Below are 72,089 nucleotides of genomic sequence, written 5' to 3' on the forward strand. Positions count from 1 at the left end.
GCCAATGTGGACAAGCTGACGTTCATAAAAATGAACCAGGCATGGATCCCACAGGACCTGTCCGTCCCTTGTCCAGATTAGACATTAACTACCTCCCCATAACCATATATTATTGGACTCCAGGGCACTTCCTCATTCAATCCTATTTTTATTTTCATTTTACCATTATATTGCAAGGCTACCCAAAGTTGAATGAACCTCTCCTCTGCCTGTGTGCTAGGCCTAAATATATGCCAATGGATTGTTGCAGTGGTGGCTGACGTGAAGCCTCATTCTCTGCTATGACATGCAGACTGATTCTCTGGTGACATGAAGCCAGATTGTCTGTTACGGGACCTCTCTCCTCTGCCTGGGTGCTGGGCCTGAATTTATGACAATGGACTGTTGCAGTGGTGGGTGACGTGAAGCCTGATTCTCTGCTATGACATGCAGACTGATTCTCTGGTGACATGAAGCCAGATCCTCTGTTACGGGACCTCTCTCCTCTGCCTGGGTGCTGGGCCTAAATTTATGAAAATGGACTGTTGCAGTGGTGGGTGACGTGAAGCCTCATTCTCTGCTATGACATGCAGACTGATTCTCTGCTGACATGAAGCCAGATCGTCTGTTACGGGACCTCTCTCCTCTGCCTGGGTGCTGGGCCTAAATTTATGAAAATGGACTCTTACAGTGGTGGGTGACGTGAAGCCTGATTCTCTGCTATGACATGAAGACTGATTCTCTGCTGACATGAAGCCAGATCCTCTGTTACGGGACCTCTCTCCTCTGCCTGGGTGCTGGGCCTAAATATCTGACAATGGACTGTTGCATTGGTGGCTGACGTGAAGCCTGATTCTCTGCTATGATATGAAGACTGATTCTCTGCTGACATGAAGCCAGATTGTCTGTTACGGGACCTCTCTCCTCTGCCTGTGTGCTAGGCCTAAATATATGCCAATGGATTGTTGCAGTGGTGGCTGACGTGAAGCCTGATTCTCTGCTATGACATGCAGACTGATTCTCTGGTGACATGAAGCCAGATCCTCTGTTACGGGACCTCTCTCCTCTGCCTGGGTGCTGGGCCTAAATTTATGAAAATGGACTGTTGCAGTGGTGGGTGACGTGAAGCCTGATTCTCTGCTATGACATGCAGACTGATTCTCTGGTGACATGAAGCCAGATCCTCTGTTACGGGACCTCTCTCCTCTGCCTGGGTGCTGGGCCTAAATTTATGAAAATGGACTGTTGCAGTGGTGGGTGACGTGAAGCCTCATTCTCTGCTATGACATGCAGACTGATTCTCTGCTGACATGAAGCCAGATTGTCTGTTACGGGACCTCTCTCCTCTGCCTGGGTGCTGGGCCTGAATTTATGACAATGGACTGTTGCAGTGGTGGCTGACGTGAAGCCTGATTCTCTGCTATGATATGAAGACTGATTCTCTGCTGACATGAAGCCAGATTGTCTGTTACGGGACCTCTCTCCTCTGCCTGGGTGCCGGGGCCTAAATATCTGAGAATGGACTGTTCCAGTGGTGGGTAACGGGAAGCCAGATTCTCTGCTATGATATGAAGACTGATTCTCTGCTGACATGAAGCCAGATTGTCTGTTACGGGACCTCTCTCCTCTGCCTGGGTGCTGGGCCTAAATTTATGAAAATGGACTATTACAGTGGTGGGTGACGTGAAGCCTGATTCTCTGCTATGACATGAAGACTGATTCTCTGCTGACATGAAGCCAGATTGTCTGTTACGGGACCTCTCTCCTCTGCCTGGGTGCCGGGGCCTAAATATCTGAGAATGGACTGTTCCAGTGGTGGGTGACGGGAAGCCAGATTCTCTGCTATGGAACCTCTCTCCAATTGATTTTGGTTAATTTTTATTTATTTAATTTTTATTTTAATTAATTTCCCTATCCACATTTGTTTGCAGGGGATTTACCTACATGTTGCTGCCTTTTGCAGCCCTCTAGCCCTTTCCTGGGCTGTTTTACAGCCGTTTTAGTGCCGAAAAGTTCGGGTCCCCATTGACTTCAATGGGGTTCGGGTTCGGGACGAAGTTCGGATCGGGTTCGGATCCCGAACCCGAACATTTCCGGGATGTTCGGCCGAACTTCTCGAACCCGAACATCCAGGTGTTCGCTCAACTCTAGTCATAATCCTTTCATAGAGATGAAAGAATCATCCCTTGTTCTCTCTCACTGCATTTCTCTCCTTGACCCTTCCTGTTATGTTTTGTACTGAATTCAATGCCGAATCTGTTCTATGACAGTAAAAAACTCGAAAAGTTCTGGAAAGATTTTTGTTCTGAAAGTGGTCTATAACTAGCAGAAACATGGATACATTTGAAAGGAGAATAAACTCTTTAAACTGGGCAGGAATTTTTATTGCAGGTTTGGTGTACTGAGTCATGATGACCATGATGAGGGGTGTCAATGGTGTATAACCTTTAATCTTTAGAGGACCTTGCGATTTTCCATTTTTGCATTTTTGTTTTTTTACTTCCTGCCTTCCCAGAGCCATAACGTTTTTATTTTGCCATTTACATTGCCTTATAAGAGCTTTTTTTTTTCTTGCGGGACAAGTTGTAATTTTTAATGGTACTATTCAATATTGCATATGATGTAGTGGGGAGCTGTAAAAAAATTCCAAATCGGGTGGAATTGGAAAAAGAAGTTTGTCTGCCACACTTTTTTTTAACAACATTCCCTATGCGGTAAAATTGACCTGTTACTTTTATTCTCCAGGTAACTACCAAGACCACACTTGTTTAGTTTTTCTTGTGTTTTAATACTTAAAAATACATAAATCACTGCGAAAGGTGCACCACAATGATATGCAACTGACAGCACTGGCTAATCCCTCAGGCTGATGGTAAGAACTGAGACTTTAGCCAATGTATTCCAGTCAGGAACACATCGGAGCCCTTTTGCACCACCGTCAAGGTATCTCAGAGTGGCATGGGTTCCTGCCACCAAACTACCTACAGAGTGTGAACACGGTCTGAGAGGTGCTATGATACAACTTACAGCCAAGCTCTCACATACCTTTATAGTGAGATCACCCAGGCAGTGGGAGAGATGATAAGGCTGCAAGCCCCACCTATAACAGGTCATGTGACACAAGCTACCAGGTGCAACAGAATGCTACCAGCAGTACGCAATGACTCATTCTAAATATATTAAGAAAAATAACTGAAATAAAGTGGCCTACATGGGAGGAAATGCTCAAAAACCCCAAACACTGTAGACTGTTTATAACCGGGGGAGCAATTCCTCCGCATGTGATCTGTTGCTAACGGCAATCCCCAGCAAAAATGCATACAATGGAGGATGTTGGCAGTGGACCACATGCACCACAATGGCATCCTACACAAGATGGGATAATGTGTGGATGCAAATATAAATCACTGCGAAAGGTGCAGCACAATGATCTGCAACTGACAGCACTGGCTAATCCCTCAAGCTAATGTTAAGAACTGAGACTTTAGTCAATGTATTCCAGTCAGGAACATATCGGAGCCCTTTTGCACCACCGTCAAGTTGCATATCATTGTGGTGCACCTTTCGCAGTGATTTATGTATTTTTATATTTGCATCCACACATTATACCATTTTGTGTAGGATGCCATTGTGGTGCATGTGGTCCGCTGCAGACATCCTCCATTGTATGTATTTTTGCTGGGGATCACATGCGGAGGAATTACTCCCCTGGTTAACATGCTACAGTGTTTGGGGTTTTTGAGCATTTCCTCCCATGTAGGCCACTTTATTTCAGTTATTTTTCTTAATACTGAAAAAAAATAAAAACCTTTTCATCACTATATTCTGACCGTTATAACTATATAGTTATGTGTATGGAGCCGTATGAGGTGAGGCGACAAAAAAATGGCAAATTGGCAATTTGTTTTTCTTTTTTTTCATTATGCCATTCGCTGTATGGGATAAATATTGTTATAGTTTAATAGTATAGGCGTTTTCAGATGTGCCAAATTTTATTTTTCATTATTGTTTATTTTTACTTTGATTTGGGGGAAGGGGGCTGATTTCAAATTTTATATTTCTTTTATTTTTAAAACTGTTAAACTTTTTTTTTGTTGCTTTTTCTAAGTCACTTTGGGTGACTAACTGGCAATCATTAGATTGCCTATTGTTTTCTGTGAAGGCTATATAGCCATTATATATCACACCATTTTATATACATGAATACAGTGCTGCCATCTGCTGGCCTGTATTGGTATATTCCAGTTATAGCTATCAGTGCCTGCTTGAGGCTCTGGGCTATCACTGTAATGTAACAGCTTCCCTGATCTCAATGCTGTTATGGGTGTGGGAGCAAGTGGCTCCCGTGTCTGCACTGCTCAGATGCTGGAGTCACATTTGACCATGGCATCTGAGGATTTAAATGTATGCGATCGGCCTTAGGGCTTTGAAACAGCAAAAACCCTGAGGCTATGGCGCCCACTTGTAAGACTGAGAACCAGGTAGAGACCCCCAGGATACAGCAAAGTCACAGATGAGAAAAACAACACCGACACCAGCATTTGTGCAAAAAACTGAGATTTTACTGAACAGAAGAATTAAACACAATATCAAATCTAGTGAAAATGTCCTGAAGTTTCATACCGTTGGCTTGGAAGCCGAGACCCCTCTTCCAGCCTTCCGGGAACCGATCCTCTCTCTCCTGGATGACATCTGATTCGCTGACCGTCATCAGTCACTTCCAACAGTGACCCTGGCCACTCCAAGTCCCACTGACATGAGGATGTCTCTTAGTCTTTGTCCAAACATATCTGCTCAGCTCACATTTCCTGCTTCTTCTCAGCAGCAGCATGAGTCATCAGCTCCACCTCTTATGCATATTTAATCATTTAGCAGAACTTCACTGTGTGGAGGAACAGCGGCCTCTAGTGGTTAAACTGGACAATGACAACTAACAAGGAGATCATTGTAATAAAATGTTATGTTAATTTTTACATTGTAGTTGTTATATGCACCTGTGCCAATTTTATGAAAATTGCACATATTAACCCCTCAAGGACACATCCATATTTCACCTTAAGGACCAGGTCATTTTTTGCAAATCTGACCAGTGTCACATTATAAACTAGGGTTGAGCGAACCCGAACTGTAAAGTTCGGGTTCATACCGAACTGTAGGATTTTTGGACCCCGGACCCGAACATTTCCGTCAAAGTTTGGGTTCGGGTTCGGTGTTCGCTGCTTTCTTGGTGCTTTTTAAAAGGCTGCACAGCAGCCAATCAACAAGCGTCATACTACTTGCCCCAAGAGGAAATCACAGCCATGCTTACTAATGGCATGACTGTGATTGGCCAGAGCAGCATGTGACCCAGGCTTTATATAAGCTTGAGTCACATAGCGCTGCACGTCACTCTGCTGTTACAAGTGTAGGGAGAGGATGCTGCTGGACTTGTGATTTCAGGGAGAGAATAGTCGAGAATCTAACTCAGCGATCTACAGACAAATAGTTGTGTGGGTGCTGGGCACTATCGTTTTGCCTTGTCCTGAGCTCATTGACCAAAAAATACTTTTAGAATTCTGTTAGTTAGGTGGGTGGCGGTGGCAGCCATTTTATGCATGCTCAGTGCACCAGCACTGCATCTGAGTTTTTGGGACATTGCAAATCACAATTTTGGGGGGCAAACTACAACATCTGGATTAGTCAGTGTGCAATTTAAAGTAGAAATACATCCATCATTTTCTGAGGTTTTAAAAACACACCATTTTTTTCAAAAAACAGCATTTTCCAGATCTAGAAGTGTTAAATTCAAGTTTCATATATACAGCTTTCATATTCTGTTAGCAAAAAAAACCTTTTTGGGAAATCTACAACATCTGGATTAGTCAGTGTGCAATTTAACCTACAAATACACCCATCATTTTCTGGGTTTTGAAAAACACACTTTTTGTTTCCAAAAACATAATTTTCCAGATCTGCAAGTGTTAAATGCAAGCTTAATATATACAGCTTTCATATTCTGTTAGCAAAAATTACTTTTTTGGCAATATACAACATCTGTATTAGTCAGTGTGCAAATTAGGGTAGAAATACACCCATCATTTTCTGGGGTTTGAAAAACACACTCCTTTGACAAAAAAACACTATTTTCAGGCCTTGCAGCATCAGCATGTGTGAAATTACAGGCTTATATACCGCTGTCAAATTCAGTTTTTAAACAAACACTCATTTGGGCACAAAACATTTAGTTGGCAGCATTTGATGCAAATGTCATTGTGAAATACACCCTTTATACATTTGGATTACATTCTGAGATAAAAAAACAAAAACATTTGGTGCACCAATTTTGAATTCAGGCCTACACTGGTTCAGGCCCTGTGAGATACCCCCTCTACATACAAGGGTTTGAATTCGGCATTTGAAATACAACCATTTGAAATACAGCCATTTTGTGCAAGAAATATTTACTTCAGGCCTACAGAGGTTTAGTCCCTGTGAAATACCACCTCTACATACAGGGGTTTGAATTAGGCATTTGAAATACAGCCATTTGAAATGCAGCCATTTTGTGCAAATATATATTTACTGCAGGCCTACACTGGTTCAGGCCTATGAGATAATACCTCTACATACAGGGGTTTGAATTAGGCATTTTAAATATACAGCCATTTGAAATACAGCCATTTTTTGCAAAGATATATTTACTGCAGGCCTACACTGGTTCAGGCACTGTGAGATACTACCTCTACATACAGGGGTTTGAATTAAGCATTTGAAATACAGCCATTTTGTGCAAAGACATATTTACTTCAGGTCTACAGAGGTTCAGGCCCTGTGAGATACCACCTCTACATACAGGGGTTTGAATTAGGCATTTGAAATAGAGCCATTTGAAATACAGCCATTTTGTGCAAATATATATTTGCTGCAGGCATACACTGGTTCAGGCCCTGTGAGATACCACCTCTACATACAGGGGTTTGAATTAGGCATTTGAAATACAGCCATTTGAAATACAGCCATTTTGTGCAAAGATATATTTACTGCAGGCCTACACTGGTTCAGGCCCTGTGAGATACCACCTCTACATACAGGGGTTTGAATTAGGCATTTGAAACACAGCCATTTTGTGCAAAGATATATTTAAAGGATAACTGTCACACTTAGACCCTAATTTCAATTTTCATATATGTAGTTACTAATAACATGATATTCCGGAATCAGTTACTATTAGACTGACTTACCCCATATTTAATAAGATTCAGCCCTTAGCAACCAGTCTGCATAAAACTGCAATTTCACTATTCAGTTAAGATGGCCGCCACTGCCCTCACTCTGAGGCTAATCCCTGCTGCCCTCACTAGCCAGTAACAATAGCACCCCAAAAGTGTCAGTAACCATATCCCTCCCCCCTAAAGGGTTAATCTCTTGCAGCACAAAGGGGTCCTCTTATCATGTGGCTTTCATTTATACACTGAGCAGATGGCAGATCTCTCTTCCCTGGTCTGCGCTGCTTCAACTCTACTTCCCCAGATCTGCTGAGTGAGGGAGCGTCTGCCAAGCGCAGGGACAAGGAGAAGTGCACACAGCCCAGGCACTGTTATCAGCTGCTGGGGAGGACCTGGCTTTAATTATTAACTTACAGTCCCTGGCTGTTAGTAATGTGACCTTGCACGCAGCCTGCTTCTGCGTCCTCCGTCCTTCAACAGATAGACGGACCATGCCTAGCAACCCTATTTTAAGCACAGGTAAAGGTAGGCAAAACTGTGGAAATTAAAGGGTAATTGAAAGGGCCCCTGGTTTGTCTGTGTGTGAATCACCGGCCGGACAACCACTGAAGACCAATACACATTGATAGGTTTAAAATGGCTGCTCCTTTATTTAGACATCGTAGACAATTTATAGCTTCAAACCACAAAATTAGCGTATACCTCCCCCATGTCTAGTCCAATCAGGTAGCGAATTGATAAATTTTCCCTTTATACAGCCAAAGTAAAAAAGTCATGATAATTTCTCAGAAACAAGGTACATATGTGACGCATTTATAATTCTTAGAATTTAGATATCTAACCACCATGTTTGTCGACCTTCGCTTTGTTCAAATATTTCGCGGAATTATCTTTGTTTATTTTGTACCAACATTTATCTGATAGAACGTCCTTCACTTTATCTAAACCCAATGTGAACGTCAATATACAAACCCATATTGCAGTAAGTGTAAAATATATGTCTAATGCACATGTTAGATATATGCTTACAAAGGTATATATGCGTATATATGTTTCTGCAGTTATGATGTCATGCATTCAGCAGTTTTCTCTCCAGGTACCTTCTTCATAAATGTGGCATTCTTTTGCAAAGCATGCATATCTCTTTCTAGCCATGCGGTTTTGAGCTTCAGACAGCTATTTCCTGTTAGCTTGTGTTACTAGATATGGTGTTATAAGAGTATAGAATATTTCCTTTAAAGAAGAACTCTGTATACATTAATACAAGCATATAAGGCTGAATTAATACATGTATATAAATGTGTGTGTGGATACAGACATAATTTCCTTACAGTCCCCTCTTTGATCATATGGAATCCCATTCCACATGATCATTCCTTATACCACACACCATTTTCATTCTCTGAATCATCTGCTTACTAAACGGTTCAGGAAAGTTTTGATCTTTCAAGTCCTCAGTCTCTAGTTCATTGGTATATTCCCTGAACATGAATTCTTCCTCATACAAGTCCTGCATAGTCTTTGGATCCTCTGGACAAAGTGGTTTAGGATAGCCTCTTAGCCATTGCTCATATCTACTTTGCAGGCTTGGGGGTATGATCAAAGTCATTTCCTTTGAAGGCATCTTGTCCAAAAGACTCATGCTTGTCCGGGGAATTCCTTCAGGACTCCTTCCGGTGTCTTCTTGAGCCGGCTGGCGTGTATCCACTGTGGACTCTGGTCGGTAAGGACAGCCGTTCGAGCAACTCTCAGAACCTCAAATGGACCTTGATATATTGGACCAGTCTTGTGGCGGACAGCCAGTTGTTTCACCAGAACCTTGTCTCCGGGCAAGAATGGATGAGTTGGGTCTGTGGAAAGAGGAGGAAAGGTGACAGCAACCTTATCATGATTTTCCGAGAGTATACCTACCAAATGTTTCACGTACTGCTCCTGCAAGGCAAAAACGTTACTGTCAATATCTGGTTCCTCACGGGTATTAGGGGGTCTACCGAATAACACTTCATAAGGTGACAACCCTGTCTGTTTATTTGGTGTCGTTCTTATTTGGTAGAGAATGGCGGGTAGAAATTTCAGCCAATCCTTCAATGTTCCTGAAGTGGCCTTTTTTAACCTATCCTTAATGGTTCGGTTCATTCTTTCCACGACTCCTGCACTTTGTGGGTGATAGACTATATTTAGTTTCCACTGGAAACCCAGAATTTTCGTCAGTTCTTGTATTAGTTTGGACTGGAAAGCAGGTCCCTGATCTGAATGAATTACCCGAGGGAGTCCATACAGTGAAATCCATTGATTTATCAATGCCCTAGCTGTCACACCAGCTGTTTCTCCTGAAGTAGGTATGGCTACACACCATCCGGAGAACCTACAGACTATTACAAGGAGATATCTTATATTCCCGGGTTGCTTTGGCATATGTGTGTAATCTATCTGCAAATCCTGCAGAGGGCCTGTAGGGGGTGGTAGATTCCCATGTCTTCCGTGTGCTGGCCAGTGTATGTTAATAAGATCTCCCTGGGGTTGTCTTCTTGTCATATCTTGCTGTCTTTCCTGTTGTCTGGGTCCCCCTCGGTAGTCTGAGGCGCCTCTACCTCTATATCCTCTCCTATCTTCATCTCTCACCTTTGGACATTCCCGCCTCCAGTGACCTAGACTCCCACAAATGAAACAGCCCTGTTTCTGATTTCTTTCTACTCTTCCCGGGTAATTTGCTTGGCCCCTACTTCTCGGACCCCTTCTATTATCCCTTCCCCGGGAGAAACCTGACATCATCATGTAATTACTTTCCCCACCTGACAATATAGACTCTTGTTGTATGTCCTGCTGCATTAACAATGGGAATACTCCTCCCTTTTGATTGAAAACACCAGAGGCTGAGCGTTTTGCTATGTCCTCCATAAATTCTGTCACCGATTGAGTAAGCCATTCGTTATTCACTAATTTTATTAGCTGCGTTGTCTTAGGGTCCCCATTATTCATACATGTAGTCTTGAACAATTCAGGTGCATTCATCCCTGTACTACTGTAGAGATCCAACAGTCTCTTACAGAAACTATAAAAATCCTCTTTCGGCTCTTGTTTTGTATTAAGCATTGTGTGTAAGCCTGAATCTCCTTTGTATCTTTTCATCCATTCTACTCCTATCTTATCCCAAAACTTTTTCCAAACATTGGGGCGGCCAACTTCCTGTCCTGCATCCCTAACTTCCTTTTCTGATGCCTTCTTTGTCTTGTGGAGCCACATCTTTTTGTTCCCTAAGTGCTGCTGCCACTATAACTGCAGTATTCACAAGGGAATCTCTATCCCCCAAATCCGGGTACAGTCCGGTTCTCTTTTGGTTTTCACCAGAAAATAATAATAATTCTGGTGCGGTTGCTTGTTTTGGACAGGGGACCTTATCATAAGGGTCTTGTAGCATGTCCTCCGTAGAGACAGCTGGGAGTGTTGCCTTTTCTGGTTCTAATACCGTCACATCATATGCCGGTGGTTTATCTGGTAAGGAGGGCAGAATTTCTGACCATGGAACTTCTTCCTCTTTACTCACTGTCCCCTTATCCTGTTTTAAGTATATGTGATGGGTTGGTGGAAATCTCTTCCTATACTCTTTTAATGCTTTCTCCCATTTTTTAAAACATGTTTTCATATAATTTTCATCCCAGGCACCGGCTGGATAGTTATATTTAGGGTGAAGCCCCACCATTTTTCTAACCTCCTCCCAGTCCCCTTCATTGCGAGGACCTACATCGCTGATCTGCGTAATACACAGTTGCTGACTGCGGTCACAGATATTTACCCAAAATGGATCAGTTACACTAATCCCACAGGTGCCTGATACAAAATGTAACGGTGTGGGTCTGGTCTCTGGCTCACCATCCAGATCCTTTCCCACGCTGTTACCCATAATGTTTAATGCAATTGACAATGAACTCTATATATATATTTTAGCAGCAAACAGTGAGGTGGAAATAGCAGCGTAGAAATAGCAGCAAGTAATTGTGTTAGTACTGTTATGTTGAGGATCAATTAAGCCAGCACAATCAGATTTTCCACCAGTACAATATTCTTATAACACGTGTAAAATATCTAATATGGGCAACACCATTTATGGACTTAATAGACTGCAGTAATCAATGTCACCTTCCAAGTTATAACTGTACAGTTATGTTCTTTAAACAATTCACTCCACAGACAATCCTAGTGAGTTAGAAACCAACATCTGCATTGAGATGTATGCGTTTCCCTCACTGTTTCCTGTTCCATATGTATTCCTTTACATATATTCCTGGTACCTTGTTTCCTTGTTTCACATATAATCCCAGAGTTATCCTTTAACTCATTCACATATATCCGGAGTTATCCTGTAACTCAATAAACCGTCAAGTGAGACTAATTCCCACTTGAAAAATCCCTGCCAACGTCCGAAGAGACTAGTTCTACATTCGGAAAATTCCCTGCCATCAATATGATGTATGTTCCTGGAACAACATCCCCTGCCAACCACTGTGCCTATAGGAGACGCCGCTCCTATCAGGATACGCAGAACACTGAGTGCTGCCTCGTGTCTGTCCCACAGTCATATGAACACTAAACTAACCTGCCATCAACTAACCTGCCATCCAGTATACATTAGATATTCACCGTATCCAGGAGAGAAACATTCCAACCAACACAAGTAGTGGCAGAAATTATTACTCACCTGGATAGTCAGTGAACCATCCTCTGCTACCAATTGAAAGGGCCCCTGGTTTGTCTGTGTGTGAATCACCGGCCGGACAACCACTGAAGACCAATACACATTGATAGGTTTAAAATGGCTGCTCCTTTATTTAGACATCGTAGACAATTTATAGCTTCAAACCACAAAATTAGCGTATACCTCCCCCATGTCTAGTCCAATCAGGTAGCGAATTGATAAATTTTCCCTTTATACAGCCAAAGTAAAAAAGTCATGATAATTTCTCAGAAACAAGGTACATATGTGACGCATTTATAATTCTTAGAATTTAGATATCTAACCACCATGTTTGTCGACCTTCGCTTTGTTCAAATATTTCGCGGAATTATCTTTGTTTATTTTGTACCAACATTTATCTGATAGAACGTCCTTCACTTTATCTAAACCCAATGTGAACGTCAATATACAAACCCATATTGCAGTAAGTGTAAAATATATGTCTAATGCACATGTTAGATATATGCTTACAAAGGTATATATGCGTATATATATGTTTCTGCAGTTATGATGTCATGCATTCAGCAGTTTTCTCTCCAGGTACCTTCTTCATAAATGTGGCATTCTTTTGCAAAGCATGCATATCTCTTTCTAGCCATGCGGTTTTGAGCTTCAGACAGCTATTTCCTGTTAGCTTGTGTTACTAGATATGGTGTTATAAGAGTATAGAATATTTCCTTTAAAGAAGAACTCTGTATACATTAATACAAGCATATAAGGCTGAATTAATACATGTATATAAATGTGTGTGTGGATACAGACATAATTTCCTTACAGTAATTGAATACACAGTGAAAAGTTTAAATAGGGCCACCAAGGAGATATTAATCACCACAATCCAATACAAAAAAAAAAAAAAAATATGACAGTTATAGTTTAATGCAGGCCTACAGAGGTTCAGGCCCTGTGAAATACCACCTCTACATACAGGGGTTTGAATTAGACATCTGAAATACAGCCATATTTACTGCAGGCCTTCACTGGTTCAGGCCCTGTGAGATACCACCTCTACATACAGGGGTTTGAATTAGGCATTTGAAATACAGCCATTTGAAATACAGCCATTTTGTGCAAAGATATATTTACTGCAGGCTTTCACTAGTTCAGGCCCTGTGAGATACCACCTCTACATACAGGGGTTTGAATTAGGCATTTGAAACACAGTCATTTGAAATAAAGCCATTTTTTGCAAAGATATATTTACTTCAGTCCTACAGAGGTTCAGGCCTTGTAAGATACCACCTCTACATACAGGGGTTTGATTTAGGCATTTTAAATACAGCCATTTAAAATTCAGCCATTTTGTGCAAAGATATATTTACTTCAGGCCTACAGAGGTTCAGGCCCTGTAAGATACCACCTCTACATACAGTGGTTTGAATTACGCATATAAAATATAGCCATTTTGGACAAAAAAATATTTTATTGAGGCCTAGTCTGGTTCAGGCCGTGTGAGATACATTCTTTACATACTTTTGTTCTATTCTACTATTAATTAAACAACCATTTAGGGCAAGATACCAAATAAAAAAAATATGAGGAGGGCGTCAAATAAGGGACGTGGCCCAGGTTGTGGTGCTGCTGGTGGAGCTCCTGTTGCAGGGAGAGGACGTGGTCGATATGTGCAAGCTACACGCACAAGTGAAACACCTTCCTCAGATGCGAGTAGGCGACAAAACCTACAGCGGTATTTGGTCGGGCCTAATGCTGCTCTACGAATGGTGAGGCCTAAACAAGGACAGGCGATAGTAGTTTGGGTTGCTGACAGTGGATCCAGTTCCTTCACATTGTCTCCCACCCAGTCTCCTGCTGAAAAAATACAGTTGGCACCTGCAGCCGATGTCCATCAGTCGTTCACCTCACCCCTTTGCAAATCAGCCAAGCAGTCTGAGCCCCAAGTCATGCAGCAGTCTCTTCTGATTTTTAATGACTCTGTTAGCAGGGTTTCCCAGGGACATCCACCTAGCCCTGCCCCAGAAGTGGCACCAATGCCCAACCACTTATCTTTGAAGATGAGTACATGGGAGGACCATCGCAGCACATCTTGGATGATGACGAAACACAGGTGCCAACTGCTGGGGCTTTCGAAAGTGTGCAGACCGACAAAAAAGGCAGGGGTGAAGACTGAGTGGACGATGATGTGGAGGACGATAAAGGTCCTCGACCCCACATGGAATCAAGGTCATGCGAGTGACCTATGTAGTTCAGAGGAAGAAGCAGTGGTCGCACAGAGCCACCAGCACAGCAGAAGAGGGAGCAGGGTGCAAAAGCGGAGCGGCCGTCCTCTAGACAGTACGCCTGCTACTGCCCACCGCAAGGGACCGAGCACACCAAAGCCAGCTCCAAGGAGTTTCCTAGCATGGCAGTTCTTTAGACAATGTGCTGATGACAAGACACGAGTGGTTTGCAAGCTGTGCAATCAGAGCCTAAAGCGAGGCATAAACATTCTCAACCTGTGCACAACCTGCATGACCAGGCATTTAAGTGCAAAGCACTAGCTAAAGTGGAGTAGACACCTCAAAAACAAAGAAAGGTCTCTGGCTCCTCCTGCTTCCTCTTCTGCTGCAGTCTCAGCCTCTTCATCAGCCTCTGGAGTGACAGTGCCACCTGGCACCCTGCAAACAGAGGATCTCCCAGCAACACCAACACCTGGGTCACCAAGCATCTCCACAAAGTCCCACGCAAGCGTTCAGCTCTCCATATCCCAAACGCTGCAGAGGAAGACGACGTACCCCCCTACCCACCCACGATCCCTAGCCCTGAATGCCAGCATTTCTAAATTACTTACATTTGAAATGCTGTCATTCCGTCTGGTGGAGACGGATAGTTTTAAAGGCCTTATGGAGGTGGCTGTCCCACAGTACGTCGTGCCCAGCCACCACTACTTTTCAAGTCGAGCACCCCTTTCCTGCACAAAAAAGTAGGGGACAAAATCAGGTCTGCACTGTGGCAAGGTGCACCTGACTTTGGATACGTGGACCAGTAAGCACGGTCAGGGCTTTTATTTCTCCATAACAGCACACTAGGTAAATGCTGTGGCAGCTGGGCCTAAGGCGGATAGCAGTTTGGCGCATGTCCTTCCACCACGAGGATTGCAGGGCGCTTCAGTTTGCCTCCTGTTGCTTCCTCCTCCTACTCTGCTTCCTCATCCTCTACCAGCTCCTCATCCGGTCAGGGTAACACCTTCACCATCAACTTCAGCACAGCCAGGGGTAAACGACAGCAGGCAATTTTAAAACGTATCTGTTTGGAGGACAAACCACACACCACGCAGGAGCTGTGGACGGGCCTTGAACAACAGACCTATGAATGATTTGTGTCAGTCAGCCTTAATCCCGGCCTGGTGGTGTGCGGTAATGGGTGAAAACTCGTAGCAGCTATGGGACTAGCCGGTTTGACGCACATCCCTTGCCTGGCGCATGTGCTGAATTTGATGGTGCAGAGATTCCTTAAAAATTACCCCGGCATGTCAGAGCTGCTGCATAAAGTGCGCACTTTAGGCGTTCTCACTCTGCTGAGGCTCGCCTGTCAGCGCTGCAGCGTAACTTCAGCCTTCGCGACCACTGCCTCATATGTGACGTGCCCACAAGGTAGAACTCCACCTTGCACATGCTGGCCAGACTGTGCGAGCAGCAGCAGGCGATAGTGGAGTTTCAGCTGCAGCACGCACGTGTGAGTCGCTCGGCGGAACAGCACCACTTCACCACCAATGACTTGGCCTCCATGCAAGACCTGTGTTCCTTGTTGCGCTGTTTTGAGTACTCCACCAACATGACCAGTGCCGATAACGCCGTTCTCAGCATTACTATCCCACTTCTATGCCTCCTTGAAAAAACGCTCCTGGTGATGATGGAAGAGGATGTGGCACAGGAGGAGGAGGAGGAAGAGGGATCATTTCGTAGGGTTTCCGTCCAGTCATCAAGTGGCTCTGAGGGTGGGTTCCTGCACCCACAAACCAAAGTACACAATTGTCCAGCCAGGGCACAGGTGAGGAGGTGGAGGATGAGGAGGAGATGGAGGAGGAGGAACCATGTTCACAGCAGGGTGGCACCCAGACCAGCTCATGGCCATCACTGGTGCGTGGATGGGGGGATACAAAGGACACAGACGATACACCTCCCACAGAGGACAGCTTTTTGTTGCCTCTGGGCAGCCTGGGACACATGAGCGATTACATGCTGCAGTGTATCCGCAACGACCGCCTAGTTGCCCACATTCTAACTTCTGCTGATTACTGGGTGGCCACGCTGCGAGATCCCTGTTACAAGGACAACGTACCATCCTTAATTCCCTCACTGGTAGACGCGCTGCTGGTGGCATTTTCACCTGACAGCGGGGGCACAATGGAAGCAAAAGGCAAAGGCAGAGGACGAGGAAGAGGTCACTAACGCAGCTCGGGCACCGCCAGCACCTCAGAAGGCAGAGTTAGCATGGCCGACATGTGGAAAAGCTTTGTCAGCACACCACAACATCCAGCACCACCAGCTGATATGGAACGTCTTAGCAGGAGGCAGCATTTCACCAGCATGGTTGAGCAGTATGTGTGCACACGCCTAAACGCACTGAATGACGGGTCTGCCCCCTTCAACTTCTGGGTCTCCAAATTGGGCACATGGCCTGAGCTTGCCCTTTTCGCCTTGGAGGTGCTGGCCTGCCCTGCAGCCAGTGTACTATCTGAGCGTGTGTTTAGCACGGCAAGGACGTCATCACAGACAAGCGCAGCCGTCTGTCCACAGCCAATGTGGACAAGCTCACATTCAATAAAATGAAACAGGCATGGATCCCTCAGTACTTGTTCATACCTTGTGCAGAATAGACATGTATACCAGCACTAAGCAGCCATTGTTATACTGCAGCACAATTGCTCATGTTTGTATTTTGGATATTTCACACTCTTTTGGAGTGTACCTTAATTTTACAAAATTAAAACCAAAAACCTGTGTTGGCTATCTCGTCCTCCTCCACCGCCGCTACCACCTATTCCGCTATGTCCACCACCTCCTCAAACTCCTACGCCATATGGAACTCCACCTCATAAATCCATTATTATTTTTTTTGTACGTGTTTTATTTTAGATCATTTCACTACTTTGTTATTTACATTTTATGGTGAAATTCACCAATTTTTGACTGTATAGTACCACTGCTATACCTAGAATGACAGTTAAAAAAAAATAAAAAAAAATTGTCAATAACATTTACTGGTGAAATTAACCAATTTTTGGGTGTATAGTACCACTGCTAGACCTAGTAGGCAGGCTAACAAAAAAAATATATTTTTCAGTTACATTATCAGTTAAAATTCAACAATTTTTGGGTGTGAAGTACCTAGTAGACAGATTAAACAATAAAAAAAATTCTCTTACATTTTATTGTGAAATTCACAGATTTTTGGGTGTAATATACCCCTCCTCTCCCTAGTTGACAACTTAATAAATTAGACAGGTTAATTCATTTATGTAATTTTTCTGTTACATTCTTGGGTTGACATTATACAATTTTAGATGTGAATAAACCCCTGCTCTGCATAGGTGACAGGGAATAAAATTTCTGAAATGCATCTTAAATTGATGCGTGCCACCTACTTTGATTAAATGCTTAAACTTAGGCAAGTTGTACCACATTTAAGCTTCAATACTTTGTCCCACATTTCCGCTATACTCTTTTGGCCAACATTTGCGCCTCAATAGCTTTTCCCACAATTCCGCTTGACTCTTTTGGCCCACATTTGGGCTTCTGTAATTTGACCCAAATTTGCACCTCAATAACTTTTCACACATTTCTTCTTAATCTCCCTTAAATTTGGTCTCTTTTTTTTCACGCTCCCTCTCTGGCATGGAACCCTGATTCCCCTCCACCCGTAATCATTATGGTAGGCGCATAAAAGAACATCGAAAGTTGATATCAAATTGGATCGTGAACATCACAGGGACGTGCGACATGGTGGGTGGGGCAGTAAGTATGCACACGCCTACACAAACTAACTGACAGGGGTCAGCCCCTGCAACTTCTGGGTCTCCAAGTTGGGCACATGGCCTGAGCTTGCCCTTTACGCCTTGGAGGTGCTGGCCTGCCCTGCAGCCAGTGTATTGTCTGAACGTGTGCTTAGCATGACTGGAGGGTTATATTTCCCAATGTTTTGGGGTGTACCCTAATTTAAAAAAATAAAAAAACATTTAAAACCAAACAGCAGCGTAGGCAACCTCCTCCACCGCGACTTCCACCTCCACCGCCACATCCATCGCCTCCTCAACCTCCTTCTCCATGTGGACCTGGTCCTCCTAGATCAAGATTATTATTTTTTATTTTTACGTATTTTATGTTATTTAAGTCATTTCCCTATCCACATTGCCACTTGCCATGCTCTTAACCACTTTTTGACACCATTTGCAGCCCTCTAGCCCTTTTCATGACATTTTTACTGCCATTTTAGTGCTCAAAAGTTCGAGTCCCCATTGACTTCAATGGGGTTCGGGGTCAAGTTCGGTTCAAGTTTGGATGCCGAACTCGAACTTTTTTCCGAAGTTCGGCCGAACCCGTCGAACCCGAGCATCCAGGTGTCCACTCAACTCTATTTAAAACACTTTGACTTATCCAGGCCATTCTGAGATAGTTTTTTCGTCACATATTGTACTTCATGACACTGGTAAAATGGAGTCCAAAAAATTCATTTTTATTTATAAAAAAAACCAAATTTGCCAAAAATATGGAAAAATTAGCAAATTTCCAAATTTCAATTTTTCTACTTGTATAATACATAGTAATACTTACAAAAATAGTTATTACTTTACATTCCCCATATTTCTACTTCATGTTTGGATCATTTTAGGAATTAAATTTTATTTTTTGGGGATGTTGCAAGGCTTAGAAGTTCAGGTCTGAAGTCACTTTGTGAGGCTTACATAATAGAAACCACCCAAAAATCTAGAAACTAGACCCCTCAAGGTATTCAAAACTGATTTTACAAATGTCGTTAACCCTTTTGGTGTTCCACAAGAGTTAATGGAAAATGGAGATAAAATTTGAGAAATAAAATTTTTGGGCAAATTTTTCCATTTTAATATTTTTTTTTCCAGTAACAAAGCAAGGGTTAACAGCCAAACAAAATGCTATATTTATTTCCCTTATTCTGTTGTTTGCAGAAACACCCTATATGTGGCCGTAAACTACTGTACAGGCACACAGTATGGCGTAGAGGGAAAGGTGCGCCTTGTGGTTTTTGGAAGGCAGATTTTGCTGGACTGGTTTATTTACACCATGTCCCATTTGAAGCCCCCCTGATGCACCCCTAGAGTAGAAACTCCATAAAAGTAACCCCATTTTGGAAACTACGGGATAAGGTGGCAGATTTGTTGGGACTATTTTTGGGGTACATATGATTTTTGGTTGCTCTATATTACATTTTTGTGAGGCAAGGTTACCAATAGTAGAAATTCTGAAATTTCATCTCCATATGCCATAAACTGTTGAGGAACACCTAAAGGGTTAATAAAGTTTGTAAAATCAGTTTTGAATACCTTGAGGGGTGTAGTTTCTTAGATGGTGTCACTTTTATGGAGTTTATACTCTAGGGGTGCATCAGGGGCTCTTCAAATGGGACATGGCGTTCCTTTCCTTCTGCACCCTGCTGTTTGGTCATACAGCAGTTTACGACCAAATATAGGGTGTTTATGTAAACTGCAGAATTAGGGTAACAAATATAAAATTTTGTTTGGCTGTTAACCCTTGCTTTGTTACTGGAAAAAACGGTTAAAAATGGAAAATTTGCCAAAAAATAGCTGTTTTGTCACCGTTTTTTTTTTTTTGACCATGTTCATCTGAGGGGTTAGGTCATGGGGTATTTTTATAGAGCAGATTCTTATGGACGCGGCGATACCTAATATGTCTACTTTTTATTTATTTATTTATGTTTTACACTATATTATCTTTTTATAAACAAAAAAAAACATTTTAGTATCTTCATAGTCTAAGAGTCAGTATTTTTTTTTGTTTTTAGCTGATTATCTTAGGTAGGGGCTATTTTTTTTTTCGGGATGAGAGAAAGGTTTTATTAGCACTATTTTGGGGGGCATTTGACTTTTTGATTGCTTGCTATTACAATTTTTGTAATGAAGGTGACAAAAAATACTTTTTTTGCACCATTTTTTTTATTTATTTTTTACCGTGTTCATCTGGAAAGTGTTGGCCAGGGAAGATCCGGGCACCTCCAGTTCCTGAGGTACTCTGGCCTGCTCTTTCCCGGTCAGAAAAGATCAGGGCCTTGAGGACTGTCTCATAGAACTGAAGGAATTTCCCTGTGTTGCCAGCGCTCTTGGACAGCACAAAAGAGTTGTACAAGGCAACCTGTACCAAATAGACCACAACTTTTTTGTACCATGCCCGGGTTTTGCGCATGGCATTATATGGCTTGAGGACTTAATCAGAGAGATTAACTCCTCCCATATATCGATTGTAGTCGACAATACAATCGGGCTTGAGGACGCGTGCCGCGGTACCTCGCACAGGGACAGGGGTGATGCCGTTACCGTGAATTGTGGACAGTACAAGGACATCCCTCTTGTCCTTATATCTAGGTTTCCACTGGTAAGGGCATGGGTCGCACCCCGGAGATAGGTACCTGGAGGGGGTGGGTAGGGAGGCCGCGTTGACTTTTCTGCACGGTCCCACAAGCAGACGTGGATCTGGCGGCGAGGGACTGTAACAAGAGGATAATAGTATAAAAGTTATCCACGTACAGGTGGTATCCCTTATCTAGCAGTGGGGCCAAATTTTTGGAAGCCTATGTACCTGGAAGGGAGGTCACGGTTGATGAGTTTCTCATTGCTTTCAAGGGGAGACTCATTTTCCACCAGTATGTTCCCTCTAAGCGGGCGAGGTATGGCATGAAGCTGTACAAACTTTGTGAGAGTACCTCAGGGTACACTTGCAAGTTTTGTGTGTACGAGGGGCGAGATTCCCGTATTGAACCCCCAGAATGTCTCCCCATTCTGGGTGTTAGCGGGAAACTTGTGTGGGACCTTATGCACATAGGCAGGATCACCTTGGGGGGGACATGCTGCATTATCTGCATAATGCAGGCATTTCCGGATGGCCTCAAACCGGGAGCGTGTCATGGCCGTACTGTAAAGTGGGTTCTGGTAGAGGACGTCCCCACTCCAGTAATGCCTGACACTAAGTTTTTTGACTAGGCCCATGTTCAGCAGAAGGCCCCAAAACGTCCTCATCTTGGCTGCACTGACCGGAGTCCAGCCACCGGCCCTAGCCAAAAAGGAACCTGGGTGTTGAGCAATGAACTGTTGGGCGTTCAGGTTCGTTTGCTCCACCATCAGGTTCATAATGTGGTCACTGAAAAAAAGACTAAAATAGTCATATTCAGTGAAGCCCATTGTGCGAATCTGGATTGCTGGTTGGATTCCTGGATTAATTGGCCAACAAAATCAGGAATCGCAGGCTCAAAATGCTCTGGGGTACACCATGCAAGTTCACCGGTAGGGGGCTCCGGTGGACTTAACTGGTGGGCCGGAAAACTAGTACGAGCCCCAGAGCTTCTCGTACTAGTGTCGGCCACAGGGTCCCTAGCATGGCGGTCCCCTTGCTCCGCCTGGTGGCGTCTCCGCCGCCTTGGGGGCTCATCATCATCGCTAGATGATGAGGAGGACGCGGATGACAAAAGGAAAGTGGGGTCATCCTTGTCCTCACTGGGACTCTCGGAGTCGGAGGCAAGCTGGGCGTATGCCTCCTTGGCCAAGAACATCCAGCAGGCCATAATGGCAGTGTGCGTGTGTGTGTGTGGAAATCTTTATTAGGTGTGCGTGTGTGTGGGGGTATGGGTGTTCACGTACTTACCCTAAACCTAACAGAAAGAAAAAAAAAGAGCAAAGAATTTGAATAAAAATATTTTTTTATTCTAACTCGCTGATCAGCCGTCCGAAGCTGATCAGCAGTGGGGTGTGCGATGCGTTTATCAGTGGCCGGACGCTAAGATTGCCAGCCACAGTCAGCTTGCATCCCAAAAAAAGTTGGGGGGGGGGGGCGCAGGGTGGCAGAGGGACCCCAGACACCCAATTTAGGGTGATGCAACCAAAAACATTATTTTTTTGTCAACTAAACTTTCCCTGAATATCCCTGCCTAAACTAACCTGTCCCTAACCTTTCCCTAAATACCTTTTAGTGAAGGTGAAGGGGGTGCTGGGCACAGATTGGGGTGCTGGGGTAATGGCTCTGGAGATCCGTGAAGCGCAATAATTTGAACTGCCCGCCCGTCCCTGCATCCAATCAGAGCCAATCCTGAGAGGTGATGTCACCATCACCTCTCAGGATGGTCATTAGTGGTGTATTATCACACCACCGATCACCATCCTGTTGAAGGTTATCGGGTCCCCAGAGACCAGAATAACCCTGAAACGCAGCAAACCGTAGGTCTGAATTGACCTTCGGTTTGCTGCGATCGCGGACACGGGGGGGGGGGGGGGGAAGGGGTCAATGATTTAAGCAGGCACCCAGTTCCCATCACCGCCTGCAGTGCGGCGGTGATCGGAACTACACAGGATGTACAGGACAGGATGTAAGTACCAGGACATCAGGGTGTACCTGTAGGGCTTAAGAGGTTAATAATAAATATGGTGCAAGTGCAATGTGGTTGCACCTATTTCACTAAAAGTATGCCTGTTGGATGTTTGGAGTAGAGTTGTTAATTATTTGAGACTTTCTAAAAAGTCGCACTTCATAAATATATCACAAAAGTGGTCTAAGATGACATTTTGACAACATTTTCACTACAAATCTGTGGGTGGCACTGTGAGATGCAACAGTTACTCCAAAAAGTCACAAAAAAAACAGGTGGAGGTGTCTTTAATGGGACCCTTATCTATTAGATATTAATGGAGTATTCTTAGGTAGAATATCAATTTAAAGTCTGGAATAGCCCTTTTAACATTACCATTTTAAAATATCTCCTATGGTTCAATACTGAAGGAGTAGGTTGTAGGAAGGTTTATTTTTTGTTTTATGCAAACACTAAATATAAATGATATATTTTCTCAATAAACAAATGGAAAGTATGGTTTATAACCAAAGTCTTCCTACAAATCACGTTTGTGGCCTAGTATCATGGTATATGTCCTGTTTTTGCTTTTGTTACTATTTATGTGTGATAACCATCAGATGAACTATGAAAACAAAATAAAAGTTCTGTGAATACATCTGGAAGCATGTAGGAAATTTGTGAATATATTTTTGTTGGATGTCCTCATGGTTGCTTATCCAAATTAATAGAATCACATTATTTATTATATTTTCAGGAATGATTTCAAATGTTAATTTATTAGAGTTTAATGTTGTCTTGTATTTAGTGAAATTCCCAATGAAACAAAGTATTTATGGGTTCTGTGTAGACATCTTGCAGACTAAGCATTGCAACTTCATTATTTTTGGCGTTCATTAACTGAAAACAACTAATTTAACTCATGATTATAGCGCTAATACATAATAAAGATTTAAAATAATTTCTTCTATTTTCAAAAATCTATTATAATCAGCCCTTGGTATAAACAATATGGTTAGTGATGCAGTTATCCTCATATCACATCTTGAAATATTTGATGGGTTGCCTACATTTAACTTTTTCTATTGTCTCCCTGTATTATTATTTTTTTTGTTAATAAAAGTCAGTAAATAATGCTGAAAGGTAATGCAAAATCTTTGAAATGTAAGTGTACAAGCTAATTTAATGATAAAACAAAGCCGATCTAGATCATTCTTACAGCTTTTCTTAGGCTCAGTGACTAAACGTTCATCGTTCACGTGGCCTAGGAGCAGCTCAGACCAATAGAAGTGAATGGAGCTGACCTGATCGAAGGGAGTCCTGGGAATTTGACTCCCACCAATCAGATACTGATGACCTGTTCTGAGGACAGGTTATCAGTTATAAAATGTTGGAAAACTATTTTAAGCTCAATTGTTTCTGGTACAGTGGATATAAAAAGTCTGCACACCCCTTTTAAAATGTCAGGTTGCTGTGATGTAAAAGGTGGAAAAAGTTCTGAAATGATTTACCTTTGTCTCATTTTTTTACATCACAGAAACCTAAAAAGGGGTGTGTAGACTTTTTATATCCACTGTATGTGTACCTTTCATTACATATTGCATGTTGTTTGCTGTTTTTATATCATGTGAATTTGTTGCTGATTTAAAGATGTTTTTTTTTTTATAATAGAAAAAGTTAGACATTGATCTAATTGAATCATTCAATCCAGGATGTGACCAAAACCTTTTGATCCCTATAAGAGGTATTATGGGAAAGGAGACCAACATAAGGAAAAAATCTTGAAAAAGATTCAAATATATTTGAAGGTATTAACTGATTGAGTGAATTGAAGTTGATGAAGCGGAATTCGATCAGAATTTCAGAAAAAAATCAGTTTGCACCGAATCTGAATTTCCTCACGCTTTGTGGTAAAGAATCATATTTTTCCTAAAAGGGCTGCTGCATGTGTGAGGACAAGGAGCAAGGAACTCTGGGAACACGGCTTCCTGTGTGTTTGTGTGTGTGCTGTGTCCATCTGTGTTTGGGTGTGGACACTTGCTGTCTTGCACGGGATCCAGTCTGAGTGTCTGTGGCAGGTAGGTGTGGAAGTGCTTTTCAGCCTCCTGCCATATCCATAAGCTGTTTATGTTCCTTTCCCTGTGGCTTGGCCAGTGAGACCCCTGTTCATTCGTGTCCAGAAAGAACAGGTAGTCTTACCCTGCTCCTTGTTCCAGGGCAATCCTGAGGGCTAGTAGGGACCCCCTAGGCATCCGGTGTATGAGTCCTCCCACCTTCAGGGTTGACTCATATGGATAGGAGTCAGGGTCAGTTTAGGGACGCGATAGGAGGTGACCTGCTCCCTAATACTGTCGTCCTGGTCAAGCAGCGCGTAACATCTTCTGGCATCGCACGGCTGAGGGTTTTCCCCATCCTCAGCCGTGACAGTATGACCACAATGGCTCCTCACATGGTCTTCCCTCGAAAGAGGGTAAAGCATGTACCGCCATCTGCGGAAGGGGTGCATGCGCGTTCTCCGGAGGGAGAGCGTTGTGGGGGTTTCGTCGCTGACGGCGCGGTGAGTGGCGTTTCCCCGCCATCCCTTCACCGTGCTCTGTCTTGGCGTCCCCTGATTTTTTATTGCACCGTGGTGTTTGTTTGGTGTGCGGGTGCACACCTTCGAAAGAGGGTGCAGCATGCAGTGCCATCTGCTTGTGGCCTGCATGCGCGTTCTCCTGAGGGAGAGCATTAAGGGGGATCACCGTTTACGGCACGGTTGGTGGCTTATTCCCTGCCACCTTACCTTCCGTGTCCGTGTTGGTGATCCCTCGTCCCTCTCCATTTTCCCATCTCTTGTCGTTTGCTGGCAGCATTCCGTTAGTGGTCCGGCTGCGTGCTGGTTGGGAGTGTCTGCTGGCAGCGACTGGAGTGGGGACGTGAGTGGAGAGTCCCCTCGTCCACGTCTCACTGGTTCTCTTCCCTGTGTCGGTGTGGCTGGCTGCAGGCCTCATTGGACTAGCTTTAGTGTGTGCTGGGAGAGGATGCAGCTGGCAGTGACTTTGTGGGAACCATTTCCTGAGAGTGGATGTTCACTTTTCTTATCCCCTTGTGTGAGTCCCTCACTAGTTTTCTTTTTTTTGGTGGAGGGGCTTTGAGGGGTGGGAGTGTCACGGCCATGGTTATGGTCGTGACTCCTTAACCGCATGCTGTTGCCTGCAGTTTGTCTTTGGTTGTTCAACCACAGGTGAGGGCTGCTAGTGTGTTGCCTCACTTGTGGTTGCCGCGGGCAACAAGTGGTTGGAGATTGCCGCAGATAGCAGCCTGAGCTGGTGCTAGGCAGCTTGCGGCATCTTCATGCGGTTACACCTAGCTACCTCTTTGTTAGGGGTGTGTGTGTGTGTGTATGTGTGCACTTGGTTTTATGTTATTGTGTGCACTTCCCCTTTAAGTGGTATTTTCCCTTCCCCGGTGGTGGAAGGGTTAACTCCCTTTCTGTGTGTGTGAGACACTGGGTGTGTCTGTGTGGGTGTGGCCACTTAGGCTTATAAAGCCTCTGTGTTTGGCATGGCTCAGTGGGTTGCTTCAGCCATGCTTAGCTTAAGCAGCCTCCTGTGAATACCATCTGCCAGTAAGGGCCACCCTTGTGGTCATAAATGTAAAACTAACTGTGACTCTTTAGTTTATGTTGATGTCCATTTGATGTTTTCCTTTGTTATGTTAGGCACCTATGGATCTGGCTTCCTGTGTGTTTGTGTGTGTGCTGTGTCCATCTGTGTTTGGGTGTGGACACTTGCTGTCTTGCACGGGATCCAGTCTGAGTGTCTGTGGCAGGTAGGTGTGGAAGTGCTTTTCAGCCTCCTGCCATATCCATAAGCTGTTTATGTTCCTTTCCCTGTGGCTTGGCCAGTGAGACCCCTGTTCATTCGTGTCCAGAAAGAACAGGTAGTCTTACCCTGCTCCTTGTTCCAGGGCAATCCTGAAGGCTAGTAGGGACCCCTAGGCATCTGGTGTATGAGTCCTCCCACCTTCAGGGTTGACTCATATGGATAGGAGTCAGGGTCAGTTCAGGGACGCGATAGGAGGTGACCTGCTCCCTAATACTGTTGTCCTGGTCAAGCAGCGCGTAACATCTTCTGGCATCGCACAGCTGAGGGTTTTCCCCATCCTCAGCTGTGACACCTATTTGCTGTTCAGCAGTGCAGTTATATCTTCTAAAGATCTTTTTGTAGTGTTTTAGTGGCAAAATAAAAATATATTTGCCGTTCAGCAGTGCAGTTATATGTTCTAATGCCCTTTTTGTTGTGTATTAGTGGCAAAAGTAAAATATATCTGCCGTTCAGTGGTGCAGTTATATGTTCTAAAGCCCTTTTTGTCGTGTATTAGTGGCAAAAGAAAAATATATTTGCAATTTAGCAATGCAGTTATATGTTCTAAAAACTTCTGTATAAGTGAAAAAAATTAAGTGCCTATTTACCGTTCAGCGGTGCAGTTATATGTTCTATAGCCCTTTTTGCATGTATTAGTGGGAAAAAAAATGCTTAATAGCTGTTATGTGGTGAAGTGAGAAAATTGCAGACTTTTTTTGGTGATTTAATTTCCTATTTATTTATTTATTTGATCTAACAGTATGTCAGACAGAGAAGTGCCAGGCCCTGCACAGGGGAGTGGCAGAGGCCTAAATGTTGCTGGCACAGGCAGAGGTCGCAGCAGACTAAGGGGTTGTGGCAGCTCCCAGTGTCAGCTAGCGGTCGTGTCTTGACCAGCAACTCAACGGTTCTTGAATGATTGACTCGATCTTCAACTTTGTCGCAACTTACATCAGACACCACCAGCCAAGGATCAGTGGGTTTGTTAGAGACAACCTTTAGTTGAAATGGCCCGGGAGCAGGCCTTGTGCCCTCACTTGACCAAACCTTTTCTGTTTCCTCAGCCAGAGAAGTATTGTATGATGTGGGCTCAGCTCCACTATACAGTGAGGACGAGCTACTAGAGTAGAGTTAGCAGCTACTGGCAAACCAAGATGTGGAGGAGACATCTGCCACTTTCTCCACTAGGCGGGCAAGGAGTGATGAGGAGGGTGGCGTGGGAGCTGGTGTTGAGAGCGGTCAGGCTCCTGACCCAGAGGCGGTTGAGGAAGACATCAGTGACGTGCAGACAGTACTCAATGATGGTGATGTAGCTGATCGCACTTGGGACCCGGGTGACAATGGGGCTTCATCATCATCGGGAGAAGAGGGTGGCAGCTTGCCCGTGAGGCAGCGGCAGAGCCAGCAAGTCGCTAGCATGGCTGGGAGTCAGCAGGGTGGCAACAGTAGGAGGTCTGTAGCTAAACGTGCCTGGGGTAGACCGCTTCACAGGAGCCTACCTGCCCGGGAAATAGCAGTCAAGGCTCCACCACCTCAGCCGAAGAGAGCTGTCTGTCCTTCCCATCATCTGCTGGTACTGATGCTTCTTCTCCTCGCCCTCCTACTCCTCATCAGTCATTCCATCAGCAATCGATCTCCAAAGCGATTGCCAAGAGACAACAGTATGCGTGCACTCACCCAACGGCGCAGAAGCTGAACATGCTCCTGTCCAAGTTGCTGGTGCTGCAGTCCCTCCCTTTCCAAGTGGTGGACTCTACACCTTATAGAAAATTGATGGCTTGTGCCGAGCTGAGGTGGAGAGTCCCAAGCCATCATTTATTTGCCATAAAGGTAGAACCAGCCTGCACACACATGTAGAACAGAAGGTGGGCCAGTCCTTGAACCTGTCAGTGTCTGCCAAAGTTTGCGGCAGCGCCGACATGTGGAGCTGTAACTACAGTCAGGGACAAAACACATCATTTACGGCCCACTGGGGGAATGTGGTTTCTGCATAGCCACACCAGCAACTTGGCCAGGGGATGCTGCTTTCACCTCCACGTTCTCACACAGTTGGTCCTGCGACAATGTACACCTTCTCATTCTCCACCATGTCCTCAGCCTCCACTGCAGGGACAATTCACAGTGCCCCTCCAGCATAACACATGTTCAGGGCACAGCGGTGTAACTCTGTTCTGCACCTCGTAATTGTTCATGACCACTGAACCCAGTAGAGTCAGTAGTTTCTGGATTGAGGTGAATTGTGAGAACATCACCTTCCAAGCAAACATCTCTAACTCTTTCAGGAGATACATATATGGTGTTATCCTCCTGTCCACCTAGGGTGGAGGCTGAGGTGGCTTGTAAGAAGGAGACATATGGAACCTGACTATTACTGAAATAGAATCAAGCTTTTCTTGTATCACAAGGGAATTACACTGACTGTGATTCATCAGCATTTGCAGGATTTTACACTCTTACCTGCTTCCCCCCATTTATTATTGGGGAGGGCTTTCTACAGGAGTAGCTGCCCTTAAAAAATGATTTTTGGGATTAGCAGTGAGAGCTTTGGATAACTCTTCCATCCTATGCATTAACACTACAAACTGGCTCTGGATCTGATCCATTTGGTCATGGATATTAGCTCTACTTTTCCCATAAGTTTTTGGAGGTTGATTTTGGAATTTAGACGCTTGAAACGTACCATAGCCTTCTGATTCCGAACCATTTTGAACCCTTTCCGGGCCACGTTGGAATCTTCTAACATAGTCTCTCTGGTATCTTCTGAAAGGAGGGAATCACCTATTTACAAACTGATTCTTTTTATCAGGGTTTTCATTAACATTTGGCACCTTATTATCCTCTGGTCAAGGTTTAACCCTATTTGGATGGGGAGGTCTGGAGCTTTTTACAACTTCAGCATAACTCCTTCTGGGAGCCTCAAACTGTCCCTGATCCCTTTTTATGTGAGTCTCAGCTATCTCCTCATTTGGTTTTTAAATCTCCTATCTTGAGACTCCTCACTATTTTGTAAGGCGGAATACAGAGTGGTACTATCTGTCAGCAGCCAGTCCAGAGTTTTTCTGGGATGGTAATCCTGAGCCAGAATACATTTTATTTTATTGGGCAGCGCATCATAAAACACCTGGATGAATTCATGGCTCTCAAAATTGGGATCTTTCTCAGCCAGGCTATAAACATTTTTGAGAACAGACAAAAATTACCTGGGACTCTGATTCAGCTGACATGGCTCTCTTTGCAGCAATAGCTGACTAATAGGGATCAAATTCTGTCTTTATTTCGGACACAACCTCTGACCAGGTATCTATCTATGCCTATATCACAGAATTAAATACCTGTAATTTGGTTCAAATACCCAGGAAATTAATTACATTTTCTGCTTGTCACGTTCTAAATGTAGGGTCCTCATTGTCTTCTCATAGGTTTCTACATGATTAATGATGGAAGGCGATCCTTTCTTAGTAAATAGACCCACAGTTTCTTTTAAAAACTTGATAATCTTTGTTGTGTCAACCATAGGCTGATAGACTTTCTGTGACATGATGCGAGGGCCTGTATGTGAACTGACCCTGTAAAACATTTATATGCGAAGGCCATATATGCGAGGGCATTATATGGGACATAAGCATGATGGAAGAGGAGGAGGAGGATGAGAACAGGAAGATTCAACCATATGCCCTTGTTTGGGGTGGAAGGGGTGCATGGGAATACAGTGTGTTCAGTACATTATAAACAACACATTTAACCACCTCCGGACCGCCTAACGCAGATGTGCGTTCTGGAGGTGGCAGCCCTGCGCACAGTCACGCATATATGCGTCATCTCGCGAGACGCGAGATTTCCTGTGAACGCGCGCACACAGGCGCGCACGCTCACAGGAACGGAAGGTAAGCGAGTGGATCTCCAGCCTGCCAGCGGCGATCGCTCGCTGGCAGGCTGGAGATCTGATTTTTTTAACCCCTAACAGGTATATTAGACGCTGTTTTGATAACAGCGTCTAATATACCTGCTACCTGGTCCTCTGGTGGTCCCTTTTGTTAGGATCGACCACCAGAGGACTCAGGTAGCTCAGTACAGTCGCACCAAACACCACACTACACTACACCCCCCCGTCACTTATTAACCACTTATAAACCCCTGATCACCCATGATCACCCCATATAAACTCCCTGATCACCCCCCTGTCATTGATCACCCCCCTGTCATTGATCACCCCCCTGTCAGGCTCCGTTCAGACGTCCGTATGATTTTTACGGATCCACGGATACATGGATCGGATCCGCAAAACGCATACGGACGTCTGAATGGAGCCTTACAGGGGGGTGATCAATGACAAGTGGGTGATCACGCATATAGACTTCCTGATCACTTCCCTGTCATTGATCAACCCTCTGTCATTGATCACCCCCCTGTAAGGCTCCATTCAGACATCCGCATGATTTTTACGGATCCACTGATACATGGATCGGATCCGCAAAACACATGCGGACCTCTGAATGGAGCCTTACAGGGGGGTGATCAATGACAAGGGGGTGATCACGCATATAGACTTCCTGATCACTTCCCTGTCATTGATCACCCCTCTGTCATTGATCCCCCCCCTGTAAGGCTCCATTCAGACATCCGCATGATTTTTACTGATCCACTGATACATGGATCGGATCCGCAAAACGCATACGGACGTCTGAATGGAGCCTTACAGGGGGTGATCAATGACAAGTGGGTGATCACGCATATAGACTTCCTGATCACTTCCCTGTCATTGATCACCCCTCTGTCATTGATCACCCCCCTGTAAGGCTCCATTCAGACGTCCGTATGATTTTTACGGATCCACGGATACATGGATCGGATACGCAAAACGCATACGGACGTCTGAATGGAGCCTTACAGGGGGGTGATCAATGACAGGCGGGTGATCACCCATATAGATTCCCTGATCACCCCCTGCATTGATCACCCCTCTGTCATTGATCACCCCCCTGTAAGGCTCCATTCAGACGTCCGCATGATTTTTACGGATCCACTGATACATGGATCGGATCCGCAAAACACATGCGGACGTCTGAATGGAGCCTTACAGGGGGGTGATCAATGACAGGGGGTTGATCACCCCATATAGACTCCCTGATCACCCCCCTGTCATTGATCACCCCCCTGTAAGGCTCCATTCAGACGTCCGCATGTGTTTTGCGGATCCGATCCATGTATCCGTGGATCCGTAAAAAATCATACGGACGTCTGAATGGAGCCTTACAGGGGGTGATCAGGGAGTCTATATGGGTGATCACCCCTCTGTCATTGATCACCCCCCCCCCCTGTAAGGCTCCATTCAGACGTCCGCATGTGTTTTGCGGATCCGATCCATGTATCCGTGGATCCGTAAAAAATCATACGGACGTCTGAATGGAGCCTGTAATTACGGACGTCTGAATGGAGCCTGTCATTGATCACCCCCCTGTCATTGATCACTCCCCCTGTAAGGCTCCATTCAGACATTTTTTTGGCCCAAGTTAGCGGAAATTTTTTGTTTGTTTTTGTTTTTTCTTACAAAGTCTCATATTCCACTAACTTGTGTCAAAAAATAAAATCTCACATGAACTCACCATGCCCCTCACGGAATCCAAATGCGTAAACATTTTTAGACATTTATATTCCAGACTTCTTCTCACGCTTTAGGGCCCCTAAAAAGCCAGGGCAGTATAAATACCCCACATGTGACCCCATTTCGGAAAGAAGACACCCCAAGGTATTCCGTGAGGGGCATATTGAGTCCATGAAAGATTGAAATTTTTGTCCTAAGTTAGCGGAAAGTGAGACTTTGTGAGAAAAAAAAATCCAAAATCCGAAAGGTGCTCTTTGGAATATGTGCCCCTTTGCCCACCTTGGCTGCAAAAAAGTGTCACACATCTGGTATCGCCGTACTCAGGAGAAGTTGGGGAATGTGTTTTGGGGTGTCATTTTACATATACCCATGCTGGGTGAGAAAAATATCTTGGTCAAATGCCAACTTTGTATAAACAAATGGGAAAAGTTATCTTTTGCCAAGATATTTCTCTCACCCAGCATGGGTATATGTAAAATGACACCCCAAAACACATTCCCCAACTTCTCCTGAGTACGGCGATACCAGATGTGTGACACTTTTTTGCTGCCAAGGTGGGGAAAGGGGCACATATTCCAAAGTGCACCTTTCGGATTTCACCGGTCATTTTTTACACATTTTGATTGCAAAGTTCTTCTCACACATTTGGGCCCCTAAATTGCCAGGGCAGTATAACTACGCCACAAGTGACCCCATTTTGGAAAGAAGACACCCCAAGGTATTCCGTGAGGGGCACGGCGAGTTCCTAGAATTTTTTATTTTTTGTCGCAAGTTAGTGGAATATGGAACTTTGTAAGAAAAAAAAAATAAGAAAAAATCATCATCATTTTCCGCTAACTTGTGACAAAAAATAAAAAGTTCTATGAACTCACTATGCCCATCAGCGAATACCTTAGGGTGTCTACTTTCCGAAATGGGGTCATTTGTGGGGTTTTTCTACTGTTTGGGCATTGTAGATCCTCAGGAATCATGACAGGTGCTCAGAAAATCTGAGCCGTTTCAAAAAGCAGAAATTCACATTTTTGTACCATAGTGTGTAAACGCTATAACTTTTACCCAAACCATTTTTTTTTTGCCCAAACATTTTTTTTTTATCAAAGACATGCAGAACAATAAATTTGGTGAAAAATTTATATATGGATGTCGTTTTTTTTTGCAAAATTTTACAGCTGAAAGTGAAAAATGTCATTTTTTGGCAAAAAAATCGTTACATTTTGATTAATAACAAAAAAAGTAAAAATGTCAGCAACAATAAAATACCACCAAATGAAAGCTCTATTAGTGAGAAGAAAAGGAGGTAAAATTCATTTGGGTGATAAGTTGCATGACCGAGCGATAAACGGTGAAAGGAGTGTAGTGCCGAAGTGTAAAATGTGCTCTGGTCATGAAGGGGGTTTCAGCTAGCGGGGTTGAAGTGGTTAAAGTGCCTTTATGTTCAGCTATTTTTCTCTAGTGAAGTAGAAAAGTCATAGTCTAGCTTGGACATGTGTAGTTGTAAGGCACTGAGGGATCATTGAGCACACTGACACGGTCTCCTTCACCATCTTCCAACATTTTTCTCTCCTTGTGACACTAGGCTGCGCATCAGGGTGAGGGTGCTTGTGGGGTGTCATAAAACTGTCCCAGGCTTTGGAGAGTGTTGCCCTGCCTCTGTTGGAACTGCTGTGTGTTCCCCTTGTCTCACCTCTTCGGTTGGCCAAAGAACTACGGACTCTGCCGCTAGTGTTGTCAGATGGAAGTTTTTGGAGCAATTTTTCAACAAGGATCTTCTCGTATTGCACCGTTTTGATCTTCCTGTCCACCAGAGGAATGAGAGATGAGAAGTTCTCTTTGTAGAGGGGGTTGAGAAGGGTGAACAACCAGTAATCCGTGCTATCTAAAATACATATAATGCGCAGGTCGAGGGAAAGGCAGCATAACATGAAGTCAGCCAAGTGTGCCAGAGTACCAACAGGCAATACTTCACTGTCGTCATCAGAAGGATCACTCTCAATCTCCTCATCCTCTTCCTCCTCTTCTGCCCACCTACGTTGAACAGATGGAATTAAACTTCCATGGGTACTACCCTCTGTACCGTCTACTGCTCCTCCTCCTCCTCTTCATTGTCCAATTCGTGCTGCGAACACAAACTGAGGGTGTTCTGGCTATGACCCTGTGTAATGTCTTCCCCCATTTCCACCTCTTCCACATGCAAAGCGTCGTCCTTAATTGTGAGCAGCGAGTAGACACAGATGTGGGATGGTTACGCTGATAATAGCGTTATCGCACTCACCATCTGTGTTGATTCCTCAAAGTTTCTTAAAACCTCACAGAGGTCAGACATCCATACCCACTCCTCACTAGTGAATAGTGGAAGCTGACTGGAAAGGCGACGACCATGTTGCATCTGGTATTCCACTACCGCTGCTCACAAAGCCTGGCCACCATGTTGAACGTCGAGTTCCAGCGCTTGCTCACGTCGCACAACAGCCAGTGAGCTGGTAATTTAAAGCACTGCTGCAGCGATGACAGACCGGCTGAAGCTGTCGGTGACTTGCGGAAGCTCAGGCAAATTGGGGTAGGTTTTGAGAAACTGCTGAACCACAAGGTTGAACACATGGGCTAGGCATGGGATGTGTCTGAGCTTGCCGCCCTCCAAAGCCGCCACCAATTTACAGCTATTATCAGATGCAACCATGCCTGGTTCTAGGTTGAGTGGCGAGAGCCACAGCTCGGTCTGGTCTCTTATCCCCTGCCACAGCTCTGCCGTGGTGTGCTGTTTGGCCCCTAAGCATATCAGCTTCAGCGCGGCCTGTTGTCGCTTCCCCACTTCAGTGCTACACAGCTTCTAGCTACAAACTGATGACTGACTGGTTCTACACATGGATAATTCAGAGGTGGAAGTAGAGGAGGAGGCGGAGGAGTAGTGGGGATTGAAGCCACTAACGTAGGTGCTGGCAGAAACCCTGATCGACGTAGGGCCCGCAATCCTTCCCAGTAACTGCGTTAATCAGGGTACGTGTGATATTATGGGACACATGTTGGTGTAAGTCAGGCACAGCACACTGTGAAAAGTAGTGGTGGCTGGAAACAGTGTAACGAGGGACGGCCACAAACATCAGGCTGCAGAAGGCCTCAGTGTCCACAAGTCTAAATGGCAACATTTCCAGTGCCAGTAATTTGGAAAGTTGCGCATTTATTTCTATGGCCTGTGGGTGGGTGGCTGGGTATTTGCACTTGCGTTCAAATGCCGGGGGTAAGGACATTTGTACGCTGCGCTGGGACATGGAAATGGATGTGGTTGCGGATGGTGCTTGAGAAGGTCCAGGTGCAGGGCGGGATGCATCCGGGCCTGCACCTTCGACAGGGAATTGGCCAGCACGTATCACAGAGGAAGAGGAGGCAGTGGTGTGACCCGCAGACACAGATTCTGGACCCAGGTGTTAGTCCCTCTTATTACGGTGCTTGGATGCCATAAGGCGGATCATGCTGGTGGTGAGGTTGCTAGTGTTCACATCCCGGCTCATTTTCGTATGGCACAGGTTGCAAACTATTATTCTTTTGTCATCTGCACTTTCCTCAAAAAAGCGCCATACTGCGAAACATCTATCCTTTGGTAAGGGAAATTTCCGCAAGGGGCTGTGCCATGGAACAGTTGCGGGCGTGTGTGGTGTGGCCTGCCTTCTCCCTTTTGCCACCCCACTGCCTCTTTCCAGCCTATTACAGTGCTGCAGTTCCTTCCCCCTCTGTACTGCTGTCCTCGCTTGGCTTTCGACCTTCCCAAGTTGGATCAGTGACCTCATCGTCCACCACCTCCTCTTCCACTTCCTCACTCTGATCATCCTCCTGATTTGTTGACCTAACCACAACCTCAGTGATTGACAACTGTGTCTCATCCTCTTCATCAACCTCTTGAGACAGTAATTGCGGTTGACTCATTGGCAACTGTGTCCCATCATCATCCACCTCATTAAACACTAATTGCCGTTCCCCACCGTAATGTTATTGTGACTGTGGATGTTCAAGAGGTTAGGAATCAGGGCACAAGATCTCATGTCCCTCTTCATGCGTACTTGACGAGAGGGCGAAATCAAGCAATGGCGATGAAAAGAGGTCCTCGGCATATCCAAGTGTGGGATCACTTGTTTGGCCATACTATAAATGGTGGGAGTTAGGCGGATCAGGGTGAGGATTGTGAGGATTAAACAGAAGTGGCGCGGATAATTTAACTGTCTGCAGCAGACACCCACTACGGAAAAAGTGTACTGTATGTCACTGATATTTTAGGGTTGCACACACTTCAAACAGGAGATATGGCGCGGATAAGTTAACTGTCCGCAGAGGACACCATCTACGGAAAAATGAAAAATATATAGGGGCACACTCAGACTCTAATGGGGGCACTTAATACGCCAAATAGGTACAATTTATTAAAACATACACATATAAAAATATCAATAAAATGGCGACAATGCATAAAATAAAATAGGCCCTAACTGCCAAGACCCCTATATATCCTGTACTGGCTGTATATCACTTGTGAAGCAAGTGTTCCGTCTCATGCACCAGTGTATAGCTGCTCCTCAGACCGTCCAGCATAAAATTAATGACAGCTTGATGGTGAGTCCCATGTGCCAATACACTATATATAAATAGCTGTTGCGCTATAGAGGAACATGCAACAATTCATCCTCTGACATGAATGGCTAGCCCGCTGTATAGGCTCAAATTCCAAACTTAGTCCAGTTCCTTGTACTAGCTCAAAATAAACCTCAGCAGCAGTGCTCAGTGTATGCACAACTATCAAACAAACTCCTGACCGGAGCCGGGTCTTACTTTTCTTCAAAAAGTGCACTGGATGTCATTGATATTTTAGGGATTCGCACACTTTAGGCAGGAGATGTGGTGTGGATAATTTTACTGTCCGCAGGGGACACCATCTATGGAAAAAGTGCACTGGATGTCACAGATATTTTAGGGATGTGCACACTTTAAACAGGAGATGTGGCACGGAAAATGTAGCTGTCGACAGGGGACACCGGCTGCGGAAAAAGTGCACTGGATGTCACGTGGCCTCTACCACGGACCATAAAATGAACCAAACACAAGTTCGCTCATCCCTACTCATGATTTGCATCTTTATTGTTTTGAATGTTCACATTTTTTTGTATCACATAGAATGATATGATTTTGATCTATGATTTTGGACACATGCCATTGAATTGTTATTTAGAGGTATACTACAATAAATACAGTAGTGATGATTTTCATTATAAAGTATATCCAAGTTCACTGTACTGATGAGATTCCGTATCTTATCGTATGTTATACATGTTGCTTTATTTATAGGGGGGGGAGCAGCAAAACATACCTGCCAGAAGAACAAAAAGACAAGGCAAGTTGAAATCATATACAGTATGCTCTACCCTTCTTCTTTGTCCTAAAATATGAAAATAGGAAAGAGATGAGACAGTCCGTACATATTATATGGCCGATGTTTCTTCTAAACTTGGAGGGTTTGGATGTGTCTAAAGTATATAAGTACCTTCAATCATTTAACTCCTTCCAGACAAGCCAGTTTTCACATTCATGACCAATCTTATTTTTGCAAATCTGTCACTTTATGTGGTAAAACCTTGGAATGCTTTTACTTATCCAAGTGATTCTGAGAAAGTTTTTTTGTGACACATAACACTTCATGTTATAGGTTTGAGTCGATTTGTTTTAAATTTTATTATATTAGAGAAAACTAAATTTACAGGAGAATTGGAAAAATTAAAACATATATAATTTTTTCTGCTTTTAAGACAGTGGTGATTAAAAAGTTAATTAATATCCACTATGTGTCTACTTTATGTTGGCATTATTTTGTAAATCAAATTTAATTTTTTAGAATGTTAGAAGGCTTAGATTTTTAGCACTCATTTTTTAAATTTTCAAAAAACTATCTAAACCGACTTTTTTAATGACCTATTTAGTTTTGTTGTTCAATAACTTTTATTAGAACATCTCCAAACATTTGCATCTAAAACAAAACCAAGAATAAGTGCAAAGCATAGAAAAAGTCCAAGATTGCATACAAAAAACATTAGAGCACTTCACAGATCTCATGAGAATAAGCCCATTACAGTGATAGTTACATTAGAGAGGATACATTATATCTGTATTCTTAATGCCTAAACTGCAGATGTGGAAAATGCACAACAGTGATTATATTTAGGCTAGAGCGAATCGAGCTTTGGATTATAGATACAAAGTCGAGTCGCTAAAAGGTAACTTAGTTTGTAATGCTGTTTCTATACAGCATTAAAATGTATGGACTCCGCGTAGCAAAACTTTGTCTTGTCCAAAGTTTCGTGAGTCTTAGGTGAATGACTTCAGTATTCCTATCTGTGTATTTAAAAACATTTTACAATAGGAATCTGAAGTTGGCTTTGGTACTGGCTGGTACCTCGGTACCAAAGACAACTTTGGATTCCTATTTTAAAATGTTTTTAAATACGCAGATAGGAATTCCAAAGTCATTCACCAAAGGCCTCTTGCACACGGTCCCCAATGCAAGGAACGGAACCAAGAGGCCAAAGTCTTGCATATCTTCGGCTGAGATGAAGTTTTGCTACACAGAGCCCATACATTTTAATGCTGTATGGAAACAGCATTACAAACAATGTTTTTTTTAACAAATTCTGATCTATGACATGAAGCTCGATTCGCTCAAGCCTAATTATAATGCATCCAATTGAGATATTAGTGTTGCTTGGATGCTCCTATCCTCTGTTGGTTAATTGAAAAAAAGAGCCAGTGTTTTTTTTATGTTGCTGTGTGTTTATTGGCGTTTAGTGCATGCCAATAACGTTTATGCATTTTATTTCAATTTTCATCCACTTTTCAGTAAATAAGAAAACATTAAAGCCCATAAGAAAAGCATTGTACTCAGCTATGCAATGGTGAGGATAAAACTGGGATAAACTACCCTAAAGTGACCCTATTTTTTAAATTACACTCCTCAAGATATTTATTAAGGGGTGGAGTGAGCATTTCGACCCCGCAGAAATTAATGTGCAGCAGATCGTGCAAAATGAAAATGATAAATGTTTTCACAGATATGATTTTTCAGTGCTCAATATGGTTGTGCCCATCATCTGCCAACTGAAACTCACACTACACTTTTTGCATTCATAGGCAGGTTCTACTAGATATGGCAATTAGTGTTGATCGAGCACCATAGTGCTCGAGTGCTCGGGTGCTCGGGCCGAACACATCGGGATGTTCGGGACAATGGAAGTCAATCGGAGAACCTGAGCATTAAACCAGGCACACTCTGCTCTGAAGAGGGGACGGTGCCTGGTCCATAGGAAAAGGTCATAAATTAATTGAAACACCACCAAAATGGTTCGGGAACAGCATGGGAAAGATGTCTAGATGCATCTTGGACTCCCAGGTCGCTGCTGGGAACGATGTTATCTGAGTAGTCTTTTATAGACTGACAATAATACGCACAAAACCGAATATAAAATCGATTTGAGAGGAAAAATTGTTAGGAAACATTCTTTCCTGTATATTTACTTGTATATAAAGTACAAGTGCTGCCAAAAATTACAAGGAAGAGGCACTCAAATACAACCTGTATATCACATAAAGGAGGGCTTCATTTAAATTGTGGCACAATTGTTCAGGCAGTGAGACTCCTACACTCGTAAAGCCTATGCACTAAGTGAAAAGGCTGCCAAAAATTACACATAAAGGAGGGCACCATACACAGCCTTGAAAACAATAGCTGTCGATGTCTTGCGGAAATGTGCACACATGCGGCACATCTTCACCAGTAGCTCAGGCAAATTGTGGTAGGTTTTGAGAAACCGCTGAACTACGTGGGCTAGGCATGGGATGTGTGTCAGCTTGCCAAGCTCCAAAGCCACCACCAAGTTACATCCTTTATCAGACACAACCATGATTGATGGCCTCAAAAACATTTATAGCAAGGGCCTGCTGATCTGACCATCTAAAACATTAGGGGCTGCCGCTTTGGTGACTCTAGATAACCTGGGCCCGATCGTATGTTCCCGTGACGGCGATTATACATTCGGATGTCTGCCCTATCAACTTTCGATGTTAATTTCAGAGAGAACAACGGTGACCATGGATAACGGGTAATCAGGGTTTGATTCCGGAGAGGGAGCCTGAGAAACATCTACAGATACCACTTCCAAGCAAGGTAGCATGGGTAATACCCACTGTAGCGGAGGCAACCATCTCCTGCTCCTCCTCCTCTAGGTCCAATTTGCACTGAGAAGATGAACTGAGGGTGGTCTGGCTATCACCCTGTGTAATGTCTTCCCACATTTCTACCTCTTCCACATGCAAAGTGTCAACCCTTATTAGGAGCAGCGAACGTTTGAGAGGACACATTAGTGGGATGGTTATGCTGATAATAGCGTTATCACCAATCACCATCTGTGTTGATTCCTCAAAGTTTCCTAAAACCTCACAGTGGTCAGACATCCATGCCAACTCCTCGCTTGTGAATAGGGTTCGGGTTCGTACCGAACTTTAGGATTTTTTGACCCTGCACCCGAACCAAACATTTTAGTAAAAGTTCGGGTTTGGTGATTTCTCAGCGCTTTTTGCAAGGCTGCAGAGCAACCAATCAACAAACTTTTAACTCTGTGCCATTAGAAGCCATCACAGCCATGTCTACTAATGGCATGGCTGTGATTGGCCAGTGCAGCATGTGACCTAGGCTCTATATAAGATTGACTCACGTAGCACTGCACGTCACTCTGCTGTTACAAGTGTAGGGAGAAGATGCTGCTGGACTGGTGATTTCAGGGAGAGAATAGGAGAAAATCTAACTCAGCGATCTACATACAATTAGTTGTTTGGGTGCAGGGCACAATCTTTTTACCCTGCCCTGAGCCCATTGACTGAAAAAAACAAAACTTTTATCCGTCTGTTAGTTAGGTGGGCAGCAGCGGCAGCCATTTTATGCAATTTCAGTGCACAAGCACTGCATCTGAGCTTTTGTGACATTCTAATGCAAGCTTGAAAAACTGCACTAATAATCTGGTTGTAAAAAATCACCCTTTTTTTGGCAATATACAACATCTGGTGCATTTGCAGGATTAGTCAGTGTGCAATTTTAGCTAGAAATACAGCCATAATTTTCTGGGTTTTTTAAAACACCCTTTTTGTGCAAAATACAATATTTTACATCACTAGCTGCATCTGGACATGTGAAATTCAAACGTTATATACAGCTTTCATATTCTGTTAGTAAAAAAAAACAACTTTTTGGGCAATATACAACATCTGGATTAGTCAGTGTGCAAATTAAGCTAGAAATACAGCCATAATTTTCTGGGTTTTTAAAAACACACTTTTTTTTTTCCAAAATCCACTATTTTACAGCAAGTGTGAAAATCAAGTTTAATATATATTGTTTTCATATTCTGTTAGTAAAAAAAACACACGTTTTGGCAATATACAACATCTGGATTAGTCAGTGTGCAATTTAAGCTAGAAATACAGCATTAATTTTCTGGGTTTTTAAAAACACAATTCTTTTTTTTGCCAAAGTCCACTATTTTAAAGCAAGTGTGAAATTCAAGTTTAATATATACAGCTTTCATATTCTGTTAGGGCTCTTTCACATCTGCGTTCTTTTCTTCCGGCATAGAGTTCCGTCGTCGGGGCTCTATGCCGGAATAATCCTGATCAGTTTTATCCTAAAGCATTCTGAATGGAGTGAAATCCGTTCAGGATGCATCAGGATGTGTTTTGGGGTGTCATTTTACATATACCCATGCTGGGTGAGAGAAATATCTCAGTCAAATGCCAACTTTGTATAACAAAATGGGAAAAGTTGTCTTTTGCTGAGATATTTCTGTCACCCAGCATGGGTATATGTAAAATGACACCCCAAAACAAATTTCCCAACTTCTCCTGAGTACGGCGATACCACATGTGTGACACTTATTTGCAGCCTAGGTGGGTAAAGGGGCCCACATTCCAAAGAGCACCTTTGGGATTTCACAGGGCATTTTTTACACATTTTGAGTTCAAACTACTTCTCACACATTAGGGCCCCTAAAATGCAAGGGCAGTATAAATACCCCATATGTGACCCCATTTTGGAAAGAAGAAACCCCAAGGTATTTCGTGATGGGCATAGTGATTTCATGGAAGTTTTTATTTTTTGTCACAAGTTAGTGGAATATGAGACTTTGCAAGAAAAAAAAAACATAATTTTCCGCTAACTTGTGACAAAAAATAAAAAATTCTAGGAACTCGCCATGCCCCTCACAGAATACCTTGGGGCGTCTTCTTTCCAAAATAAGGGTCACTTGTAGGGTAGTTATACTGCCCTGGCATTTTAGGGGCCCAAATGCATGCGAAGTAGTTTGAAATCAAAATCTGTTAAAAATGCCCTGTGAAATCCTAAAGGTGCTCTTTGGAATGTGGGCCCCTTTGCCCACCTAGGCTGCAAAAAAGTGTCACACATGTGGTATCAACATACTCAGGAGAAGTTGGGCAATGTGTTTTGATGTGTCATTTTACATATACCCATGCTGGGTGAGAGAAATATCTCGGCATAAGACAACTTTTCCCATTTTTTTATACAAAGTTTCCATTTGACCAAGATATTTATCTCACGCAGCATGGGTATATGTAAAATGACACCCCAAAACACATTGCCCAACTTCTCCTGAGTATGGCGATACCACATGTGTGACACTTTTTTGCAGCCTAGATGCGCAAAGGGGTCCAAATTCCTTTTAGGAGGGCATTTTTAGACATTTGGATCCCAGACTTCTTCTCACGCTTTAGGGCCCCTAAAATGCCAGGGCAGTATAAATGCCCCACATGTGACCCCATTTTGGAAAGAAAACACCCCAAGGTATTCAGTTCATAGAAAAAAATATTTTTTTGGCACAAGTTAGCGGAAATTAAATTTTTATTTTTTTTCTCACAAAGTCTCCCTTTCCGCTAACTTGGGACAAAAATTTCAATCTTTCATGGACTCAATATGCCCCTCACGGAATACCTTGGGGTGTCTTCTTTCTGAAATGGGGTCACATGTGGGGTATTTATACTGCCCTGGCATTTTAGGGGCCCTAAAGCACGAGAAGAAGTCTGGAATATAAATGTCTAAAAAATGTTACGCATTTGGATTCCGTGAGGGGTATGGTGAGTTCATGTGAGATTTTATTTTTTGACACAAGTTAGTGGAATATGAGACTTTGTAAGAAAAAATTAAACAAACAAAAAAGAAAATATCAATTTCCGCTAATTTGTGCCAAAAAAATGTCTTACATGGGGGTGATCAATGACAGGAGGGTTATCAGGGAGTCTATATGGGGTGATCACCACCCTGTCATTGATCACCCCCTGCAAGGCTCCATTCAGACGTCCGTATGTGTTTTGCGGATCCGCGGTGTCCATGTTTTGTGGATCCACGGATCCGCAAAACACATACGGACGTCTGAATGGAGCCTTACAGGGAGGTGATCAATGACAGGGGGTTGATCACCCCACATAGATTCCCTGATCACCCCCCTGTTATTGATCACCCCCCTGTCATTGATCACCCCCCTGTAAGGCTCCATTCAGAGGTCTGTATGTGTTTTGCGGATCCGATCCATGGATCCGTGGATCCGTAAAGCACATACGGACATCTGAATGGAGCCTTACAAGGGGGTGATCAATGACAGGGGGGTGATCAATAACAGGGGGTGATCAGGGAGTCTATATGTTGTGATCACCCCCCTGTCATTGATCACCCCCCTGTAAGGCTCCATTCAGACGTCCGTATGTGTTTTGCAGATCCGATCCATGGATCCGTGGATCTGGAAAACACATACGGACGTCTGAATGGAGCCTTACAGGGGGGTGATCATCCCATATAGACTCCCTGATCACCCCCCTGTAAGGCTCCATTCAGACGTCCGTATGTGTTTTGCGGATCCGATCCATGGATCCGTGGATCCGCAAAACACATACGAATGTCTGAATGGAGCCTTACAGGGGGGTGATCATCACCCCCCTGTAAGGCTCCATTCAGACGTCTGTATGTGTTTTGCGGATCCGATCCATGGATCCGTGGATCCGCAAAACACATACGGACGTCTGAATGGAGCCTTACAGGTGGGTGATCAATGACAGGGGGGTGATCAGGGAGTCCATATGGGGTGATCACCCCCTGTCATTGATCACCCCCCTGTAAGGCTCCATTCAGACGTCCGTATGTGTTTTGCGGATCCGATCCATGGATCCGTGGATCCGTAAAACACATACGGACATCTGAATGGAGCCTTACAGGGGGGTGATCAATGACAGGGGGGTGATCAATGACAGAGGGGTGATCAGGGAGTCTATATGGGGTGATCAGGGGTTAATAAGGGGTTAATAAGTGACAGGTAGTGTAGTGTGATGCTTGGTGCTACTTATTACAGAGCTGCCTGTGTCCTCTGGTGGTCGATCCAAACAAAAGGGACGATCAGAGGACCAGGTAGCAGGTATATTAGACGCTGTTATCAAAACAGCAACTAATATACCTGTTAGGGGTTAATAAAATCGCATCTACAGCCTGCCAGCGAACGATCGCCGCTGGCAGGCTGTAGATCCACTCGCTTACCTGCCGCTCCTGTGAACGCGCGCCTGTGTGCGCGCGTTCACAGGAAATCTTGCGTCTCGCGAGATGACGCATAGATGCGTGAGTGTGCCTGAGACAGCCGCCTCCGGAACGCGATCTTGCGTTAGGCGGTCCGGAGGCGGTTAAACTAACACCCGTTTGTGCAAAAAATAATAATTTGGCAGCCTTTGCTGCAGATGTCATTGTAAGATACACCCTTTAAATACATGGGTTCTATTCAGGTATTTGAAATACCGCCATTTAGTGCACAGATCTTTAATTGCAGCCTAGTGTGGGTCAGGGAGTGTGAGATACATCCTGTATATACAGGGCTTATATTCTTTTATTAATAAAACACCCTTTTTGGGGAAAAATACACAATTGTTGCGCCCTTGCAGCATCAAGACGTTTGAAATTCCAGGGTTATATACTGCTGTCATATTCAGTTATTAAACTAACACCCGTTTGGGGAAAAAAAATTATTTGGCAGCCTTTGCTGCAGATGTCATTGTGAGATACAGGCTTTAAATACTGCGGTTTTATTCAGGTATTTGAAATACTGCCATTTTGTGCACAGATCTTTAATTGCGGCCTAGTGTGGGTCAGGGCGTATGAGATACACCCTGTATATACAGGGCTTATATTCTTCTATAAATAAAACACCCTTTTTTAGGCAAAATACACAATTGTTGCGCCCTTGCAGCATCAAGACGTTTGAAATTCCAGGGTTATATACTGCTGTGATATTCAGTTATTAAACTAACAGCCGTTTTGGCAAAAAAAAAAAAAAAAAATGGCAGCCTTTGCTGCTGATGTCATTGTGAGATACATCCTTTATCAGACACAACCATGATTGATGGCCTAAAAAACATTTATAGCAAGGGCCTGCTGATATGACCATCTAAAACATTAGGGGCGGCCGCTTTGGTGACTCTAGATAACCTGGGCCACGATCGCACGTCCCCGAGACGGTGACGATCCATTTGGATGTCTGCCCTATCAACTTTCGATATTATTTTCAGAACGAACCAAGGTGACTATGGGTAACTAGTAATCAGGGTTTGATTCTGGAGAAATAGCCTGAGAAATATCTATGGCTACCACTTCCAAGCAAGACAGCATGCACGCAAATTACCTATTAGGTATAATTAGGTGAGGGCCTGTAGGTGAGCTGACCCTGTAAAAGATTTAGGTGAGGGTCTGCTGTTGAGCTCAGCATCTAAAAGTTTGTAGGTGAGGGCCTGCAGATGAGCAGACCCTCTAAAACATTATATGCAAGGGACTGCTGCTGAGCTAACTATTAAAAAAATTATGGGAGAGTACCTGATGCTTAGCTGACGATTGAAAAATGTTACAGTGTTCCAAGCAGGCCAGGTTGCCTAAATACTTTAGCTAGGAATAATGGAATTGGACTCCGGTACTTTTTTGCTGGTTTTTGGAACTGGGGCCATCTGTATTGTGCCACTAGAGGTGAAATTCTTGGACAGGCGCAAGACGAACCAAAGCAAAAGCATTTGCCAAGAGTGTTTTCATTAATCAAAAACAAAAGTCGGAGGTTCTGACCATAAACGATGATGAACGGCAACCCGGCGGCATAATTCCTATGACCCGCCGAGCAGCTTCAGGGAAACCAAAGTCTTTGGGTTCCGGGGGCAGTATGGTTGCAAAGCTGCAACTTAAAGGAATTTACAGAAGGGCAACACCAAGAGTTGAGCCCGCGGCTTAATTTGACTCAACACGTGAAGCCTCAACTAGCCCAGATACGGAAAGGATTGACAGATTGATAGCTCTCTCTCTATTCTGTGGGTGGTGGTGCATGGATGTTCTTAGTTGGTGGAGCGCTTTGTTTGGCTAATTCTGATAACGAAAGAGACTCCTCTGTGATAACTATTTACACAACCCCCAGCGGTGAGAATTGTGTTGACCAGACTCTTGGATAATGAGACTGGACTTGTAGGTGAGGGCCTGCTGGTGAGCTGACCCTCTAAAAAATTATATATGAGGGCCTGCAGGCGAGCTGACTCTATAAAACATTATATGAATGGGCCTGTAGGTGAGCTGAACCTGTAAAAGATTGTAGGTGAGGCCATTCTGGTGAGCTGACCCTCTGAAAAATTATATGCGAGGGCCTGCTGGTGAGCTGACCCTGTAAAACATTGTAGGTAAAGGCCTGCTGGTGAGCTGACCCTGTAAAAAATTATATCCGAGGACCTGCTGGTGAGCTGACCCTCTAAAAAATTATATGCAAGTGCCTTCAGGTGAGCTGACCCTGTAAAACATGTAGGTGAGGGCCTGCTGGTGATCTGACCCTGTAAAAAATTATATGTGAGGGCCTGCTGGTGAGCTGACCCTCCAAAAAATTATATACGAGGGCCTGCAGCTGAACTGACACTGTAAAACATTTTATACGAAGGGCATATATGCGGGGGCATTATTTGTGATGAATAAGCATGTGATGGAAGAGGAGAAGGAGGATGAGAAAATAAAGATTCAACCATATACCCTTGTTTGTGGTGGAAGGGGTGCATGGGAATACAGTATTTTCAGTACATTATAAACAACACATTTAAAGTGCCTTTATGTCCATCAGCTTTCCTCTGGTGGAGTCGAGAAGTCATGGTCAATCCAGGCCTTGTTCATTTTTATAAGAGTCAACCTGTCAGCATTTTCAGTTGACATGCAGATTCTCTTATCTGTTATAATGCCACCAGCACCTACAAGGCTTAGTGCGCTAGTTCGTGCCATGTGTCCAGCTTGTACATCCAGTAGTTGAAAGGCACTGAGGGATCATTGAGGATGCTGACACGGTCTGCTATGTACTCCTTCACCATCTTCCAAAGTTTTTCCTTCCTTGTGACACTAGGCCATGCATAAATATTAGGGTGCAGGCAGGGTGTCATGAAACTGTCCCAGGTTTTAGAGAGTGTTGCCCTGCCTCTGTTGGAACTGCTGTGTGTTCCCCTTGTCTCCCCTCCTTGGTTGGCCAAGGAACTACAGACTCTGCCACCAGCGTTGTCAGATGGACATTTTGGAGCAATTTTTTTAACAAGGATCTTCTCGTATTGCACCGTTTTGCTCGTCCACCAGAGGAATGAGAGATAAGACGTTCTCTTTAATAGCTGGAGTCGAGAACAACCAGTAATCCGTGTTGTCTAAAATGCGTATAACGCGCGGGTCGCAGGAAAGGCAGCCTAACATAAAGTCAGCCATGTGTGCCAGAGTACCAAGAGTCAAGACTTTGCTGTCATCATCAGGAGGATCACTCTCAATCTCCTCATCCTCTTTCTCCTCTTCTGCCTACCCACGCTGAACAGATGGAATTAAACTTCCATGGGTACTACCCTCTGTAGCAGAGGCAACCATCTTCTGCCCCTCCTCCTCTTGGTCCAATTTGAACTGAGAAGATGAACCGGGGGTGGTCTGGCTATCACTCTGTGTAATGTCTTCCCCCATTTCCACCTCTTCCACATGTAAAGTGTCGTCCTTAATTGTGAGCAGCAAACGCTTGAGTAGACACAGAAGTGGGATGGTTATGCTGATAATAGCGCTATCGCCACTCACCATCCGTCTTGATTCCTCAAAGTTTCTTAATACCTCACAGTGGTTAGACATCCATGCCAACTCCTCGCTTGCGAATAGCGGAAGCTGACTGGAAAGGCAATTACCATGTTGCAGCTGGTATTCCACTACTGCCCTCTGCTGCTCACAAACCCTGTCCAACATGTGAAACGTCTAGGTCAAAGGTGCTCGAGTCGCACAACAGCTGTCGATGTCTTGCGGAAATGTGCACACACGCGGCACACCTTCACCAGTAGCTCAGGCAAATTGGGTTAGGTTTTGAGAAACCACTGAACCACTAAGTTTAAGACATGGGCTAGGCATGGGATGTGTGTGAGCTTGCCAAGCTCCAAAGCTACCACCAAGTTACATCCTTTATCAGACACAACCATGTCTGGTTCTAGGTTGAGTGGCGAGAGTCACAGCTCAGTCTGGTCTCTTATCCCCTGCCACAGCTCTGTGGCAGTGTGCTGTTTGTCCCCTAAGCATATAAGCTTCAGCACGGGCCTGTTGCCGATTCCTCACTGCAGTGCTACACTGCTTCCAGCTACTGACTGATGACTGACTGGTGCTGCACGTGTTAATTCGGAGGTAAAAGTGGAGGAGGAAGCGGAGGAGGAGAAGTGGGGGTTGGAGCACTAACATAGGTGCTGGCAGAAACGTCTTTAGCACCTGTACAATCCCAGGGTACGACTCGCTCCCGACCTCCACAACATTCTCCCAGTGTGTGGTCAGGGAAATATAGTGTCCCTGGCCGAATGCACTTTTCCATGTGTCCATGGGTAAGTGGATATTCCCAGTAACTGCGTTGGTCAGGGCGCGTGTGATATTACGGGACACATGTTGGTGTAAGGCGGGCAAGGCACACCTTGAAAAATAGTGGCGGCTGGGGACTGTGTAACGTAGGATTGCCACCGACATGGGGCTGCAGAAGGCCTGAGTGTCCACAAGCCTAACATTTCCAGGGCCAGTAATTTGGAAAGCTGTGCATTTAGTGATATGTGGGTGGGTGTCACAACCAGACAGCTGAGAAGCTCTGACAGAAGCCTTTCATAACCTCCTCCTTGAGTTTTCCTTGTTTTGAATTTCAGTTCCTCATCTCGTTAGCCTCTCTCAGCTGTCATGTAGTTGGACTGATTGCATTCCTTTAAATTCCTCCCCATAATGCATTAGTGTGCGGCTTATACAACTTCCTGGAGTGTGTGTGCATGCTGATCCTATCTTCCAGCCTTCTACAAGATAAGTGCTGTACATTTATTTGTGATTTTCTGTTTGCTGGATCCCAGGTGACCCTGACTCCCTCCGTGTCTAGTGTAGGGAGCCGGTGGTCATGTCCCCTCACTATTGTAGGGTGTTCAGGTGGTATATAGTCGAGGTACGTGGATATGCGATCATCCACCATTGGGATTTTCGCATAGGCTGAGCAGAGAGGGAGAGAGCCAGGTCTGATGCAGGGGTCTCCCTTTTGTTCCTTAGTTTCGGATCCAGTGAGTCATATAATCATTTTGCATGGTCTTGCTTCCTGTACACCTTCCGTGACATTATAAGCCGCCAAAACCGTCTCAAGCATGGATCCGGTTTCACTTTTGACTGAACGTTTCCAGGGTCTTTCATTGGAGGTAGCTGATCTCCGTAAGACTCTTTCTCAGTTTCTAGTGACCGGTTCAGCTTGCGTTCATGGAGTTTGTTCTGAGCCTAAGATCTCGCTCCCGGATACGTTCTCCGGGGGTAGTGAGAATTTTGTGCGTTTCAGAGAGGCTTGCAAACTCCATTTTCGCCTTCTTCCCCATTCCTCTGGTGATGAGGAATGGAGGGTGGGGATCATTATATCGCTGCTCAGGGGTAACGCTCAGTCGTGGGCCTTTTCGCTGCCGGTGGGGGCACGGCCCCTCCGTTCAGTGGATGATTTCTTTTTAGCCCTGGGTCAGATATATGATGATCCGGATCGTGTTGCTTTGGCTGAGTCTAGACTACGTCTGTTATGCCAGGGTAAACAATCCGCAGAGATATACTGCTCAGAATTTCGGAGATGGGCAGCTGATACTGGTTGGAATGATGCTGCACTCCGAAGTCAATTTTGCCATGGTCTTTCAGAGGTATTGAAAGATGCATTTGCCTTTCATGAGAGGCCTATCTCCTTGGACTGTGCTATGTCTCAGGCCGTTCGTATTGACAGGCGTCTTAGAGAGAGAGGAGAGATCTCTCCTTCCTGTCATACTCAGTCCCAGGACAGTGCAGCGGTCTCATTCTATGTGCAGGGGTCTCAGTCGCTGTCAGCCCCTTCTGAGCAGGAGCCCATGCAGCTGGGGTTGATTGCCTCTGACAATAGAAGATTCAGCCCGCATGGGAAGGTTTGTTTTTGTTGTGGACGTATAAATCATTTGGCAAATGTTTGTCCCTCTAGGAGATTCAGGCAGTTTTCTGGGAGTAATAAAGAAACAAAAAGGAAAAAATCTTTTAAAAATGTTCCATCTGTTACTATTGGCAGGGTTGAGGCGGAAATTGAAGGTTTTCTGTTTGCTTGTAGTTCCCGTTTTGTCCTGCCTGCCAGGGTGGCGCTAGAGAGCAAGAACATTTTTTGTGAGATTTTTGTAGATAGTGGAGCAGCTGTCAATCTCATTAATAATCATTTTGCGATAACTCATGGTTTCCAGGTGTGCACTTTGGGAAAGGATATTCCTGTTTTTGCTATTGATTCCGCTCCACTTTCTCAGAAATCATTAAAGGGCATAGTTCACAATATTCGTTTAATTGTGAGTGATGCTCATGTTGAGGATGTGTCATGTTTCGTCCTTAGCATATTACCTACTCCTCTTGTGTTGGGGCTACCCTGGCTCACTAAACATAACCCCACCATTGATTGGCAAGCGAGGCAAATAAATGGTTGGAGAGACTTTTGCAGAGAGAATTGCCTCACGACATCTGTTTCTGAGGTTTCTACTAAGACTGTACCATCTTTTCTCTCTGAATTTTCGGATGTCTTCTCTGAGAGTGGAGTTCAGGATTTGCCCCCGCACAGGGAGTACGATTGCCCTATTAATCTCATCCCAGGCGCCAAGCTGCCTAAATCTCGTTTATACAACCTCTCCCAACCTGAAAGGGTCGCTATGCGTGCTTATATCTCTGAGAGTCCGAGAAAAGGACACATACGACCCTCGAAGTCACCTGTTGCCCCTGGTTTTTTCTTTGTTAAGAAAAAAGATGGTTCTTAAAGATCTTGTCTGGATTTCAGGGAGCTGAACAGTATCACTATTCGTGACCCTTATCCGCTTCCTCTGATCCCGGACCTGTTTAACCAGATTGTTGGGGCTAAAGTCTTTTCCAAGTTAGATCTAAGCGGGGCATACAACCTGGTCAGGGTCTGAGAAGGAGACGAATGGAAGACGGCCTTCAATACCCCTGAGGGCCATTTTGAGAATTTGGTTATGCCTTTTGGTTTGATGAATGCCCCAGCCGTTTTTCAGCATTTCGTGAACAGCATTTTTTTATCATTTAATGGGAAAATTTGTATTAGTGTATTTGGATGACATTTTGATTTTTTCTCCTGATTTCAAAACTCATAAGGAACACTTACGTCAGGTCTTGCTCATCCTGCAGGAGAATAAATTATACGCAAAACTGGAAAAATGTGTGTTTGCGGTTCCAGAAATTCAATTTCTGGGGTTTCTTCTCTCCGCTTCTGGTTTTCGCATGGACCCCGAGAAGGTCCGCGCTGTGCTTGAGTGGGAGCTTACTGAGAATCAGAAGGCGCTGATGCGTTTTTTGGGCTTTGCCAATTATTACAGGAAGTTTATTTTGAATTATTCCTCTATTGTTAAAACCACTCACTGATATGACCAGAAAGGGGGTAGATTTTTCTTCCTGGTCGGTAGAGGCGCGTAGGGGCCTTTTCTAATATCAAGGAGAGTTTTGCTTCCGCTCCCATCTTGGTACAACCTGATATTTGTCTACCCTTCATAGTTGAGGTTGATGCTTCTGAGGTGGGTGTGGGTGCGGTCTTGTCTCAGGGTTCCTCTCCTGCCAAATGGCGACCGTGTGCCTTTTTCTCAAAGAAACTCTCCTCCGCAAAGAGAAATTACGATGTGGGAGATAGGGAATTGTTGGCCATCAAGTTGGCTTTTGAGGAATGGCGCCATTGGCTAGAGGGAGCCTGACACCCTATTACCGTGTTTACTGACCATAAAAATCTGGCCTACTTGGAGTCAGCCAAGCGTCTGAACCCGAGACAGGCCAGATGGTCTTTGTTCTTTTCAAGGTTTAATTTTGTTGTCACTTTCCGCCCTGTCACGATGCCCTGTCACGTTGTTTTCCGGGAGGTGGGAATTTTGAAGACCCGGGTCCCATTTTGGCTAAAGGTGTGGTGGTCTCTGCTCTTTTTCCTGAATTGGAGGCAGGGGTGCAGGCAGCCCAGTCAGAGGCTCCTGATCTTTGTCCTCCTGGGAGGTTGTTTGTGCCTCTCGCTTTAAGACACAAGATTTTTAAGGAACACCACGATACGGTCCTTGCTGGGCACCCGGGGGCAAGAGCCACAGTGGATCTCATCGCTCGGAGATTCTGGTGGCCTGCGCTTCGTAAGTCGGTTGAGGGTTTTGTGGCAGCCTGCGAGACTTGCTCTCGTGCCAAAGTCCCTCATTCACAGCCATCAGGTCCTCTCCTTCCCTTACCCATTCCTTCCCGTCCTTGGACACATCTGTCCATGGACTTCATAACGGACCTGCCTCATTCCTCGGGGAAGATTGTGATTCTGGTGGTGGTGGACCGTTTTAGCAAAATGGTGCGTTTCATCCCTTTTCCTGGTTTGCCCAATGCTAAGACGCTGGCGCAGGCATTTATTGATCACATTGTCAAATTGCATGGTATTCCTTCAGACATAGTCTCTGATAGGGGCACGCAGTTTGTTTCCAGATTCTGGAAGGCTTTCTATTCTCGCTTGGGGGTTCGGTTGTCATTCTCTTCTGCTTTCCACCCGCAGTCGAATGGCCAGACAGAGCGCGTCAATCAGAATCTGGAGACATATCTGCGCTGATTTGTGGCGGAGAATCAGGAGGATTGGTGTTCTTTTTTGTCCCTTGCTGAGTTTGCTTTAAATAACCGTCGTCAGGAGTCCTCTGATAAGTCACCATTTTTTGGTGCATATGGGTTTCATCCGCAGTTTGGGACTTTCTCGGGAGAGGGGTCTTCTGGTTTACCTGATGAGGACAGATTCTCCTCGTCTTTGTCTTCTATTTGGCAAAAGATTTAGGATAATCTAAAGAGCATGAGTGAGAGATATAAGTGTGTGGCAGATAAGAGACGTGTGCCTGGTCCGGACCTGAATGTTGGTGATCTGGTGTGGTGGTCTACCAAGAATATCAAATTGAAGGTTCCCTCCTGGAAGTTGGGTCCTAGGTTTATTGGGCCTTACAAAATCCTGTCTGTCATCAATCCTGTTGCCTACCGTCTTGATCTTCCTCAGACTTGGAAGATCCATAATGTTTTTCATAAGTCCTTATTGAAACCTTATGTTCAACTCATTGTACCCTCGCCTTTGCCTCCTCCTCCGATTATGGTTGATGGGAATCTTGAATTTCAGGTCTCTAGGATTGTGGATTCTCGTCTTGTCCGCGGTTCTCTCCAGTACCTCGTTCATTGGGAGGGTTATGGTCCTGAGGAGAGGATGTGGGTCCCAGTGACGGACATTAAGGCCACTCATCTCATCAGGGCTTTCCATAGGTCCCATCCTGAGAAGGTGGGCTCTGAGTGTCCGGAGTCCACTCGTAGAGGGAGGGGTACTGTCACAACCAGACAGCTGAGAAGCTCTGACAGAAGCCTTTCATAACCTCCTCCTTGAGTTTTCCTTGTTTTGAATTTCAGTTCCTCATCTCGTTAGCCTCTCTCAGCTGTCATGTAGTTGGACTGATTGCATCCCTTTAAATTCCTCCCCATAATGCATTAGTGTGCGGCTTATACAACTTCCTGGAGTGTGTGTGCATGCTGATCCTATCTTCCAGCCTTCTACAAGATAAGTGCTGTACATTTATTTGTGATTTTCTGTTTGCTGGATCCCAGGTGACCCTGACTCCCTCCGTGTCTAGTGTAGGGAGCCGGTGGTCGTGTCCCCTCACTATTGTAGGGTGTTCAGGTGGTATATAGTCGAGGTACGTGGATATGCGATCATCCACCATTGGGATTTTCGCATAGGCTGAGCAGAGAGGGAGAGAGCCAGGTCTGATGCAGGGGTCTCCCTTTTGTTCCTTAGTTTCGGATCCAGTGAGTCATATATTCATTTTGCATGGTCTTGTTTCCTGTACACCTTCCATGACAGTGGGTGGCTGGGTATTTGCGCTTTCGTTCAAATGTCTGGGGCAAGGACATTTGTACGTTGCGCTGGGACACGTGAATGTGGTCGCTGCTGGTGCTTGCAAAGGTCCTGTGCAGGTCGGGAGTAATCCTGGCCTGTGTCTTGGACACGGGATTGGACAGCACGTAACATAGGGGAAAAGGAGGCAGTGGTGTGACCTGCAGACACAGATTGTGGACACAGGCATTCGGCCCACCTATTACGGTGCTTTGATGCCATGTGGCAGATCATGCTGGTGGTGATGAGTTTGCTAGTGTTAACTACCCTGCTCATTTTGTATGGCACAGGTTGCAAATTACAATTCTTTTGTCATCTGCACTTTCCTCAAAAAAGCGTCAGACTGCGGAACACCTACCCCTTGGCATGGAGGGTGTGCTCTGGGGAACAGTTGCGGGCCTGTGTGGTCCGGCCCACCTTTTCTCTTTTGTCACCCTACTGCCTTTTCCCGCCTGTTGTGGTGCAGCAGATCCCTCCCCTTCAGTACTGCTGTCCTCGCTCGGCAGTCCACCTTCCCAGGTTGGGTCAGCAGTGACTTCATCGTCCACCGCCTCCTCTTCCACTTCCTCACTGTGCTCATCCTCCTGACTTGTTGACCTAACCACAACCTCAGTGATTGACAACTGTGTCTCATCCTCTTTCTCAACCACTTGAGACAGTAATTGCCGTTAAGTTATTGGCAACTGTGTCTCATCATCATCTACCTCATTAAACAGTAATTGCCATTCCCCATGGTCATCTTCATGTGATTGTGGAAGCTCAAGAGTTTGGGAATCAGGGCCTCCTCAAGTGTGCTTGGCGAGAGGGCCAAATTATGGAATGGCGCTGAAAAGAGCTCCTCGGAATATCCGAGTATGGGATCACTTGTTTGCCCAGACTCTCCATGGTGGGAGGAAGGAGGATCAGGGTGAGGATTGGGTTGAGCAAACTCTTTGCTACTGAGACTAGACTTGGTGGAAGACAGGGTGGTGTTTAACCGACTGGAAGTATTATCTGCTGCAATCTAACCAACTACCTGGTCGCACTGGTCTGACTTCAAGAGTGGTGTCCTGCGCCGTCCTGAAAACTGTGACATGAAGCTAGGTATCGTGGATGATTGTTTTTCTTGTGTTCTGGCAGCAGGCACAGTTTCAACACACCCAGGGCCAAGACCTTTGCATGTACCATCAGCATCACGGCCACTGCCACGTCTCTTACTGCTCGTCTTCTTCATATTAAATGTTATATATGATTGAAAGTCTCACACTGACAGTAGCGTAGGATTTGGAAGTGTATGCGCAAACAATTAAAAAAGGTATTTGGGATGTGGAAACGTCACACACGAGATATCCCGCAGATAATGTCAATGCTCTCACCAGCGGCTAATGAAAAATGACAAGGAATGTCCCAATTACAGATGTACCATGGTTAGCACTCCCGCTGTTAACTCAAATTTCTTAACTCATTTCATTATCTTGAGATAAAAGTCATTGAAAAGCAATTGAAGGTGTTTGCATAGGTTAGGTAACCAAACTCAGAAATCTCATAATAAACAGTGCTAACCATGTTACATCAGTATTTAGGATGAGGAAATGTTATAAAGGAGAGTTACCACCGGTAATGTCTGTGCAAAAAGGTACACTGTATGTCACAGATAAATTTTTGAAACGCACACGTTACACTGCATACGTGGCTCTGGTAATGTCACTGTCAGAAGCGGACACCGCCTATTACCATCTCCGAAATAAATACACTGGATGTCAGATATTTTTTGGATGTGCACACTTTACACTGGAGATGTAGTGCAGCTAATGTCACTGTCTGCAGCGGACAACGTCTATTAAGAAAGTACACTGTATGTCACAGATATTTTTAGGATGCACACATTTTACACAGGAGATGTGGCGCAGCTAATGTCATTGTCCGCAGCGGGCACCGTCTACGGAAAAAGTACACTGTATGTCACAGGTACATTTTTGAAACGCACAGATTACACAGGAGATGTAGAGCAGCTAATGTCACTGTCCGCAGCGGATAACGTCTACAGAAAAACTACACTGTGTGTCATAGATATTTTTGGGATGCGCACACTTTACACTGGAGATGTGGCGCAGCTAATGTCACTGTCTGCAGAAGACAACGTCTATTAAGAAAGTACACTATATGTCAGAGATATTTTTAGGATGTGCACACTTTACACAGGAGATGTGGCGCAGCTAATGTCACTGTCCAGCAGCAGACACCGTCTATGGAAAAAGTACACTGTATGTCACAGATACATTTTTAAAACGCACACTTTACACTGGAGATGTAGAGCAGCCAATGTTACTGTCTGCAGCGGACAATGTCTACAGAAAAACTACACTGTGTGTCACAGATATTTTTTGGATGCGCACACTTTACACTGTAGATGTGGCACAGCTAATGTCACTGTCCGTAGCTGAGACTGTCCATGGAAAAAGTACACTGGATGTCAGATATTTTTTGGAAGCGCACACTTTACACAGGAGATGTGGCGCAGCTAATGTCACTGTCAACAGCGGACACCGTCTACGGAAAAACTACACTGTGTGTCACAGATATTTTTTGGATGCGCACACTTTACACTAGAGATGTGGTGCAGCTAATGTTACTGTCCGCAGTGGACACCGTCTATGGAAAAGCTACAATGTGTGTCACAGATATTTTTTGGATGCGCACAGGTACCCAAGGGGTTATATATTCACGTTTTTTTATTGAAAAGTACAACGCAAATAAATCCATTTGTTAGATTCAGTGGGAACACAATTAATTTTTTCTGCTAAAAAGTACCATTTGCACCCTGCACTGCATTTGTGACAGTCCAATAAAAGCATTAAATACCGCAGTTATATTCTGTTTTTTTTTTAAGAAAACATCCATTTGGTGCAAGACCCTACATTTGGGGCCTTTGCTGCATTTGTCACAGTCAAATACTAGCTTTAAATACTGCAATTATATTCTATGTTTAAAAAAACACCCATTTTGCACAAGACCCTATGTCTGGGGCCTTTAATGCATTTGTCACAGTGAAATACAAGCTTTAAATACTGCAATTATATTCTTGGTTTAAAAAAACACCTATTTTGAGCCAGACCCTACATCTGGGGCATTTGCTACATTTGTTACAGTCAAATACAAGCTGTAAATACTGCAGTTATATTCTGGGTTTAAAAAAGACCCATTTTGTGAAAGACCCTACATCTGGAGATTTTGCTGCATTTGTCACAGTCAAATTCAAGCATTAGATACTGCTGTCATATTCAGTTCTTTTTAAAAACACCAATTTTGTGCAAGGCACTATATTTGGGGCCTTTGCTGCCTTTTTCACAGTCAAATACAAGCTTTAAATACTGCTGTTATATTCTGTGGTTTAAGAAAAACACCCATTTTGTGCAAGACCCTACCATGCGGAAGGAATGACCGGATATTGCTCCAGAGTCCAATCCCAAGCCAGCTGCCACCGTGCGGATGTGGCTGATGAATTGCGCCGTGGTGAGAGCTCCCTTCAGATGGGGTAGCAGAGGGCTGTGAGGTGGCTCCTTCCGGAGGGCGAGGATGAGCCGGTCAAATACCTGTATCGGACACATTCATTGCTAGTGGGAACGAACTGGACCTCCACCGGGGGGCCAGTTTGACTGGTTTTGGTGGTAATTATCTTCAGCGCGTAATGGTCAATCCCCCTCACCAGCTGCTCTCTGTGCAGGCTGCACCGTCCCGCCGAACCGCACGTGAACTCGCCCGGCCTAAGGAAGCCATAAAATGCTAAGTACATGGCAGCTTTGATGACCAAGCTGGGAAAGGGCCCAAAAGGAGCACCATCCAGGGCTGAAGATAATTTCCGGAACATTTCCCCCGTGATGCCCTGTCTGCGGGACGGGGCATTGGGCCCACCCTTCTAGACACCTCGCAAGGTGGCCTTGACCGCATGTGCAGAAAGAATAGACCCGCCCCCCGGATTGCGGAGCATAGTGTGGTGTTGCACGCCCGCTAGGTACAACTTAATGGTGTTGTAGGAGAGGTGCAACTGGTGGTGACAATGGGCGATGAAGGCCATGACGTAGGGAATGTCTTCCAGGCCAGCCTGCGGGTGCAGGCGTGAGAACACCTGGAAGGTTCTTAGGCCTGAAAGGTAGTTCCTGGCCGTGTTGGGGGCAAGGGACTGCTGCGCCAGGTCCCTTGCTGACGCGATGAGTATGCTTAGTCCATTGTCAGGAAACTGAAGGGCGGGGTGGGAAATCTGCGTGGCTCGGCCTCCAGCATTACCTGGAAGAAAAGTTCGAAATTAAATCTGGACAGCGCGTCGGCTGCTATATTCTTCTCCCCCGGGATGTGGCTACAATGCACGTGGAAGTTATGTGACAGGGCCAGCCAAACCAGCTGGCGCAACAGCGCCATGATCTTGGGGGACTTGGCCCTGCCCTTGGCCAATATGTCGACCAAGGCCTGGTTATCTGTCACAAACATCACCGGCAAGTTGGCCCAGAGGTGGCCCCAAGCCTGAGCCGCTGCAACAATGGGGTATAACTCCAACAAAGAGGAGGGGCGGATGGACTCAGCCTCCTCTAAGATGGCGCTGGGCCAACGATCCGCTAGCCACTGGGAACCCCAAATGGCAGCGTAGCCGCAAGATGCCGCTGCGTCTGAAAAAATAGTCGGGCAGGAGGAAGACCAAGGTGACACGAAAAAGGAGACACCGTTCCACCGGGACAGGAACAACTCCCACATAGCCAGGTCCGCCATGGCCTGGCCGTCCAATCGGATGATGCTGTCCTGTTCGGGTGCCGAGGGAAGAAGCTGGAGTAGCCTTGACACGAAGGTTCTCCCCTGGGGCATAATCCTGGAGGCAAAGTTGAGCCGCCCCAGAAGAGACTGCAACTCGACTCTAGTGAGGCATCCCGTGGCTGCCGCATGGGAAATGACCTCCCGACACTGAGCGAGTTTCTCCTCTGGTAGGCTGGCTTGCAACAGAACCGAATCCAGGACGATGCCCAAGAATGATACCCTCGTGGCCGGACCCTCAGTCTTAGACTCCGCGACCGGAACAGCCAGACTGGCAAACAATTCGAGGAGGACGGAAAGTATGCCGGACCCGCCCTGCGGATCCTCGACAACAAGAAAATCGTCAAGGTAGTGAATGACCGACCGTAGGCCCCCGTGATGGATCAGGATCCAATGTAGCGCCTTGGCCAGCTGGTCGAATAACCACGGGCTACTCTTGGATCCCAACGTGAGCCTGTTGGCGAAAAAAATACTGGCCGGCCCACTCAATACCGTAGAACTGCCATAACTGTGGCAGGATGGGAAGGAGTTTAAACGCATCTGCAATGTCAACTTTTGCAAGCCAAGCGCCCCTACCATGCGACAGGATGGCCTGGATGGCGTCGTCCACCGAGGAATAACGCATGGAAAATTCTTCTGAGGGGATCAGAGAATTGAGGCTTGGAACACCGGACACATGAGGGGCGGACAGATCATAAATTAATCTTTTTTTATTGGTGTTCTTCTTTGCTACCAGGCCGATGGGGTTAATGCGCCATGAGGAAAACGGGATGCGTGGGAATGGGCCTATGAGGAATCCCTTGGATACCTCCGACTGGAGCAATTCGCTAGTTGCCGGTGGGTCCAGGGTGGCGGACAGCAGATTCTTGCCCTCCCAGGGCACCTGTGGCAGAGCGATGAGCCCTGTGTGGAACCCCTTGCGGAAGCCTGCCAACAAGAACGCCACGAAGTCTTGATCGTGGTGATCGCGAAGGAGTGCCGCCAAGAGGTCCACGTTGATGTCCGCTAGTCAGGAACCCTTGGAAGACTTCTTTGGGCAGGCGGACCGTGGGTGGGCCCTGAAGCACAGGGAGCAGACGTGGAGCGATCGGCAGCTGGCATAAGAGCACCCCCCTGAATTAAAGTTATTGCAGACCTGGCTCTTCCCCAGGTAGACAATGGGTCTGCCAAGCTTGTCTGTGGAGGGGTTGGAAGGAAATGATCCAGAGGTCCCCGGGATGGGCCTGTCCTGAGACGGGTGCGCGGTATTGGGGCACCATTCAGAGGAGTGGAAAATCGACTGACATGTCGCACAGTTGGGAGCCCTGAGGCCAGCGAAGTGACGGCAGAAAAGTTCGGTGTCAATCAAGGCCCAGCTGGTGACATACTGGAACTGGGCCAGGGCTGCCGCCGCCTTAGCTGCAAAGGAACGGTGGTAGTCATAGAAGGCCGACCCACCGTATTTGTGCCCCAAGTCAGTGACTAGGTACAAATAGCTGTCCAGCTCCTCTCTTCTCTCTGGCTGTGCGGTGCAAACGATGTACCTGAAGAGGCTGAAGGCCAGGACAAATTCCGGGATGGACAACTTGTGGTTGAGCCGTGAATCCTTGGCCCGAAGGACCACCGACACATCACCACAGTTGATGACCCGGTTCTCGGGCACATCTTGAGCGGCAATGAGGATTGATGCCAAATTGACATCTTTCCCCGCCAGGATGTCTCTTTTAAGGTTATCAGGGATGAAGTGAGAGGGGGACACCTGTGGAATGGGTCTTGGCGTACCTGTAGCCAGCCAGCCTGATGTAGATGGGGTCATCAGCGGAACGGGAGCCGGGGGTACCACGGGTGGCCGGGCTTCAAGCTCCGAAACTCTAGCCCGAACGTCCGCTACCGAGTCCACCAGGGAATTCAGGGTCGCCTGCAGCTGCACCAGGGACAACTGGATGGCCGACGCCTCCGGTTGCACCGCCGTGGCGCTAGGGCTGGTCATAAGCAGTTTATATAACTCTGCCTTTCTTGCGGTGGCCGGGTGTGGAATGCCCCTCCGGTTTAACTCGGCCAATAGCTTTGGGATGGTCCAGCTCCGAAGGGACGAGGGACCCGCTTGGCTTGATGCGATCGAGCCGGAGATGGAAAGGCCGTCCTCCATATCCGAGGCTCGAGACATGGCAGAGCAGCTAAAAAATATAAGGCATGACAAATAAAGGGAGAAAAGGGAAGGAAAAAAAAAACGAAGGTGATGACGTACTTGGAGGTTAAATTGGTGCACGACAGAGAGACACGTACCGGTATCGGAATTCGCAAGATGGTTCAGACGAACCTGGCCTAGCCGAACAGACAAAGGTAATTAACGCATGGCTATGACTGGATTGGGACCGAGGTGGTGCCAGCACGAACTTACCTGAACAGGACCGGGGATGAGTCTGCACACCCTGGCATCTCCCCGACACTACTTCCGGGCCACTGGTGACGTTGCCCGCCCCCCCCCCCCCCGGCTGGTCTCCCTGGCTGCGATGTCGGCTTGCGTTCCACGTGGAGCGCGGGCTCGCAGGCGGCCAGACCGGCCAGGGGGGGGAGAGAGGGGGGGAGTGGGGCGAGGAAGAGAGAGAGAGGGGGGACAGTTCTCCTGGTGACTGTACAGTCCTGGCCCAGACGGCTCTCTTCAGTCAGGTGTCGGATCCGATGCGCTCGGATGGTCGCTTGGCCTTAGGGTGAGCCCCTGCCTGGCCAGTTCGCCTGGTTTCGCAGGTTGGGGGACACCCATGGCCTCTGCACTTTCAAATGTTTCGCCTGTTGCTTTATTTACAGGAGTTTTGTTCCCAGTTCTCCGTTCCTTTTCCGGTCCTGTTCAGGTAAGTTCGTGCTGGCACCACCTCGGTCCCAATCCAGTCATAGCCATGCGTTAATTACCTTTGTCTGTTCGGCTAGGCCAGGTTCGTCTGAACCATCTTGCAAATTCGGATACCGGTACGTGTCTCTCTGTCGTGCACCAATTTAACCTCCAAGTACGTCATCACCTTCGTTTTTTTTTTCCTTCCCTTTAGAGTTGAGCGAACACCTGGATGTTCGGGTTCGAGAAGTTCGGCCGAACATCCCGGAAATGTTCGGGTTCGGGATCCGAACCCGATCCGAACTTCGTCCCGAACCCGAACCCCATTGAAGTCAATGGGGACCCGAACTTTTCGGCACTAAAAAGGCTGTAAAACAGCCCAGGAAAGAGCTAGAGGGCTGCAAAAGGCAGCAACATGTAGGTAAATCCCCTGCAAACAAATGTGGATAGGGAAATGAATTAAAATAAAAATTAAATAAATAAAAATTAACCAAAATCAATTGGAGAGAGGTTCCATAGCAGAGAATCTGGCTTCCCGTCACCCACCACTGGAACAGTCCATTCTCAGATATTTAGGCCCCGGCACCCAGGCAGAGGAGAGAGGTCCCGTAACAGAGAATCTGTCTTCATGTCAGCAGAGAATTAGTCTGCATGTCATAGCAGAGAATGAGGCTTCACGTCAGCCACCACTGCAACAGTCCATTGGCATATATTTAGGCCCAGCACCCAGGCAGAGGAGGGAGGTCCCGTAACAGAGAATCTGTCTTCATGTCAGCAGAGAATTAGTCTGCATGTCATAGCAGAGAATGAGGCTTCACGTCAGCCACCACTGCAACAGTCCATTGGCATATATTTAGGCCCAGCACACACACAGGCAGAGGAGAGAGGTCCCGTAACAGAGAATCTGGCTTCATGTCAGCAGAGAATCAGTCTGCATGTCATAGCAGAGAATGAGGCTTCACGTCAGCCACCACTGCAACAGTCCATTGGCATATATTTAGGCCCAGCACACACACAGGCAGAGGAGAGAGGTCCCGTAACAGAGAATCTGGCTTCATGTCAGCAGAGAATCAGTCTGCATGTCATAGCAGAGAATGAGGCTTCACGTCAGCCACCACTGCAACAGTCCATTGGCATATATTTAGGCCCAGCACCCAGGCAGAGGAGGGAGGTCCCGTAACAGAGAATCTGTCTTCATGTCAGCAGAGAATTAGTCTGCATGTCATAGCAGAGAATGAGGCTTCACGTCAGCCACCACTGCAACAGTCCATTGGCATATATTTAGGCCCAGCACACACACAGGCAGAGGAGAGAGGTCCCGTAACAGAGAATCTGGCTTCATGTCAGCAGAGAATCAGTCTGCATGTCATAGCAGAGAATGAGGCTTCACGTCACCCACCACTGCAACAGTCCATTGGCATATATTTAGGCCTAGCACACAGGCAGAGCAGAGAGGTCCCGTAACAGACAATCTGGCTTCATGTCAGCAGAGAATCAGTCTGCATGTCATAGCAGAGAATGAGGCTTCACGTCACCCACCACTGCAACAGTCCATTGGCATATATTTAGGCCTAGCACACAGGCAGAGCAGAGAGGTCCCGTAACAGACAATCTGGCTTCATGACAGCAGAGAATTAGTCTGCATGTCATAGCAGAGAATGAGGCTTCACGTCAGCCACCACTGCAACAGTCCATTGGCATATATTTAGGCCCAGCACACACACAGGCAGAGGAGAGAGGTCCCGTAACAGAGAATCTGGCTTCATGTCAGCAGAGAATCAGTCTGCATGTCATAGCAGAGAATGAGGCTTCACGTCAGCCACCACTGCAACAGTCCATTGGCATATATTTAGGCCCAGCACACACACAGGCAGAGGAGAGAGGTCCCGTAACAGAGAATCTGGCTTCATGTCAGCAGAGAATCAGTCTGCATGTCATAGCAGAGAATGAGGCTTCACGTCAGCCACCACTGCAACAGTCCATTGGCATATATTTAGGCCCAGCACCCAGGCAGAGGAGGGAGGTCCCGTAACAGAGAATCTGTCTTCATGTCAGCAGAGAATTAGTCTGCATGTCATAGCAGAGAATGAGGCTTCACGTCAGCCACCACTGCAACAGTCCATTGGCATATATTTAGGCCCAGCACACACACAGGCAGAGGAGAGAGGTCCCGTAACAGAGAATCTGGCTTCATGTCAGCAGAGAATCAGTCTGCATGTCATAGCAGAGAATGAGGCTTCACGTCACCCACCACTGCAACAGTCCATTGGCATATATTTAGGCCTAGCACACAGGCAGAGCAGAGAGGTCCCGTAACAGACAATCTGGCTTCATGTCAGCAGAGAATCAGTCTGCATGTCATAGCAGAGAATGAGGCTTCACGTCACCCACCACTGCAACAGTCCATTGGCATATATTTAGGCCTAGCACACAGGCAGAGCAGAGAGGTCCCGTAACAGACAATCTGGCTTCATGACAGCAGAGAATTAGTCTGCATGTCATAGCAGAGAATGAGGCTTCACGTCAGCCACCACTGCAACAGTCCATTGGCATATATTTAGGCCCAGCACCCAGGCAGAGGAGAGAGGTCCCGTAACAGACAATCTGGCTTCATGTCAGCAGAGAATTAGTCTGCATGTCATAGCAGAGAATGAGGCTTCACGTCAGCCACCACTGCAACAGTCCATTGGCATATATTTAGGCCTAGCACACAGGCAGAGCAGAGAGGTCCCGTAACAGACAATCTGGCTTCATGACAGCAGAGAATCAGTCTGCATGTCATAGCAGAGAATCAGGCTTCACGTCAGCCACCACTGCAACAGTCCATTGTCATAAATTTAGGCCCAGCACCCAGGCAGAGGAGAGAGGTCCCGTAACAGAGAATCTGGCTTCATGTCAGCAGAGAATCAGTCTTCATATCATAGCAGAGAATCAGGCTTCACGTCACCCACCACTGTAAGAGTCAATTTTCATAAATTTAGGCCCAGAACCCAGGCAGAGGAGAAAGGTCCCGTAACAGACAATCTGGCTTCATGTCAGCAGAGAATCAGTCTTCATATCATAGCCTAGAATCAGGCTTCACGTCACCCACCACTGTAAGAGTCAATTTTCATAAATTTAGGCCCAGAACCCAGGCAGAGGAGAAAGGTCCCGTAACAGACAATCTGGCTTCATGTCAGCAGAGAATCAGTCTTCATATCATAGCAGAGAATCAGGCTTCACGTCACCCACCACTGCAACAGTCAATTGTCATAAATTTAGGCCCAGCACCCAGGCAGAGGAGAGAGCTCCCGTAACAGAGGATCTGGCTTCATGTCAGCAGAGAATCAGTCTGCATGTCATAGCAGAGAATGAGGCTTCACGTCACCCACCACTGCAACAGTCCATTGGCATATATTTAGGCCTAGCACACAGGCAGAGCAGAGAGGTCCCGTAACAGACAATCTGGCTTCATGTCAGCAGAGAATCAGTCTGCATGTCATAGCAGAGAATGAGGCTTCACGTCACCCACCACTGCAACAGTCCATTGGCATATATTTAGGCCTAGCACACAGGCAGAGCAGAGAGGTCCCGTAACAGACAATCTGGCTTCATGACAGCAGAGAATCAGTCTGCATGTCATAGCAGAGAATGAGGCTTCACGTCACCCACCACTGCAACAGTCCATTGGCATATATTTAGGCCTAGCACACAGGCAGAGCAGAGAGGTCCCGTAACAGACAATCTGGCTTCATGTCAGCAGAGAATCAGTCTGCATGTCATAGCAGAGAATGAGGCTTCACGTCACCCACCACTGCAACAGTCCATTGGCATATATTTAGGCCTAGCACACAGGCAGAGCAGAGAGGTCCCGTAACAGACAATCTGGCTTCATGACAGCAGAGAATCAGTCTGCATGTCATAGCAGAGAATGAGGCTTCACGTCACCCACCACTGCAACAGTCCATTGGCATATATTTAGGCCTAGCACACAGGCAGAGCAGAGAGGTCCCGTAACAGACAATCTGGCTTCATGTCAGCAGAGAATCAGTCTGCATGTCATAGCAGAGAATGAGGCTTCACGTCACCCACCACTGCAACAGTCCATTGGCATATATTTAGGCCTAGCACACAGGCAGAGCAGAGAGGTCCCGTAACAGACGATCTGGCTTCATGTCAGCAGAGAATCAGTCTGCATGTCATAGCAGAGAATCAGGCTTCACGTCAGCCACCACTGCAACAGTCCATGGTCATAAATTTAGGCCCAGCACCCAGGCAGAGGAGAGAGGTCCCGTAACAGACAATCTGGCTTCATGTCAGCAGAGAATTAGTCTGCATGTCATAGCAGAGAATCAGGCTTCATGTCAGCCACCACTGCAACAGTCCATTGGCATATATTTAGGCCTAGCACACAGGCAGAGGAGAGGTTCATTCAACTTTGGGTAGCATCGCAATATAATGGTAAAATGAAAATAAAAATAGGATTGAATGAGGAAGTGCCCTGGAGTCCAATAATATATGGTTATGGGGAGGTAGTTAATGTCTAATCTGGACAAGGGACGGACAGGTCCTGTGGGATCCATGCCTGGTTCATTTTTATGAACGTCAGCTTGTCCACATTGGCTGTAGACAGGCGGCTGCGTTTGTCTGTAATGACGCCCCCTGCCGTGCTGAATACACGTTCAGACAAAACGCTGGCTGCCGGGCAGGCCAGCACCTCCAAGGCATAAAAGGCTAGCTCTGGCCACGTGGACAATTTAGAGACCCAGAAGTTGAATGGGGCCGAACCATCAGTCAGTACGTGGAGGGGTGTGCACACGTACTGTTCCACCATGTTAGTGAAATGTTGCCTCCTGCTAACACGTTGCGTATCAGGTGGTGGTGCAGTTAGCTGTGGCGTGTTGACAAAAGTTTTCCACATCTCTGCCATGCTAACCCTGCCCTCAGAGGAGCTGGCCGTGACACAGCTGCCTTGGCGACCTCTTGCTCCTCCTCTGCCTTGGCCTTGGGCTTCCACTTGTTCCCCTGTGACATTTGGGAATGCTCTCAGTAGCGCGTCTACCAACGTGCGCTTGTACTCGCGCATCTTCCTATCACGCTCCAGTGCAGGAAGTAAGGTGGGCACATTGTCTTTGTAGCGTGGATCCAGCAGGGTGGCAACCCAGTAGTCCGCACAGGTTAAAATGTGGGCAACTCTGCTGTCGTTGCGCAGGCACTGCAGCATGTAGTCGCTCATGTGTGCCAGGCTGCCCAGGGGTAAGGACAAGCTGTCCTCTGTGGGAGGCGTATCGTCATCGTCCTGCCTTTCCCCCCAGCCACGCACCAGTGATGGACCCGAGCTGCGTTGGGTGCCACCCCGCTGTGACCATGCTTCATCCTCATCCTCCTCCACCTCCTCCTCATCCTCGTCCTCCTCGTCCTCCAGTAGTGGGCCCTGGCTGGCCACATTTGTACCTGGCCTCTGCTGTTGCAAAAAACCTCCCTCTGAGTCACTTCGAAGAGACTGGCCTGAAAGTGCTAAAAATGACCCCTCTTCCTCATCCTCCTCCTCCTCCTCCTGGGCCACCTCCTGTTCCATCATCGCCCTAAGTGTTTTCTCAAGGAGACATAGAAGTGGTATTGTAACGCTGATAACGGTGTCATCGCCACTGGCCATGTTGGTGGAGTACTCGAAACAGCGCAACAGGGCACACAGGTCTCGCATGGAGGCCCAGTCATTGGTGGTGAAGTGGTGCTGTTCTGTAGTGCGACTGACCCGTGCGTGCTGCAGCTGAAACTCCACTATGGCCTGCTGCTGCTCGCACAGTCTGTCCAGCATGTGCAAGGTGGAGTTCCACCTGGTGGGCACGTCGCATATGAGGCGGTGAGCGGGAAGGCCGAAGTTACGCTGTAGCGCAGACAGGCGAGCAGCGGCAGGATGTGAACGCCGGAAGCGCGAACAGACGGCCCGCACTTTATGCAGCAGCTCTGACATGTCGGGGTAGTTGTGAATGAACTTCTGCACCACCAAATTCAGCACATGCGCCAAGCAAGGGATGTGCGTCAAATTGGCTAGTCCCAGAGCTGCAACGAGATTTCGCCCATTATCACACACCACCAGGCCGGGCTTGAGGCTCACCGGCAGCAACCACTCGTCGGTCTGTTGTTCAATACCCCGCCACAACTCCTGTGCGGTGTGGGGCCTGTCCCCCAAACATATGAGTTTCAGAATGGCCTGCTGACGTTTACCCCGGGCTGTGCTGAAGTTGGTGGTGAAGGTGTGTGGCTGACTGGATGAGCAGGTGGAAGAAGAGGAGGAGGAAGCCGAGAAGGAGGAGGTGGCAACAGGAGGCAAAGAATGTTGCCCTGCGATCCTTGGCGGCGGCAGGACGTGCGCCAAACAGCTCTCCGCCTGGGGCCCAGCTGCCACTACATTTACCCAGTGTGCAGTTAGGGAGATATAGCGTCCCTGGCCGTGCTTACTGGTCCACGTATCTGTGGTTAGGTGGACCTTGCTACAGATGGCGTTGCGCAGTGCACACTTGATTTTATCGGATACTTGGTTGTGCAGGGAAGGCACGGCTCTCTTGGAGAAGTAGTGCCGGCTGGGAACAACATACTGTGGGACAGCAAGCGACATGAGCTGTTTGAAGCTGTCTGTGTCCACCAGCCTAAATGACAGCATTTCATAGGCCAGTAGTTTAGAAATGCTGGCATTCAGGGCCAGGGATCGAGGGTGGCTAGGTGGGAATTTACGCTTTCTATCAAATGTTTGTGAGATGGAGAGCTGAACGCTGGCGTGTGACATGGTTGAGACGCTTGGTGACGGAGGTGGTGGTGGTGGTGTTGGTGGTACATCCCCTGTTTGCTGGGCGGCAGGTGCCAACGTTCCTCCAGAGGCGGAGGAAGAGGCCGAGGCGGCAGCAGCAGAATAGGCCGAGGCGGCAGCAGCAGAAGAGGTAGCAGGGGGAGCCTGAGTGACTTCCTTGGTTTTAAGGTGTTTACTCCACTGCAGTTCATGCTTTGCATGCAGGTGCCTGGTCATGCAGGTTGTGCTCAGGTTCAGAACGTTAATGCCTCGCTTCAGGCTCTGATGGCACAGCGTGCAAACCACTCGGGTCTTGTCGTCAGCACATTGTTTGAAGAAGTGCCATGCCAGGGAACTCCTTGAAGCTGCCTTTGGGGTGCTCGGTCCCAGATGGCGGCGGTCAGTAGCAGGCGGAGTCTCTTGGCGGCGGGTGTTCTGCTTTTGCCCACTGCTCCCTCTTTTGCTACGCTGTTGGCTCGGTCTCACCACTGCCTCTTCCTCCGAACTGTGAAAGTCAGTGGCACGACCTTCATTCCATGTGGGGTCTAGGACCTCATCGTCCCCTGCATCGTCTTCCACCCAGTCTTGATCCCTGACCTCCTGTTCAGTCTGCACACTGCAGAAAGACGCAGCAGTTGGCACCTGTGTTTCGTCATCATCAGAGACATGCTGAGGTGGTATTCCCATGTCCTCATCATCAGGAAACATAAGTGGTTGTGCGTCAGTGCATTCTATGTCTTTCACCGCTGGGGAAGGGCTAGGTGGATGCCCTTGGGAAACCCTGCCAGCGGAGTCTTCAAACAGCATAAGAGACTGCTGCATAACTTGAGGCTGAGACAGTTTCCCTGGTATGCATGGGGGTGATGTGACAGACTGATGGGGTTGGTTTTCAGGCGCCATCTGTGCGCTTTCTGCAGAAGACTGGGTGGGAGATAATGTGAACGTGCTGGATCCACTGTCGGCCACCCAATTGACTAATGCCTGTACCTGCTCAGGCCTTACCATCCTTAGAACGGCATTGGGCCCCACCATATATCGCTGTAAATTCTGGCGGCTACTGGGACCTGAGGTAGTTGGTACACTAGGACGTGTGGATGTGGCAGAACGGCCACGTCCTCTCCCAGCACCAGAGGGTCCACTAACACCACCACGACCATGTCCACGTCCGCGTCCCTTACTAGATGTTTTTCTCATTGTTATGGTTCACCACAACAACAAATATATTATTTGGCCCAATGTATTGTATTCAAATTCAGCGGGATATAAATTTGAGGCCTAGTATTTAGGCGCTGGGTGACCGGTATGGATTTAGTGACAGAATTAGACTTGGAAATGCACAGAAGCGTGTGTGTGAAGTTATTCTGAATGACCCTATGTGCACCTTCAATATTATATACCCTTTTAGGGATAGATTTCAAATAGCTCTGATATAGCAGAAACCACTAAATTATGGAATTGCTAAATTGGGAATTGTACTTCAACCCAGAACAAAAAATGTGCTTTGACGGACACTAAATATCTTGCCCAGCAACAACAGTACAGCGGTGGGTAACGAGAGATTTAGAGGGATTTAAATTTGAGGCCTAGTATTTAGGCGCTGGGTCACCGGTATGGATTTAGTGACAGAATTAGACTTGGAAATGCACAGAAGCGTGTGTGTGAAGTTATTCTGAATGACCCTATGTGCACCTTCAATATTATATACCCTTTTAGGGATAGATTTCAATAGCTCTGATATAGCAGAAACCACTAAATTATGAAATTGCTAAATTGGGAATTGTACTTCAACCCAGAACAAAAAATGTGCTTTGACGGACACTAAATATCTTGCCCAGCAACAACAGTACAGCGGTGGGTAACGAGAGATTTAGAGGGATTTAAATTTGAGGCCTAGTATTTAGGCGCTGGGTGACAGGTATGGGTTTAGTGACAGAATTAGACTTGGAAATACACAGTAGCGGGTGTGTGTGAAGTTATTCTGAATGACCCAATGTGCACCTTCAATATTATATACCCTTTTTGGGATAGATTTCAAATAGCTCTGATATAGCAGGAACCACTAAATTATGAAATTGCTAAATTGGGAATTGTACTTCAACCCAGAACAAAAAATGTGCTTTGACGGACACTAAATATCTTGCCCAGCAACAACAGTACAGCGGTGGGTAACGAGAGATTTAGAGGGATTTAAATTTGAGGCCTAGTATTTAGGCGCTGGGTCACCGGTATGGATTTAGTGACAGAATTAGACTTGGAAATGCACAGTAAGCGGTGTGTGTGAAGTTATTCTGAATGACCCTATGTGCACCTTCAATATTATATACCCTTTTTGGGATAGATTTCAAATAGCTCTGATATAGCAGGAACCACTAAATTATGAAATTGCTAAATTGGGAATTGTACTTCAACCCAGAACAAAAAATGTGCTTTGACGGCACTAAATAACTTTCCCAGCTACAACAGGACAACGGTAACGAGAGATTTAGAGGGATTTAAATTTGAGGCCTAGTATTTAGGCGCTGGGTGACAGGTATGGTTTAGTGACAGAATTAGACTTGGAAATACACAGTAGCGGGTGTGTGTGAAGTTATTCTGAATGACCCTATGTGCACCTTCAATATTATATACCCTTTTAGGGATAGATTTCAAATAGCTCTGATATAGCAGAAACCACTAAATTATGAAATTGCTAAATTGGGAATTGTACTTCAACCCAGAACAAAAAATGTGCTTTGACGGACACTAAATATCTTGCCCAGCAACAACAGTACAGCGGTGGGTAACGAGAGATTTAGAGGGAATTAAATTTGAGGCCTAGTATTTAGGCGCTGGGTCACCGGTATGGATTTAGTGACAGAATTAGACTTGGAAATACACAGTAGCGGGTGTGTGTGAAGTTAATCTGAATGACCCTATGTGCACCTTCAATATTATATACCCTTTTTGGGATAGATTTCAAATAGCTCTGATATAGCAGGAACCACTAAATTATGAAATTGCTAAATTGGGAATTGTACTTCAACCCAGAACAAAAAATGTGCTTTGACGGGCACTAAATACACTTCCCAGCTACAACAGGACAACGGTAACGAGAGATTTAGAGGGATTTAAATTTGAGGCCTAGTATTTAGGCGCTGGGTGACAGGTATGGTTTTAGTGACAGAATTAGACTTGGAAATACACAGTAGCGGGTGTGTGTGAAGTTATTCTGAATGACCCTATGTGCACCTTCAATATTATATACCCTTTTTGGGATAGATTTCAAATAGCTCTGATATAGCAGAAACCACTAAATTATGAAATTGCTAAATTGGGAATTGTACTT

This window comes from Bufo gargarizans, chromosome 1 (assembly GCF_014858855.1).
Source record: "Bufo gargarizans isolate SCDJY-AF-19 chromosome 1, ASM1485885v1, whole genome shotgun sequence".
Taxonomy (NCBI): domain Eukaryota; kingdom Metazoa; phylum Chordata; class Amphibia; order Anura; family Bufonidae; genus Bufo; species Bufo gargarizans.